General features: G+C 39.8%; 1 pseudogene and 5 gene segments (V, D, J or C); all 6 read left to right on the top strand.

Moving 5' to 3' along the window:
• The first annotated feature begins 1,502 nt into the window (after nt 1-1,502).
• On the top strand, nt 1,503-2,257 carry LOC128099381 (immunoglobulin kappa variable 4-1-like). The segment is given in 2 exon segments: nt 1,503-1,551; nt 1,758-2,257. Coding segments are annotated over 2 exon segments (465 nt in total).
• A 12,982-nt stretch (nt 2,258-15,239) lies between these two features.
• LOC128099672 (splicing factor U2AF 35 kDa subunit-like) lies at nt 15,240-15,832 on the top strand (annotated as a pseudogene).
• Nucleotides 15,833-23,166: 7,334 nt separating this feature from the next.
• Nucleotides 23,167-35,031, top strand: LOC128099671 (immunoglobulin kappa variable 4-1-like). The segment is given in 3 exon segments: nt 23,167-23,215; nt 23,417-23,736; nt 34,930-35,031. Coding segments are annotated over 3 exon segments (471 nt in total).
• A 2,375-nt stretch (nt 35,032-37,406) lies between these two features.
• On the top strand, nt 37,407-38,089 carry LOC128099670 (immunoglobulin kappa variable 4-1-like). The segment is given in 2 exon segments: nt 37,407-37,459; nt 37,668-38,089. Coding segments are annotated over 2 exon segments (471 nt in total).
• Nucleotides 38,090-42,641: 4,552 nt separating this feature from the next.
• LOC128099669 (Ig kappa chain V-III region PC 7175-like) lies at nt 42,642-43,259 on the top strand. The segment is given in 2 exon segments: nt 42,642-42,690; nt 42,916-43,259. Coding segments are annotated over 2 exon segments (393 nt in total).
• Nucleotides 43,260-59,680: 16,421 nt separating this feature from the next.
• On the top strand, nt 59,681-61,456 carry LOC128099668 (Ig kappa chain V-III region PC 7940-like). The segment is given in 2 exon segments: nt 59,681-59,768; nt 61,125-61,456. Coding segments are annotated over 2 exon segments (420 nt in total).
• The last annotated feature ends 10,633 nt before the right edge of the window (nt 61,457-72,089 follow it).

Here is a 72,089-nt window from a genome sequence, read left to right as displayed (position 1 = left end):
AAAATAAAAGGTAAGTGCAAGTTACTTAAATGCTTGTCTTAGAGGAAGGAGGAGAGGGGAATCTGTGGTTGATATGTAAAATAAATAGAAAATCTCTTAATAAAAATATTCTTGTCTTAATACTTAAATGTTAATATCAGATAATTACTTTGTTTTGTATATCAAATGCCATAAGCTGCTTTGTAACCAGTTGATTAATAGTATGTATATTTTTTTTAGAGATTGTCTCCATGCATAGATTAGACCAGCCTAGAACTTTCTATGTACCCATAGTTGGCCTCAAACACCCCATGCTCCTGCTTCTTTCTCCACATTTCTGTGATTACAGATGTGAATTTGACTCTTTGCCATGATATTTTATTTATTTATTTATTGTTTTTTTGTACTTTATACATATTACTGGGTTTATAATTTATTTCATATATATGCTCTTAGAGTCCACTAATCTGAAGTCCAGGCAGATTCTGTGATTTCTATTATTGCTATTGATTTTCATTCATATTCAAACATTTTTTTCCTTTGGATGGCAACAATCTCTGATGGTGTGTTCTATTGGTTTCTGTAAAATTGTTGCTTGATTTAGGATGGCTGTGTCCCCTTCTGGGAAGTGTTTCTCCCTCTTCACTCTATCAGCAAGACCATCTTAACCCAGTTAAATACTTCTAATTTCTAAATTATCCTAGAATATGCATTTCTGGAGTAAATACTGTTGGCAGTGTCGGCCTTCCATGACTTCTGGAAGAAATCTTGTTTATTTCATTCCACTCCAATTTAGAACTCTCTTTCTGTCTCCTGAAGTTGTAGGGAGGATGCATGTTAGTGTCTGTTGGGTTTACCTTTGCTTCGAGATTAAAGTCGCTCTGACATTAGGTTTAAATTAATGCCCCAGGATCACCAAAGAATGATTATGGGCTTCTCTTTACATCTCTTTTCGATGTTTGGCCTGGAAACTGGAGTCCAAATGTCTGAGGCACTGTTCACTCTCCTTACTGTAAGAGCTGCTTTGGAAAGGGGAGATAATGAGATAATGAAAATAATGAGCATTAGTTCTCTCTTTTTTGGGGCTTTCCTCTTCTTCCTTCCATCCTTTCTTTCTTTCATTGCATATTTACTTACTCTATGTTACCTAATTTGTTGTAATTTTTTGAACATATCATTTCCCCAGGACTGTCAATCTCATATAGCTTTCCTAATGTTTCTGCACAAGTCACATGATTTAAATATGTCTTGGATTTTAACCAAAGCATCTATTAGAGATCCTAGTAGATTTCTGTTGGGGAGCTATAAGCCAATATCTTTCAAGGATTTCTCATGCTCTTTGTGTTGGTATATTTGCCTGTTGATTGACACCAGCCACTGTCACACACACTGCTCAGGCATCTGCCTTTGTATTTGCTGACTGCTTTGCATGGGCCTCTCCCGCCTAGACCAGCTGCTCAGAATTTATAAACCAGGGCTTTACAGTGAGAAGTGAGCAGCATCAGACAGGCATGGGGAAGAAGATGGAGTTGCAGACCCAGGTCCTTATGTCCCTGCTGCTCTGGGTGTCTGGTGAGAAATTTTAAAGTATTATAATCATTTTAGAGTTACTTCTTTGTATATAAAAATTTACAATGTGTGCCAGGGTGTAATATTTTTTATGCAATAATACTCTGACAATATGGCATTACAAGGACATTAAATGAGAAATTTTACCTGTATTGAATTCTGTAGTTTTTTTTTTTATTACACATGATCATTGCTCTTCCATATTGCAGGTGCCTGTACAGATATCGTGATGACCCAGTCTCCATCCTCCCTGGCTGTGTCAGTAGGAGAGAAGGTCACCATTAGCTGCAAGTCCAGTCAGAGTCTTTTAGACAGTGATGACCAGAAGAACTACTTGAACTGGTACCAGCAGAAACCAGGGCAGGCTCCTAAACTGCTCATCTACTGGGCATCCACTCAGGAAACTGGGGTCCCTGATCGCTTCACAGGCAGTGGGTCTGGGACAGATTTCACTCTCACCATTAGCAGTGTCCAGGCTGAAGACCTGGCAGATTATTACTGTATGCAGGCTCATACTGCTCCTCCCACAGTGCTTCATCCTCCAACAAAAACCTCCTCTGAAAGTCTCACCAGCTGCCTGCACCACACACAGCCCTGGACCTGCACACTTCCCCCTTCTGCCTGAGAGCCTGAACATCAATGAACACTCACAAAAATGTTTGCAGAGCCCAGCAAAATTAATGCGTTCAATGTGTACTGTGTCTTTGGGTATGAAAAACCGTTATATGATAATACAAAGGAGAACTCAGCATTATTTTGCTGTTGCTTCTTTTCTTGAATGTGAGGGATTTTTCTCTTTATAGTGGTGGAGTTTGGTGTCTAGCATAAGAGTCTGTGGGCTGAAGTGACAATGATGGCAAACTGTATGTTGGTTTGGAGGCTGTGGAAAGATTGTTTCCTGCTTTTTTCTAGATTCTGGAATTCTTTCTTAGATTCTAGAATTCTAGATTCTGGAGTGCTTTCTTACTTCCTTACTGCTCTCCATTGCTTCTGTTTTTTTCTTTTCCTTTCCATAAATTCCTTCAACATTTTTTCACATTTTCTTTAATGTGCATATGAGTGTGCATGTTTCTAGGTGCACATGTGACATGGCATGTTTCTAGAGGTCAGAGGACACTTGGACTTGAATATCTCTTTGTTGTTTGGGTCTGCGATCAAGCTCAGGTTTGTCATCAGGCTTGGTGTCAAGTGTCTTTGCTATCTGATCCATCTTGCTGACACTTAAAATATTTTATTGATGTTAAGTCACTGTACACAATTTTCTTAAAAGCAATATTTTTCCAGTATATCATATATTTTGACCATATGCACTAACCTTTCCCATTCCTCCTTCCCTTTCCTGCTATCTTTTCTTCCCTAGTTCTTTTACTTTTATCTGTCTATGTCATACATACAGACACACCCCCATACTCAGCACATACATATACATACACACATATACACATATACATACATCGATACACACATATCCATATACATACACATATATACACAATACATACATGGACTTCACATACTCAGAATCCACATAATTAGGATCCACAAAAGAGGGAAATGTGATATTTGTTGCCCTTTTTTCTCAGGTCACATCTCCCTCTGAAGTCTCCATATCTGATTTGCAACTGTAGAATCTGAGAAACCTCTGTCCACTCTAATGTTGGATATAACTTTATGTCAGCAGATGCTGCCTTCAAGTCTTTACATTTCATATCAATTAATAAAGCTTAATGTTTTCAGAAAGGAATATTTTGTGCTTCTGTGTAAAATCAATGTGCTAACTAATCATGCCATATTCTGGTTAAGAAACTTATTGAGCATCTATTTCAGAGATATGGCAAGGAACAAGTGTGTTATAGACTACATAAAATTGCTGGTGATCTCCAACAAATGCTTTAAAGCTGAGTGATTCTGAGTAGTGAAACTTGAGTGTTGCCGCGGATTGGATCTCAGTTGAAACACCAGACCGAGGGAGAACAGGTCGAAGGTACTCAGGATAAGTGGGATTCGGCGAATGACAGACAGACACAGACACGAGAGTATGCTGTGAAGCTGCTGCAATTTTACTCAGATCAAGCAGTGTTTTTTATACATTCATTTGAGGAAACATGGCAATCGGCCAGTGGGGCGATAGACATAGAATCATCAACGTGGTCACACAATTTTCTCAGAATGATTAACAGATCTCATGAGTACCGGTGTTATTTCCTCTTTTGTGGTCCCTCATCCAGACAGAGAACATTACGGCCCTAGCTGAAGTTTTCCTTCTATATAATTATTAAACCTTTGTTTTGTATCAAAATTAAACCCTTCCCACCATCGTTCTAACCATGGTTTCATTTGTGTGAAAATATTTAACCTTTGCCTGCAGGTGAGAAGGCACCAGGGGGGTTGGGACTTAGCTATTCTTTCCATGAACTGTAACTTATGTCATTCTGTTTTCATACTATTATGATTCACCCATCGGTTCCCATGTTTATCATAAGCTCCCGTAAAGGGCAATGGCTCCAAATAATTATTATATCTAAGATTAAAGTTAGGGGGTTGCCACCTCCGACCCTTGATGAGAAACTCTATTTGTCCCTGGATAATTCTTGTCGGAATGGCTAATTCCTGTAACTGCTTCCTTGCAGATGCTGTTGGCTGCGCGTGTGGATTGCTTATGAGTTCCTGGACTTTTACTTTCATTCTCTCTTCACTAGAATCTTCATCCCTCTGAGTCATAAGTTCTTTTTGCTCTAAATCATTCATAAATTACCCCAAACTTCTAGGACCCTCTTTAACTGTTTGCCTAAAAGCTTGAATTATAGGTGGGGGTATTGAGGCCACTTTTGAGGAATCATTATTCTCTTTATGGGGCACATCAGGAACATTGAGAGCTAACTTCCTGAAATCAATACACAAGGAAACAGCAATAGTCACAGCCACAAAGAGAAAAAGGTCGCCACGAGCCCCCCTTTCCCACGTAACCGCCTCATCCAAGGCATTTGTCATGCAGGCGACACCGTTGTGGGCGTGGCAGAGTGTAGGTTGATAAATTTAGAAAAGCATCAGATAAACCAAAAGGGTTGTGTAAACCAAGAGCTACAAATCATAACACAGAAACACAGGATCCTTAAATATCAAATAAAAAATGATGCCCCAAAGGATCATAATTCCCATAAGGATTCAACTCGAAGATCTGAAATAGGTACAATGTTGGGTAGAGATTTCAAAAACATACTCATAAAAATGTGAATCACCATAAGAGATACAAACAAAAAATTTATTCAGTCAGAAATATAAGACGAATTTTAAAAGGTCCTATTAATAAAAAAAAAAAACAAAAACAAAAAACAAAAAACCGTGAAGCCAGATAGGTATTGGGGTGAATTCTGAAAGATCAGAGAAGCAGAACAAGCCACAGCCAACCTCACTTCGACAACTCATCTGATTCCGTTTCCATGAATCCTCAGACTGAAAGCTTCTGAGTTCTCACCCAAATGAATCTCAGCTGAACTGCTGCTAAAAATCCTAGAAGCTTAAAAGCCTCTAGTTCCTGGTCCTCATGCCTTATAAACCTTTTTGCTTCCTGCCATCACTTTTTGGGATCAAAGATGTGTGTCTTTCCCAAGCAAGATATGAGATCTCAAGTGCTGGAATTAAAGGTATGTGTCACCATGCCTGGCTGTTTCTGATGTAGCCTTGAACTCACAGAGATCCAAACGGATCTCTGCCTCCTGAGTGATAGGATTAAAGGTGTGTGCCACCATTTTCTGGCTCCTAGGTCCAATCTAGTGGCTGTTCTGTTTTCTGACCCCAGATAAGTTTTATTAGGGTACACAATATATGGGGGACACAATGTATCACCACACAGGAAGTTAGTTATATATGGACAAATATAAGCAAGATGAATAAAACAAGCAGCTACAGGGCAGAAAAAGTGAGTAAGGAGAAAACCAAAATTGGAATGCTGGGAATTAAACTGAGTGTGTTAGATTCAACACACTGAACAAAGAAATTATCAACAGTCTCAATAAAACAGAAGAAGGACATCCTGGATCAAGGTTGTAGTAGAAGAAACAACATTGAAGTATCATATGTTAAAAAAATTATCATGACTATAATATCAAACAATTCTAGCATGTGATGAAGAGACCCATACCAAGAATCATAAGATAGAGAAGATCTGAGATAAAAACCAAAGACATAGGGAACATATTGAGTGAAATAAGAACAGAAAATTTCATATAAAAAGAAAAAAGTGACAAACACAGAAAGGCATTTAGTTGTCTAAATGGATGACACCAGAGAAGAACCTCCCCATGTCACAGATTGTGTCTATAATGTAAAAAGTACAAAGGGAAAAATCCAAGTCCAATGATATAATGGACAAATGCCAACTCAACTCCAATGACAAATCTGTCAGAATGATATCTGAACTCTCATTTGAAACCTTAAAGTCCAGAAAACTTGGCACAATATATTTCAGGTCTTGATAGTAAGTAAATTGTTAAATTGGTTACCTATTTCCAGCAAAATTGTATATTTTTGTTTAAAAAATTGTTTTTTGTTTTACATAGCAACCATAGTTCCTCCTCCTTCCCCTCTTCTAACTCCCCCCTCTCTCCCACTCCTCATGCACTAATCAGAGAGAGTAAGGCCTCCCATGGAGAGTCAACAAAGTCTGGCATATGAAGTTGAGGCAGGACCAAGTCCCTCCCACCTGCATCAAAGCTGAGCAAGATATCCCTCCATAGGGAGTGGGCTCCAAAAAGCCAGTTCATGTACTAGGGATAAATTCTGGTCCCACTGCCAGGGGCCCCACAACGGATCAGGTCACACAACTGTCACCCACATTCAGAGGACATAGTTAGGTCCTGTGCAGGTTCCCTAGCTGTCAGTCCACAGTCCCTGAGCTCCCACTAGCTTGGGTCAGCTGACTCTGTGGGTTTTCCCATCATATTCTTGACCCCCTCTTGCTCATAAAAATCTCTCTTTCCTCTCTTTGACTGGACTCCAGAAGCTCAGTCCAGTGATTAACTGTGGATCTCTGCGTCTGCTTCCTTCAGTTACTGGATGAAGGTTTTATGATGACAATGAGGGTAGTCACCAATCTGATTACAGGGGGAGGCCAGTTAAGATACCCTCTCCACTATTGCTTGGAGGCTTAGCTGAGTTCATCCTGGGAATTTCTCTAGCACCAGGCTTCCCCATAACCCCATAATGACTCCCTCTATCAAGATATCTCTTTCCTTGTTCTCCCTCTCTGTCCCTGCCCCAACTCAACAATCCTGTTCCCTCATGTTCCAGTCTGCCATCCCCCTCACCCCTCCCTGTGCATGCTCCCAGTTTACCCAGAAGATCTTATCTCATTCCATCTCCCAGGGAGATTTATGCATGTCCCTCTTAGAGTCCTCCTTGTTACTGAGCTCCTTTGGGGTTGTGGATTGTAGTCTGGTTACCCTTTGCTTTATATCTAATATCCACTTATGAGTGAGTACATACCGTGTTTGTCTTTCTTGTGTGGGTTACCTCACTCAGGTTTTTTTCTAGTTCCATCCATTTGCCTTCTCCTGCAAGGCCAGTGAAAGTGTCACTTTATTTTGTAGTAATTATATGCAGTGGTGCAAAAAGAAACCAAAACAGCACCCCAAATTCCTCATCTATGGAGAATCCAACCTAGCATCTGCAGTCCCTGCCAGGTTCATCAGCAGTGGCTCTGGGACAGACTTCACCCTCACCATTCGTCCTGTGGAGGCTGATGATGCTGTAAGCTACTACTGTCAGCAGAGCAGGAAGTTTCCTCCTACAGTGCTCCAGGGCTAAGCAAAACCCTCTTGGGGTTGCTCCTCACTGAGTCTCAATTTTAGCTGTGTCTTTCCCACACATCTCAACCATTTGATTTTAGAAATCTTGTTTTTAAAATAGGTGAAGCTGTGAAACAGATTTCTTAAACTGATATGAGTGTTTGTCCAAACAAAGATGCTTTATAACTTTTCAATTTGCTTCCTGTTCAAAATATCATATGTGTGTGCATACATATGTATGAATGCATGCACCTGTATGTGAATTTGTGTGTTCAATAGACTGAGTAAACAACCAATTTAACTTGCAGGAACCTTTCCTCAGTCTCTCAAAATAATCAAAGCTTGAGCACTGCTGATTGTTAGTGGTGTTGTAGACACAGCTGCCATTCTCAAACTAATGCTACATTTCTTTCTATTTTCTTGAGATTTCAAAAGTCCCTCTTAAGCAAACCACACACAAAAGCCTCCTCCAGCTGATTTACTGCTTGTATTCTGTTCTGCATCTCCGTGTCCATCACAGATGCTCATCCACAGTCTTAGACTCCTTAGCTGTTCTTTTCTCCTTGTCCAATACTCACATCTTTCTCTATAATATCTTCCACAATGTGGCCACATTCTCTTCTTGCCTGCTTTACATTTTTCTTTCTTTTAATATGGGGTGAGTGTCAAGTGTCATTCATGTGTATATATATACATATATATATATGTATATCACCAGCTAACCTGGAAATCACTATTTAGTGCCTAGTGACCCTTAACCTGAAACCCACTTGCCCCTCCTCCCTGACTGCTAGATAACATGTCACCATGTCCAGCTCCTTTTAATTTTATAGTTGTTCTACCATTACAGGTACATGAGCCCAAGTGTGCACAGCCATGGTCATTGAAGGTTTACTTTGTACACACCTTCCACATCTATATGAGCCTTCTTTGGGCTTCTGCATCCTCTCCATGTGGAGTAAGAAAGCTCAAGAGAATGATCCTTAGCAATTTTTCTGAGATACATGTCTCTGAGTTTTTCAAGTTTAATTCCAATTCAGGATATTGAAACCATATTGTGTTACTTTCCTACTGATGCACAATAAGTTAGCACAAACATAGTGACTACAATCCTAACAGGTACATTCTGGGTAGGGTTATTCTGGGTTCTCTCTTCAGGTTCTCATAGGCTACAGTTAAGGTGTTGTCAAGGCTACATTCTCATCCAGGTACTCAAATGAATTTCCTTCTAGGACCAGTGAGGATATTGGCACAACTTTTTTCTCTTTTAATTTTATAATAGGGTTTCATTAAGTTTCCCAAGATTACCTTGAATTTGTAAATGTTCTCACTCAATCCTTCATGTGCCAGAATGGAATCCTGATCCACTTGAGTTTTCACAGAGGCTTTCACAGTTACTGATATATGTGCAGTATGGAAATCCTGAAGGACAGCTCTCTAGTTGACTGGGCTGTAATCTTGCAATTGCAGCTTCAAAGAAAGAACCAGTTATTGTTATATGTTTAGAAAGATAGCTTTATAAAATTAAACTATTGAGAAGTCTAAGAAAAATAAGGAATTTGTGCATGCATCCTATGTTTCTAAGTGTAGTAACATTGAAAATTAACATTTTGTGATTAACAGAAGTGCTGGCTTTCTCAAGTTTTTACAGAAAGAGAGCTGTGTGTAGCTAAAGTTTTCCTGCCTGGCCCACAGTCAGGACAAATCTCTCTCACCTGCCAGTCCCACAGCTGCTCAAACCCGACCAAGTAAACACAGAGACTTATATTGGTTACAAACTGTATGGCTGTGGCAGGCTTCTTGCTAACTGTTCTTATATCTTAAATTAATCCATTTCTATAAATCTATACCTTGCCACGTGTGTAGCTAGAGTTGTCTTGCCTGGCCCACAGTCAGGACAAATCTCTCTCACCTGCCAGTCCCACAGCCGTCAGACCCGACCAAGTAAACACAGAGACTTATATTGGTTACAAAATGTATGGCCATGGCAGGCTTCTTGTTAACTGTTCTTACAGCTTAAATTAATCCATTTCCATTAATCTATACCTTGCCACATGGCTCATGGCTTACCGGCATCTTCACATTCTTTTTGTCATCGTAGCGGCTGGCAGTGTCTCTCTGACTCAATCTTCCACTTCCCAGCTTTATTTTTCTCCTTGTCCCGCCTACACTTCCTGCCTAGCCAATGGCCAATCAGTGTTTTGTTTATTGACTAATCAGCAACACATTTGTCATGCAGAACATCCCACAGCACTTTTTTTTTTTTTTTTAAAAAGGAAGGTTTTAACCTTAACAAAGTAAAATTACATATAATTTGGGAATTTGGGCATAGCTTCTCTTACTACTTTCTGCTGGAGTGGGGCGCTGTATCTTATGGGGACACAAAGAAAATTTTAGGATCATGGAGTAGTCCATGAGGCTGTATCGTCTGAGCCAGTTGCCTTGAAACCATTCTAGATGTTGGATCATCTGGACCATGATGTCATCGGAGACCTTTTAGGGGGTCTTGGCTGGTCAAACCTGATGTATCTTAATCTGGAACAAATCCATAGCCTCTGGCTTTCTGTGGGAACAAAAGAGACTCTTTTTCAAAGCAACATATCCAAATTTTGAAGTCAAGGTACCTTTAAAATATATATATTGGTTTAAATCAGCTTCCTTTGCAATCAAATGTCTCTCTGCAGTTAAGAATCCCAAAGACAACACAATCCAGATTCTCTGTGTAATATTTATCTTTATGTGGCTTATTTTTTATATTAACTTTACTGTCTCTTTAAAGACTTTACTTTTTAAAACTATGTATTTGTTTCTATAACTGTATATATCACCTTTTTTGTTTCTTTCAAGCCTACGTATCTTTTACACACATTTTAAACTATTACATCTGAATCTGTCTTATTGTGAATCTATTGCTTTAAGCTGCAGCAGCTGTGGCTGCTGGCTCCGCCCACCTCAGCTTCCCAACATGGCGGTGGTTTACCGCCAGCTCTGGGAGCTATCGTAGGTCTATGCTTTTAGCCACGCAGGGTGTAGCCCAGAAACTTTTTTTTTGTTTTATACTAGCAAAGGCTAAATCCACCACGCAGCTTAATGTGTCATTTGCAGAGGCCTCATTCCCGCCATACTGCAGGTCGAGTGCGTACACTAGGAACCCACAAGTAGCTCAAACCGGCAGGTGCTGTTCATTTGAGAGAGACAATTAGGAACTGTTTTTAGCTCAGTTTTAGAATCTTTTTTTAAGTTTTTAGGTGGAAACTCTTGTCACCACGTTGGACGCCATTTGTAGATGTAACCAACAGTCTTATTAAATAAGAAACACAGAGCCGATTCAGAGAAGAAAGCCAAGAGGTCAGAGCTAAAAGCCTCACCCTTCCTGATTCAGCGATCCTCTTCAGCCAAGAGAGCTCTCCGAAAAGGACCTACTTCCTGTGTGTATGTCTTTATAGTCTTTCTGTTCTGCCTTCTCATTGGTTGTAAACCCAAACATGTGACTGCCTCGTCACTGCCTGTATGTACCGCCCTCCAGGTCCTTAAAGGCATGCACCACCGCCGCCACGCACTTGCTATGGCTCTAATAGCTCTGACCCCCAGGCAACTTTATTTATTAACATACAATTAAAATCACATTTCAGTACAAGTAAAATACCACCACACACTTATTCCAAAGAAAATCTCAACAGTTCATAAACATGGTGAAAATACACATATAGATTGAAAAGGCAAAATTTATAGTTCCATTCTTTCTCTTCTGTGTACCACACTGGCTTAATCTATTTGTATAATTTCTTTGATAAAATGCCACCATTTTGTATCCTCCTCAGGTAGAAGAGAATTTTTGTTTGTTTACTTGTTCCATATTTAAAGCAGCACTAAATAATTTTTGCCCTGAACTTTGTTCTTTACATCACCCTCAATCATTTTGCCAGCTACTTGTCTGTACTTCTGTCTTCTGAGGTTTGAAGTTCCTATTCAAAGAATTGAAGAAGCAAACATGTAGTAAATCAGGAAGGGATTTTATTCATAACCAAAGGACAGATACATTGCAATAGAGTATTATTCCTTGCATGAAATTTCTCAACAGATAATTCTAGGAGCATCTTCACATGCTATTTGTCATCGTGGCAGCTGGCAGTGTCTCTCTGACTCAGCCTGCCACTTCCCAACTTTATTCTCCTCCTTGTCCCGCCTATACTTCCTGCCTAGCCAATGGCCAATCAGTGTTTTATTTATTGACTAATTAGCAACACATTTGCCATACAGAACATCCCACAGCAGCTGTGTCTTAACTATTTTGATTGGAACTCAGGTTGACTTTAAATCTCCTAATATTGGCCTACTTTGGTGTTTTCCAAGGCACAGTGACATAAAAAGTGTTTTAAATCTTGAAATATATTTTTCTATCCTGTAACTACTGATTGTCTAAGTACATCTGCAGCTCTCATTAGGGGCTACAGAATCAAGTTATTTCCTATAGCCTAGACTATTCAGAATACATTTCACAAACTGAGGTCAGAAATGGGTGTCAGGGCTAAATAATTTGCCAGATAGCAATAACTGGGCTTTTTGTATTCAGCCACTGAACCCATTCTTTAAATTTCCCTTCATTCTGGAATAAAGTTGAGCTGCCTCACCAGAAGGCTATTTCTATTGTGTTCACAGATGATTTAAAGCTCTCTGTCACGGCTTCTGCCCATTTGTCCTATGGACTGGTAGTCAACAGATTGCAAAATAAAGGGTGCTCCACCAATAGAATGGACACAGAAGTTCAGATTTGTCCTGATACAATATCAGAGGGTCATTTCAGCACACTGCTCTCTTCTTTATATTCAAATTGAAAACCACTCTAGAAATTTTAGAATTAAACTGCATGAAAAATGGATGGCTACCGTGACATCTAAAATATATCACAGCTATCATGTAAACATGTATATTATCTATCATTCTTAGATCCCATCAACCTTCTAAAAATAGACTTCATTTTAAGTCGTAATGTAAATTCTAAAAAGAATAAGAGAATCTAAATGAAACTAGAAACCAGTACAGAAACAAATTACAGGGACCAAATAATTAATTGGAGACAGCACAATATCCTTTTGAATTACCATTGATTTATTGAAGAAGTAAGAGAGAAAAACAAACAATTCCTAGAGTCAAATTAAATTGACAGCACAGCTTCCCTGCATCCTTGGGAGGCAGCTATGTGATGATTAGAGGGAAGTTTATAGCTTTGAATGCCTACATTAAAAAACAAGAAGACCTCAAGTAAATGACCAAATTCAGAGAGATCTCAAATAAGCACCTAGTGATGAGCCTCAAACTCTAAGGAAATGATCAAACCACTCTCAGAGGCAGTCCGTGGTAGGAGGAGACAAGTAAATGGAGATTAAAATAACAATACATGAAATTATTCACAGTTTGTTCTTTAAATAAATACATGAGCAACAGCATGCAAACTAACTTAGAGAAAAGAAAGATCTCTAAATTAATAAAATCAGAGATAGAAGAGAGAGGCTTGAAATAGATTAAAATGAAATCCTGGCAATCACTAAGGAGTATTTAGAAATCTTATACTTCTCAAAACTGGAACATCTAGAAGAAATTGGTGTTTCTACACAGAACTGTCATAAAATTAAATTAAAAGCATCAACAACTTTATCAGAACCATAGCAAGCTACACTATTGAAGCAGCAATAAAATGTCTATGAAAAGCACTCAAGACAGAACTTGGGGACATAAAGGAAGTCCATTATATCAATGTCAAAAATCTGGAAGCTGAAATAGATGTTCTTAAGCATGAAAATGTTGTTAGAACACAAGAATAGTGACAAGGAGGATCAGAACCTCCAGTCCATAGAATTCCAGGTAGAGCAGGCACATGCTAAAGCACAGCTGGAAAGTCTTGACTAAGAACTGGGAGAAAAAGGGAGAGAGATACAAGACCTGTTGAAAATGGTTAAGAGGCTGCAGAAGGAGAGAAAAATGATGTTGTCCAGACATAGCCCCAGGATCAGAGAGGAACCTTCTGCCAAAAGGCTGAAGGAAGAAGTTTGGCACCCAAATATAGGAAATGCAAACTCTTTCCCTGGAATCCTACATGCCAAACGGTACCATAGACATGCCTTTACTGATTTTCATATTTCTAAGGTTTTATGAGAAAACTACAGATTGAGAAATGAGATAGACAGATTGATTTCAGAGTGAAATAAGCTGAGAATGGAACATGAAGTATTAATAGAGCAATTTGAAAATCCTGTGAAAAGGGTCAAGGACAACACAGCCACATATGTTGAGCCCGTCAAAGCATCGCATCAGAGAGAAATAGAGAAACTTCTTTGCCAAAATGCCTTAGAAAATTTCTCTTACAAAGCAGCCAAACTGAACTGCAAAGTCATGACTAAAGAGGTGCTTATAAAACATTTCCATGGTCAAGTTAATGAATTGCAGGGTAAACAAGAATCCTCGCATTTATCAAGTTTGAGAAGAAATCATACAGGACAGATTACAAAACTCTTGGGAGAATTGAAAGAAGACAATGAAAACTATTCACCAGATATGAAACATTTAATGGGCTTAGAAAGAATGAGTAGGCAAAAGGAGATGAAGCATAAGCAGATAAAGCAGGAACTTCATAAGCTAATATAGCAAACACGCCAAGTCGTAGAAACTGATCAAAACAGGGAGTTGAGGAATTATAGAAGACGTTTACCTTTTCTGTTGAATAAGTATTATTATGTTCAATAAAAAATAAAAAAATCATAAAATTGCAGTTTATTTTGCAATCCAATTTTAAAAGCAGATAACAAATGTGTCAGATAATGGTAAATCAAAACTGTAGCCTGTTTGTTTCCAAGTGTCTCTCCCAGTCTGTCTTACAGACCCCTGGTGTAGAGGGAGCTGTCCATGAAGACACATTTGGTATCTACAATGGTTGCTGCTGGCCATCCATGTGGAAGAGGCAGGTGACATGATGACACCTGGTCCTTTTAGCACTAGGCAGCATGATAAGAACTGCATAGTAAATTTTAATTTTTAGTCATTTTAAAATATAAAAAGAAACTGTGTGTAAGTCTTTTGAATATATTTTACATTAGTAGCACATTTTGTTTTGGACTACATTCCAACTGTATATTCCAGTAGAAGCCATTCAAAGGTAATACTTGCAATGTCAAACTTTTCATAAGGGAAAGGGGAGCAAGTCTTAGTGAACTCATTAGTAAAGGTTGTCAAGTATAATACCTGTTAAAAACAAGGAATATAATTATTGTCTTAATGCCAACATTTTGCAATGCATTTTCTTTCTAAGTGGGGAGTAATAAAGCATTATTATTTTCAGTTTTTTCTTGTGCAACATTTCAAAGTTATAATACAAATAATTTATTTATAAAATTATTAAGACTTACGGATGCTTTGCAGGATTTTTCCAGACCTTTAATGAAGAGCTGACATTTACACTTCTGGAACTGTTCCACGCAACAGAAAAGGAAGGAACACCATCGGACTCATTGTACGGAGCCAGCATTACCCAGATGACAAAGCAGAGATAAAAAAGAAAAAGAAGCCAGAGAGGAGAGACCAATTTCCCTGCTAAATACAAAGACCCCCTAATTCTTGCAAATGAAATATAAGAACACATGAAGAGAAATGTATACTATGACCAAATTGGCTTCTATTGAGGGATAAAAGGTTGGCTCAAACACAAAAATACTAACTGCAATTCAGCACAAAGTGCTTAAGCAGATATCCTGTCATCATCTTGACTAGTTCAGAAAATTCATTTAAACTCATGATAAAACTGCTAAGTGAACCAGGAATAGAAGTATCTTTCCTGGATAATTAATAATACAGGGCACAGTTAGTGGCATATGCAGCTGTGTCTTCAGCTTCTGCTGGCAGAAGGCATAATACTTGATGTCTGTTTTCAACACTGAGACAAAGTCAACTATTCATTTTTCTTCAATTTTCTTCAAAATTGGAGCATGTGGTCAAGGAGGCAGATGTTTGTGGTTGCACAATGAACTGACCCTTAGGGAGACTATTTTTATTGACAATATCAAACAAAGCCCCAAATTGTACACAGACATCTGATGGCTCACACTGTTCTGTGAAAGACATGGAGACACAGGAGCACTGTGATGGGTTCTTTGAGGAAGTCTTTACTGATGTGGAACCAACGTGCTAGTGGAGATGAATGTCTCTAACATCCTGGGAGCCCACATATTGGGGAACATGTATGTCAATTTTCTCTTTTAAGAGGATTCTGAGAAGGCTGTGAGGAGTTGCATATACCTTGGTTTGATAGGCAGCCAATCCATACACAGCTGTCCTGGGTGTCTAACTTCAGAAAACCCTGTTGGCTCCAGTTTGAAATGGGAGAGTGCACAAGAGAGGCTTCTGCAACTTCATGCTCCTGAAGCATCTCCAGAGAGCTAAGGGCACTGTGTGAGTGCCAGCTCAAGAAACATAGGTGTGGGTCCCCATCCCAGCAACTGTGTTACTGATCCAGAGAACAGGGGCTGGGTAGCAGCAGAAGAGGTGGAGGATGAGAGAATGACAGATCTTTGCAGTTAGGAGCCAAGCTGTATTTCTGTTTAATTAAATTTGTTTAATTCATTTTACATACCAATCAAAGATTTCCCCTCTTCCCTCCTCTTGCCCCTTCAGTCTCCTGGCTCCAACCCAGCCCCTATTCCCTTCTAAAAGAAGGTAAAAGTCAAGCTGTTTTTAACTCTGCATGTGCTAGACAGTGTTGTAGTTGATTGACAAGCTGCTTCACAATGGGATTAAATAATAATAATAATAATAATAATAATAATAATAATAATAAAAACAAAAATGTGTTTCTGAAAGAAATGTCTAAAGACATAGTAAAACAATATAAAGCAAAAACAAAGATTATGACTGATAAAAATATCATTATATTTATACTAAGTGAGGGAAAATAGCAATGCTTCCCAAATCTGAAATGAGAAAAGGGTGCACACCTATCTCTTACTCTTATTCAATGTTATGGTCAAACCTCAGTCATAGGGAAAAGGCAAGGATGAGAGATAAAAGGAAGAAGTCAAATTACAACAAAATATTCTTATACTTAAAAGACTCTCAAAATCCAACCATAAAATTCTTAGACCTGAAAATGCTTTCAGCAAAGAGCAGGGTATAAACAAAGAGCACTATATAAAGTCAACCTAAAAAAAAATCAGTAGCTTTTCTGTGTAATAGTAACAAACTTACTAAGAAAGAAGCTGGGGTAAATTCCATTCACAACTTCAAAACAATTACCTGGGAACCAGTTTAAGCAAGGAAGTTAAAGATCCATACAATGACATCACTGGGATGTTCAATAATGAAGTTGAAGAAGATAGAGTATAGAATGACCTTCAACACTTAACAATAGAGAAAGCTATGCAGGCTGTGGTAACAGTGTGATACAAGAATGCAATCCACATCAATATCCCAGGGACATTGCCTACAAAATTGGAAAAGCAATTGTAGCAGGAATCTTAACAGGTCTTATTAGTAAAAATCAAACCTGGAGCTGGGTATGGGGTGAACGCTGGAAAATCAGAGAAGCAGAACAAGCCACAGCCACCTCACCCTGCCATTTCCTCAGCTGATCCTGTTTTCTCAGACTGGAAGCCTCTGAGTCCTCATCCAGAATGAATCTCAGCTGAACTGCTTCTCAAAAGCCTGAAGCTTAACCAGCCCAAAAGTTTCTAGTTTCTGGTATTCACCCCTTATATACCTTTCTGCTTTCTGTCATCACTCCCTGGGATTAAAGGCTTGCTTTCTGGGAGTAAAGGCGTGAGTCACCATGCTTGGCTGTATCCTTGAACACACAGAGATCAAGGTAGATCTCTGCCTCTGGAATGCTAGGATTAAAGGCGTGTGCTATCACTGCCTATCCTCTATATTTAATATTGTGGCTGTTCTGTTATCTGACCCAGATAAGTTTATTAGGGTGCATAATATTTCGGGGAACACAATACCACCACATTTCCCCTTTTTTTGTCTAAAATTAAAAAAAGCTTCTAACTAATACAAGAAAAACTATATCCAATAAGTATATACAATATATATAGTCAAGAATTACATTAACAATGTCTAGTCCACCAACATTTGACAGATTCAGACAAAAAACTCCATTATATATATTAACAATGTCCAGTCCAGTAACATTTGATAAACTCAGACAAAAAATTTTCATTACGTATCCTATGTAAAACAAGTAGTTCCTTTTTAAAAGTAGATTCAATAATCTCCCTTTTATCTTATCATATCTATATTCTCTTTTTTTCATAATAGTTTCAGTAATCTACTTTGTGTCATTTTTATATCTTCCCCTTTTTCTTTTTAGAGTAGTTTCAGTGATCTACCCATTTATCCTATTATTTCTTTATCTTTTTTTCTCAGAGTAGAGTCAATGATCTACCTCATATCTATATTCTCTTTTTATTGTTTTAAACAAAAATTCTGAATCTAATCTCCTTGTTCAGCTTTTTTCCTGACCATTAACAATCAACAACTTGTAACCAACCATTGTAAACAATGACAATATCCAAAACTCATTAAACGACCAAAAACCTCCCATCACACCTCTTGGGAATGTGGGCATAGTTTTCTTAAAATTACTTCCTCCTTTCTGGGGGTGAAGGCATCCTTAGGGAATCCTGAAAAGAAAAATTTTTGGGTTAATTGTCAAGTCCTAGGAGAGTTAGCTGTATCATTTGTCCAGTCTCTGCATAATGGGAAAGTGCCAGGCTTGTCTCAAGTCCTTGTTCAAGTAGTCTGTCAGGCTGGATCTTCTCAGCTAGCCATCTCAAAATTGTCCTGAGCAGTTTGTAGTCCAAGGTCGATCTTTTGGTGGTGTTAATCAGCTTAATGGCTTTATCATAGTCCATGTGAAATCATTGTGAGATCCAGTCACCTTTTTGAAGATTTCAAAGTCGCTGTTAAGTGTGATCATGGTTCCCTGCAGAATTATTTTTTGTGTGTGTGCATGTGTGTCTCCTCTATGGTTTGGAGCAATCACAGTCTGATAAATGTCTGTCTCTCAGAACCATGAACATTCTCCCCTAGAAGAGAAAATCTTCACAGCAATTTCTCCCCACCATTTGTCTTGCCAAACTTTTCCAAACTGACCTCTGCCAAAGCTTTCTTGAAACAGGATGGTTCTGGCAATTGTTCTCTGAACAAGCAGCAGTAAACCCTTCATCCCAGGTAGCAGCATCACCACAGTCACCAACATGATGAGAAGTAGCCAGCAACTCAGAGCCTCAGCAACCACTGCCTCCATGGTCCCACTGCCACCGTTTGTGGCTGGCCAAAGCTTCTCCTTAGCAAGCCTCCTAGGCTGGCCACAAACTCAGAATACTCCTGCCTCTGCCTCCTTCACTAAATCCTGTGGGTGTGTGTCATCACAACCGGCAACGTGTAGCTTGGGTCTGAGCTGGGGCCAGCAAGGCCACAGGCAAGCGGTTTTTTCATGAATTCGTACCACAAACATTGGGCACCAGATGTAGCACAAATTATTAGAAGATATTATCAATAAAAAAAAGTGGAGCCAAGTATTGGGGTGAATGCTGGAAGGTCCGAGAAGCAGAACAAGCCACAGTCACTTCACCTTGCCAATTCTTCAGCTGATCCTGTTTCCTCAGACTGGAAGCCTCTGAGTCCTCATCCAGAATGAATCTCAGCTGAACTGCTCCTCAAAAGTCTGAAGCTTGGTAGACTCAGTCCAGGTAGGTCTAGTCCCCTCCTCCCAGGCCGAGCCAAACAATCCTGCATAGGCCCCAGGTTTCAAACAGCCAACTCATGCAATGAGCACAAGACCTGGTCCCACTGCCTGGATGCCTCCCAAACAGATCAAGCCAATCAACTGTCTCACCCATTCGGAGGGCCTGATCCAGTGGGGACCCCTCAGCCATTGGTTCATAGTTCATGTGTTTCCATTCATTTGGCTATTTGTCCCTGTGCTTTATCCAACCTTGGTCTCAACAATTCTCGCTCATATAAACCCTCCTCATTCTCGTTAATTGGACTCCCAGAGATCCACCCAGGGCCTAGTCATGGATCTCTGCATCCAGATCCCTCAGTAGTTGGATGAGGTTTCTAGCAGATGTAGCACAAATTATTAGAAGATATTATCAATAAAAAAAAAACATGGAGCCAAGTATTGGGGTGAATGCTGGAAGGTCTGAGAAGCAGAACAAGCCACAGTAACTTCACCTGCTTTATCCTCAGTGATGCCTGTTCATTCTAAGTTAGGTTTCCAGCCTCCTTCTTCAAGCCATGCTCACAGCTCACTGCTTCTTCTGCTCCTGATGACATTTAGGTTAAAGCCTCTTAGTGAAGCCAATGTCCCTTGTTATATTTTGCTAATCCTAAGTGTCACAGGGTGACACAAGAGCAGGTGTCCTTTGAGCACCAAGTCAAGCTTCTCTGAGCTGATTTGCATATTGAGACTTTAGCCACAGTGCAGAATGCTCAAATATCTCGAAAGGCAGCTTGCCAGTGCCCAAGAAGCAGCCTCTCCTCCAGCTCTCAGAGATGGGGTCAACTGCTCTCCTGTTGTGGGTACTGCTGCTCTGGGTTCCACGTGAGAGGATACAGTGTTGGGAACATCCCTTGTAGCCCTTGTCATTTGATCCAGGACACATTCCTTTTTCTCAATATTATTAAATCCAATTATTTTCCCTTGCCTAGAAGTATCCCAATGCAAAATATGTTGTTGTTATGAGACATAAAAATTAGTGTAGGCTAGAGAGATGGATCAGTGGATAAGAGCCCATCTTGATCTTGCTGTGAACATAGGCTTAATTCCCAGCATCCATATGGCAGTTCACAGCTATCTACCACAGTAGTTCCAAATGACCCAATGCCCTCTTCTGGAATCCAAAGGCAACCGGATTGTGGTACTTGTAGAGAAAACACTTCCAAACAGAATAAATATAAATACATCCTTTTTAAAAGTTTAATTCTGAGGGATCACAGGGCTTCTGCAACTCACATTCTTTACATCAGAGCAGTGACAGTAAACTCCTCACATGGGACTTCAAAATAACAGAAAGTGACAATTCCGAAAGGCCAGCCAAAAAGTCACCTGGGATACCCCACTTAGAACACTCTAGGGAATCCTTTGCTAACTCTAACTCTCACAGGGTGACACAAGAGCAGGTGTCCTCTGAGCACCAAGTCAACCTTTTCTGAGCTGATTTGCATATTGAGACTTTAGCCACAGTGCAGAATGCTCAAATATCTCGAAAGGCAGCTTGCCAGTGCCCAAGAAGCAGCCTCTAGTCCAGGTCTCAGAGATGGGGTCAGCTGCTCTCTTGGTGTGGGTACTGCTGCTCTGGGTTCCAGGTGAGAGGATACAGTGTTGGGAACATCCCTTGTAACCTTTGTTGTTTTCAATGCATTGATGTCCTGACCATTGAAATTTATGGCATTTAATTAGTGTTAAGTTTCCCTTTTATTTTATGGCTTCTCAGAGTGTAGCTCATGAGTGCTGTTACAGATTCCACACACATGATGATTTTACAGTGGGGTGCTTTTAGTATATCTGACAGCCAGGTGTGTTTATTATTTGTGACTCCACTGGCAACATAGTGCTGACCCAGTCTCCAGCTTCGATGCCTGTGTCTCTAGGGCTGAGGGCCACCATCTCTTGCAGGGCCAGCAAGAGTGTCACTTCATCTGCCAATAGTTATATGCACTGGTACCAACAGAAATAAGGACATCCCTCAAACTCCTCATCTATGGAGCATTCAACCTAGCATCTGTTGTCCCTGCCAGGTTCAGTGGCAGTAGGTCTCTGACAGACTTCACCCTCACCATCCAACCGGTGGAGGCTGATGATGTTGCAACCTATCACTGTCAGCAGAGTAAGGAGTTTCCTCCCACAGTGCTCCAGGGCTAAACAAAAACTTCCTGGAGTTGCTGCTGACTGTCGGGCTTTTATATTATACAAACAAAATATAACATGGAATTTTGTCCTTTTAATCTCCATGATCCCTTCTTACACACTATGGGAAGCACATGATTAACTACCAGAGACTTTGGATTTATAAGACCCCGGTCTCCATGCGTCCAATGTGAATGAGCAGCAGTAAATGACGTGAAGCACAATCTGAGCTCACTGTAGCTGTCACAAAGCAAAGTACAAAGTTTAGCAAATGTTGAGAGCACACGACAACTTGTTAGACAGTGACTGAGGCAGTTACTTGTCTGTGATATTCTTGACCTTGAGATTGGGAACTTTCTCAACCTACACACTGTTTGTCTCTCTCTTATGATGGTGTGTTAGCAGTTTACATGGAAGATCTAAAAATGCTCATCAGAAGTAATTTAACATTTTGTACAGGAAAAGTAGATGTATGAAATGATGTAAATAATGCAAAATAAAAGGGAAGTGCATGCTACTTAAATGCCTATTTAATTTTCAATAATATTCTTGTCTTAATGCTAAAACGTTAACCTCAGATAACTATTTTCCTTTGCATATCAAATGCCATGAGCTGCTTTGTAAGGAGTTGATTAAAAATATATAATTTTGAGAAATTGTTTCCATGCATAGATTAGACCGGCCAAGAACTTGCTATGTGTTCATACACCTCATGCTCCTGCTTTCTCTCCCCATTTCTGGGATTACAGATGTGAATCTTGACTTTTTGTCACAATAATTAATTAATTAATTAATTTTTCTATTTCTTATCCCTCATACATAACACTAAGTTTATAATATACTTCTTATATATACTTTCAGAGTCCACTAACCTGAAGTCCAGGCAGGTTCTGTGATTTTTGTTATTCCTATTGGTTTTCATTCATGTGCAAACATTTTTTCTCCTTTGGATAGGAACAATCTCTGATGTTGAGGTCTATAGGTTTCTGTAAAATTGTTACTTGATTTACGATAGTGGAGTTCCCTTCTGGGAAGGCTTTTTGTCTTCCTATTCCCTCTGTCAGCAAGACCATCTTAACTCAGTTTCAATACTCCTAATTTCTAAATTATCCTAGAGTATGAATTTCTGCAATAAATACTCTTGGCAGTGTTTGTCTTCCATGACTTCTTAGAGAAATCTTGTATTTTTCATTCCCCTCCATTCCCCCAATGGAGAGCCTTCTTTCTGTTTCCTGAAGTTGTAGAGAGGATGTGTGTAAGTTTCTATTGGGTTTACCTTTCTTCAAGATTAAAGTTCCCCTGATCTCAGGTTTAAATTAATGTCCCCAGGATTTCCAAAGAAAGGTTATGGGCTTCTCTTTGCGTAATTGTTCCTTGTTTGGTGCAGAAACCGGAGCCCAAATGTCTGAGGCACTGTTCATTGTGCTTGCTGTAAGAGCAGCTGTGGAGATAGGAGATAATGAAAATAATTAGTATTAATTCTCTCATTTTTTTGGTTTCCCTCTTTTCTCCCTCCCACCCTTTGTTTTCTTATTGCATGTTTTCAAATCTATGTTACCTAATTTATTGTTGTAATTTTTTTGAACAAAACATTTTTTTTAGGACTAGCAATCTGAGGTAGTTCTAATGTTTCTGCAAAAGTCACCTGAAAAAAATGTCTTGGATTTTAAACTACATTTGCCATTTGAGCACCTAGTAGATTTCTATTGGAGAGCTGTAAGCCAATATCTTTCAGTGGTTGCTCGTGCTTCCTATGATGGTATGTTTGCCTGTTAATTGACACCAGCCACCCTCAAACACTGTCCAGACTTTTCCTTATGTATTGGCTGACTACTTTGCATGGGTTGCCCTAGTCCAGCCCAGCTGCTCAGAATTTATAAACCAGGCCTTTACAGTGTGAACTGAGTAGCATCAGACAGCAGGGGGAGCAAGATGGAGTCACAGACCCAGGTTCTCATGTTCCTGCTGCTCTGGGTGTCTGGTGAGAATTTAAAGTATTATAATGGTTTTAGAGTCACTTCTTTGTATATAAGAAATTTACAATGTGTGGTAGAACATAATAGTTCCAACACAATAATGCTCTGACAATATGATATTACAAGAATATTAAATGACAAATTTCAACTGTTACTACATTCTGTGTTTGCATATTATGCATTTTCATTATGTATTCCTGTTGCAGGTGCCTGTGCAGATATCCTGATGACCCAGTCTCCATCTTCCCTGGCTGTGTTAGCAGGAGAGAAGGTCACCATCAACTGCAAGTCCAGTCAGAGTCTTTTATACAGTAAAGACCAGAAGAATTATTTGTCCTGGTACCAGCAGAAACCAGGGCAGTCTCCTAAACGTCTGATCTACTATGCATCCACTCGGGACACTGGGGTCCCTGATCGCTTCACAGGCAGTGGGTCTGGGACAGATTTCACTCTCACCATCAGCAGTGTCCAGGCTGAAGACCTGGCAGATTACTACTGTATGCAGCATTATTACCCTCTTCCCACAGTAATTCAGCCTCCAACAAAAACCTCTGAGAGTCTCAGCAGCTGCCTGCACCACACACAGCCCTGGACCCGCACACTTCCCCTTTCTGCCTGAGAGCTGGTGTGCCTGAAACACTGATGGAGATAGTTTGCAGAGCCCAGCAAAGTATAATGGTTTTAATGTCTCTAATGTCTTTTGGTACAAAAAACCTTTATACGATAATATAACGGAGAACTCAGTATTATCTTTTTATTCCTTCTGTAACACATTAGCACAAACTCTGTGCTTGAATATGAGGGATTTATGTTTTCATAGTTCTGGAATTCTGGTGTCCATCATAAGATTCTATGGGCTGCAACAGTCCAATTAAGAAATGGGCTATAGAGCTAAACAGAGAATTCTCAACAGAGGAAACTCAAATGGCTGAAAGACATTTAAGGAATTGCTCAACATCCCTAATCATCAGGGAAATGCAAATCAAAACAACTCTGAGATTCCACCTTACGCCTGTCAGAATGGCTAAGATCAAAAACATTGAAGACACCTTATGCTGGAGAGGATGTGGAGCTAGGGGAACTCTCCTCCACTGCTGGTGGGAATGCAAGCTTGTACAACCACTTTGGAAATCAATATGATGCTTTCTTAGAAAATTGGGAATCGATCTCCCCTAAGACCCAGCTATACCACTCTTGGGCATATACCCAAGGAATGCTCAACCACACCACAAGAGCATTTGTTCAGCTATGTTCATATCAGCATTATTTGTAATAGCCAGAAAATGGAAACAACCTAGATGCCCTTCAACTGAAGAATGGATAAACAAAATGTGGTACATATACACAATGGAATACTACTCAGCAGAGAAAAACAATGACATCATGAGGTTTGCAGACAAATGGATGGATCTAGAAAAAATCATCCTGAGTGAGGTAATCCAGACTCAGAAAGACAAACATGGTATGTACTCACTCATAGGAGGATACTAGATGTGGAACAAGGATGACTGGACTGCTACTCATATCACCAGGGAGGCTACCTGGAAAACAGTACCCAAAGAAAGACACAGGGATCGCCCAATGACAGAGAAATGGAATGAGACCTACATGAACAGCCTGGACATGAGTGGGGGTAGTGAAGGGTGAGGGTCGAGGGAAAGAGAGCTTGGGGGAGCAGGAGATCCCAGCTGGATCAACAACAGAGAGGGAGAACAAGGAATAGGAGACCATGGTAAATGAAGACCACATGAGAACAGGAAGAAGCAAAGTGCTAGAGAGGCCCACAGAAATCCACAAACATACCCCCACAACAGACTGCTGGCAATGGTCGAGAGACAGCCTGAACTGACCTACTCTGGTGATGGGATGGCCAAACACCCTAGTTGTCGTGCTAGAAACCCCATCCAACTACTGAGGGATCTGGATGCAGAGATCCATGGCTAGGCCTCGGGTGGATTTCTGGGAGTCCAATTAGCGAGAATGAGGAGGGTTTATATGAGCGAGAATTGTTGAGATCAAGGTTGGATAAAGCACAGGGACAAATAGCCAAACGAATGGAAACACATGAACTATGAACCAATGGCTGAGGGGCCCCCAACTGGATCAGGCCCTCTCAATGGGTGAGACAGTTGATTGGCTTGATCTGTTTGGGAGGCATCCAGGCAGTGGGACTGGGTCCTGTGCTCATTGCATGAGTTGGCTGTTTGAAACCTGGGGCCTATGCAGGACCGCTTGGCTCGGCCTGGGAGGAGAGGACTGGACCTACCTGGATTGAGTCTACCAGGTTGATCTCAGTCCTCAGGGGAGGCTTTGCCCTGGAGGAGGTGGGAATAGGGCGTAGGCTGCGGGGAAGGGGAGGGGGGCGGGAGGGGGGAGAACAAGGGAATCCGAGGCTGATATGTAGAACTGAATTGTATTACAAAATAAAAATAAAAAAATTAAATAAAAAAAAAGATTCTATGGGTTGAAGTGATGATGATGACAAACTGTATTTCTGTTGGAGGCTGTGGAAAGAGTGTTTCCTATTTTTTCTAGACTCTGGAGTGTTTTCTTAATTCCTTACTGGAGTCCATTTCTTCTGATTTTTCTTTTCTTTTCCATAAATTCTTTTACTTTTTATTACATTTTAGTTAATTAAGTACCCCTTTCTGTGTCCATGTGAGTGTGCGTTTGTGTGTTTTGTGTATGCATGTGCATGTTTCTGGGTGCATATGTGACATAGCATAATTGTGGAGGTCAGAGGACACTTGGACTTGACTCTTTCTTTGTCATTAGGGTTCCAGGGATCAAAGTCAGGTTTGTCATTAGGCTTGGTGGCAAGTGTATTTGCCATCTGATCCATCTTGCTGCCCCTTAAAATTTTTTATCAATGTAAATTCATTGTGCACAATTTTCTTAGAAGCAATGGTTTTCCAGTATATCATGTATTTTCACCATATGCACTAACCTTCTGCGTTTTCCATTCACTCTCCTGCTGTCTTTTCTTTCCTTAGTCCCTCTTCTACCTTTATCTCTCTGTCTCTCATACATATACACTCATTTATGCCTACATATCCTGCCACACACACACACCCATATACACACTTACGCACACAGGCACACACATATCCACATACATACACATACATGAACAATGCATTCACACATACATACATATACACTCATGCGCTCATACAGAAATACACGTACTGAGGATCTGCAAAGGAAGGAAATTGTGATATTTGTTGCCTTTGTTTCTGGGGCCACATCACCTCTGCATCTGATTTTCATCTGTGAAGCTGAGATCCCTCCTTTCCCTCTAATGGTGGATTTAACTGTGTCAGCAGATGCTCCCTTCCAGTCTTTACAGTTCATATCAATTAGTAGAGTTTCATGTTTTTTGAGGGGAATATTTTGTGTTTCTGTGCAAACCATGTGATAACTAATCATGTCCATATTCTCATTAAAATATATTGAACACTTGTTTTGGAAATAAGGCAGAGAACAACTGTGTTACAGACTATATAAAATTTCAGGAGATCTCCCAATTCCTTAAAGCTAAATGGTTCTTTGAGTGATTTGGGCCAGTGAATGCTTGAGTGGAGGTTGCTAAGTTTAGAAAAGTCTCTAACCAAAAAATGTGCTTAAACCTCTCTGGTGGAAGGCACCCTGTTCTCTACATCACTTTATTTGAAGACTGTTTCTTGGCCTGGGTGCCTGACTTATCTCTAGTATGACCCTTGATACAGTTCCCTGCAGAAGTTTCCTGCCTGTTGCCTATATGGTAAGTAGACATTGTACAAGGAGCTTTTTGACAGGACTGTTCTTCCACAGGTGATAATAAGACTTGTACTAGGAGCTTTATAATAGGATCATGCTGTTTAATGCAAATTATATGATGCCTCAGCCACTGTCCCCATCCTTTACATCTTCCCTCACTCTGGAATAAAGTGAAGCTGCCTCACTGAAGATGCCATCCAGAAGGCCATTTCTATCATTTTCATAGGCCATCTTGAGCTCTGTTGCCATTTCTGTCCCTTTGTCCTTGTGGAATGATGGCCAATGAACTGCAAGGAAAAAGGGGGTCCCACAGATAGAATGGGCACAAAAGGTCAGATTTGTCCTGATTCAATAGCAGAGGGTAATTTCAACACACTGTTCTCTTCTTTAGATTCACAATGAAAACCATAGAGAAACTTCAGAATTAACTGCATGAGAAATGAATGGCCACCATCACATCTAAAATATATCCCAGCTGTCATGTATACATGTATATTATCTATCATTCTTAGTATCCCACCAACCCTGTAAAAACATAGACTTCATTTTAAGCTGCAATGTAAGTCTGAAAAAAGTAAGAGAATCTAAATGAAACTAGAAACCAGTACAGAGAGAAATTATAGGGACTAAATAATTAATTGGAGACTGCACAGTAGCCTCCTAAATTACCATTGATTTACTGAAGAAGTCAGGGAGAAAAACAAGCAATTCCTAGAATCAAATGAAAACGACAACACTGCTTCCCTGCATCTTTGGGAGGCAGCTGTGTGATGCCTGGAGGGAAGTTCACGGCTTTGCATGCCTACATTAAAACCAGAAAGACCTCAAGTAAATGACCAAATTCAGAGAGATCTCAAATAAGCACCTAATGATGTGTAGACAGAGTTTTCTCCAGTAGTTCTGCAGCCCACTTATAAAATAATCACTCAGAAGCTCCTGTTAATTAAAATTGCTTGGCCATTGGCTCAGGCTAACTATTGACTAGCTCTTACCTCATAAATTAACCCATTTCTATTAATCTATAAGTTGCCACATAGCTTGTGGCTTACCAGTACTTTTACATTCACTTCCTCTGTGTCTGGCTGGTGACTCTGCTTCCCACCTTCCTGTTCCCAGAATTCTCTTCTCTGCTTGTCCCACCTATACTTCCTGCCTGGCTACTGGCCAATCAGCATTTTATTTATACAGAATGATATCCACATCACTTCCCCTATTATTTTTTATTTTTTCAAAAAGGAAGGTTTAACTTTAACATAGTAAAATTACATATAACAAAACAATTATCAGGCAAGAATTACAGTTACAATATCTAGTCTATTTATAATATCTAGTCTATTTGTATTTGGAAAAATTAAAGAAGATATCCTATCTATCCAATATTTATGAGTCTAAGGTTTTATATCTAACTTATCTTTTATCATAACTAAGGAAATTGTAACTGTCTAGTCTTCAACTACATCAAAGACCTCAGAAGTATATAATATTACCTGAGAAACAGGAGAAAGATGCAAGCAACTTTCAGGAGTCTTGTGAGAGTAGACAGAGACAGCTGGCAGCCTGGACAGTCATCCAAAGCTCCTTTGGTAAGTTGAGGCATCTGTTTTTAGCCCACAGGCCTAGAGTCTCTCAGTCACTTTTCTCTGTATCCTGTATAATGTCTGGCAGTTTCCTCTGTGACGCAGGAACTCGAAGGACCATTTTGCCAAGCAAAGTTCAGTGGTCACCTTCCTATGCGTCCTGTCCAGTCAATCAAGCAGTCCAGGTATGAACAGTTTCTTGCCCAAATGGCTATTTCTGCCAAGAAGAAGATAAACTCCCTATAGAGTGTTTTTGATGCCCATCCTCCTCTCTGAAGTAAATCAGTGCTGCCAGGAGCAGACATGTCTCACTGTCCAGAAAGTCTATATTTTTAAAATATTTTAAATGACATATTCTATAGGTCTTTGAAGTGTTTGAAGATTACCTACCTAATTGAATTATATCTATGTATACCTAGAAAACTTAACATGACTATAAGTTTGACTATCATAGAAGACTAATTATTAATCTGTATTTCTTAATTATCTGCTACAATTTCAAATGAGCTGCACAAACATAGTACCTTAGACAAGAGTGGAAATATACACACAGCATAACAAAATTAACTTTAAACTTGTATCAATAAACTAAAATCCATAGTAATGTAAAACATTTCTAAACAAGTTGTTGTTCTCTAAATGTAGGTTCATTAATCTACCCTTTCATCCTATATATCTATACTATTCCCTTTTCTTCTTTAGAAACAGATTGCAATTATAATCAACTTATTTTAAATAAAAATATTGTTTTTTCTCTGTCCCACACCAGAGGGCTCTTCTGATATGGGACAGAAAAAATCTCTCAAACTTTTTTTTTTTTTTTTTTAGCAATATGATAGTGGTTGAAGTATTAAGGCAACTCCACATAGTTAAAAGGGAGGTTTATTTTGTGGGGTAACTTACAAGTTAAGAGATAGGTTACAGGGTCTGGAAAAGGTGTAGTGCAGTCTAGCAGTGTTCTCTGAAGAACTCTGCTCAATCTACCTCCAGCGTCCAGGATCCAGGAACCAAGAGAATCAGTACTCCCAGATCTCGGGTCTTAAGGGCTCCTCACTCCACCCCATCTTGTAGGTATGACCGTTACTGGAAGCCTCAATGGGGATAGTACTTCCAGAGCAAAGTTGGAACAGCTACCCACTACAATGATGAGGCTCAAGGTCTAAGGAAATGATCAAATCAAGCTCAGAGACAGTCAGTGGTCAGAGGTGACAAAAATTATGGCAGGAAGTAATGAAATGGTGATTAAAATAAGAATATGTAAAATTATTCAAAGAATTTGTTCTTTTTAATAAATAGATGAGCAACAGCATGCAAACTAACCTAGAGAAAAAGAAAGATTTTAAATTAGTAAAGTCAGAGACAGAAGACAGAGGTTTGCAACAGATTCACATAAAATGCAGATGATCACTAAGGAGTATTGAGAAATCTTATACTTCTCCCCCAAACTGGAAAATCTAGAAGAAATAGGCATATTTCTACACTCAACTGTTATAAAATTAATTTGAAAGAATATCAGTAATTTCAAAAGAACCATAGCAAGTAACACTGTTGAAGCAGCCAAAAATGTCTATCAAAAGCACTTGAGACAGAACTTGGTGACATAAAGAATGTCCATTATATTACTGTAAAGAAGGTGGAAGCTGAAATAGATGTTCTTAAACATGAAAATACTGTTAGATCACAAGAAGAATGACAAGGAGGATCAGAACCTCCAGTCCATAGAATTCCAGGTAGAGCAGGCACTTGCTAAAGCACAGCTGGAAAGATTTGACTAAGAACTGGGAGAAAAAGGGGAGAGATACAAGACCTGTTGAAAACTGTGGAGAGGCTTCAGAAGGATAAAAGAATGATGGTGTCCAGACATAGCCCCAGGATCAGAGAGGACACTTCTGCCAAAAGGCTAAAGAAAGAAGTTTGGCACCCAAATATAGGAAATGCAAACTCTTTCCCTGGAATCCTACACATCAAACTGTACCACAGACATGCCTTTACTGATTCCCATACTTCAAAGGTTTTATGAGAAAATTACAAATTGAGAAATAAGATAGACAGATTGATTTCAGAAAGAAATAAGCTGAGAATGGAATATGAAGTATCAATAGAGCAATTTGAAAATCCAGTGAAAAGGGTCAAGGACAACACTGCCACTTGTTTTGAGCCCGTCAAAGCATCGCATCAGAGAGAAATAGAGAATCTCCTTTGCCGAAATGCCTTAAAAAATTTCTCTTTCAAAGCAGCCAAACTGAATTGCAAAATCACAACTAAAGAGGTGCTTATAAAACATTTCCATGGTCAAGTTAATGATTTGCAGGGTAAACAAGAATCCTTGCACTTATCAAGTTCGAGAAGAAATCGTACAGGACAGATTACAAAACTCTTGGGAGAATTGAAGAAGACAATGAAAACCATACATCCAAGATAATACATTTCATGGGCTTAGAAAGGATGACTAGGTAGATGGAGATGGAGCATAAGCAGGGAGAGCAGGAACTCCAGCAGCTAATACAGCAAACACACCAAGTAGTAGAAACTGAGCACAACAGGGAGTTGGGAAATGAGATTTGCACAGCTAAAGAATCGGGAGCTGGACAAGTTATGCACATAATTAGACTCCATGTTAGATGTTCTGTGGGAGCTGCACCAAACAGGGTAGATGTGCCAATTGCTCTTGCAGATGAAATGAATACAGCAAGAGTTTTTGTTGGAAATTGGATCTGAATGACTTTGTTGGAAAACAGATGGAAATGTGCCACTGTTGGGATAGTTTTTGAAAAATATGATTCCACTACACAGTCAAACATGAACACCACCAGAGTAACATATCAGAATTAACTGTCCTGAACCAACAGGAAAAAGAACATACATCATGGTGATTCTACTCAAAACTGTACAAATCACATTTGAGATGACTTATGAGCAGGTTCCATAATGTCAGAAGACCATGACTAGCAATTTTACAGCAAAAGGTTTCACTCCTCGGCTACAGTGGAAGAAGAGAACTCATCCTCAGCCATGTTTTATAGATTAGATGTGTGCCTTTCATTTTTTACATGTCAGAAAATCAGTTCTTTTTCATGAAATGGGTAGAGAAAGGTGGACCCCATAGTGGGAACAATCTGACAGCTGAACTGTGGAGCATCCTCTCTACTTAGAAGATTGTTGTAATTTTTGTACAGGGAAACAGGAAGTTCTCATGGGCTTCTGGAGCCTGATATAAAGTGACAAGTAATGGCATAGGTTAATGTATCTCTTAATATAGGCCAGGTCTAATAAATGACAGTCCTAATTTTTGGCAGCTCTAAAGTTATAAATAACAGAAGAAATTTACCTTTGCTCTTGAAAAAGGATTATTATGTTCAATAGAAAAAATAAAAAGTCATAAAATTGCTAGTTTATTTTGCAGTCAAATTTGTTTTTTTTAAACATCTTAGCTCTTTTTATTTTTATTTAAAAGTGGGATTTTTTTCCCATTTTACATACCAAACACAATTCCCCCTCCGAATGTGGGTGACAGTTGTGTAACTTGGGCATTATGTGGGGCCACTGGCAATGGGGCCAAGATTTATCCCTAGTGCAGTCCAATTTGAAAAGTAGATAACAAATATGTAAGATAGTGATAAAGCAAAGCTGCAGCCTGTTTGTTTTCAAGTGTCTTTCCCAGTCTGTCTTACAGACCTTTGCTAGACAGGGAGCTGTCCATGGAGATACACTTGGTAACTACAATGGGCGCTCCCGGTCATCTGTATGGAAGAGGCAGGTGACAGATGTCTTCTTAGCACCAGACAGCATGATAAGAGCTACACAGTAAATTTTAATTTTTAGCCACTTTAAAATGTAATATAAACTGTGTGTAAGTCTTTAGAATATATTTTACATTAGTAGCACATTTTGTTTTGGACAGTCGATTGGCTTGATCTATTTGGGAGGCATCCAGGCAGTGGGACCAGTTCCTGTGCTCATTGCATGAGTTGGCTGTTTGAAACCTGGTGCTTATGCAGGGTCGCTTGGCTCAGTCTGGGAGGAGGGGACTGGACCTACCTGGACTGAGTCTACCAGGTTGATCTCAGTCCTCGGGGGAGGCTTTGCCATGGAGGAGGTGGTTTGGGAGGTGGGCTGGGGAAAAGGGAAGGGTTGAGGGAGGGGGGAGAACAAGGAAATCCATGGCTGATGTGTAGAACTGAATTGTATTGTAAAATAAAATAATAAAAAAAGATCCCCATGATACGATTTCAAAGCATTTTTTTATGTTCAATTGATTTGAGTATACAATCATTTAAAATTTACAGGAAATTTTCCTTGGTCTCTCAAAATTAGAGCTTTGAATATTGAAGATTGCTAGTTTTCTTGAAGACAGTAGTTGACATCCTCAGTCTGATGTCACATTTCCACTTCTATTTGGTTGAGATTTCAAAGTCCCTATTCAGCAGATCACACACCCAAGCCTCCTGCAGCTGACTTACTGCCTAGCTTCTGATCTCCCTCTCTGGGCCCATCAGATGCTCATTCATGGGCTTAGACTCATTAGCTGTTCTTTTCCCCTTGTTCAATACTCACATCTTTCTCTATAATATCTTCCACAATGTGGCCATATTCTCTTCTTGCCTGATTTTGTTGTCTTCTTAGGTGGAGGAGTACAAAGTATCACTATATAACTTGAGCTGACCTGGAAATCACTATCTAGCACACAGTGACTATGATCCTGCAACCCACCAGCCTCTTCATCCTGACTGCTGAATTACATGACACTAACCCAGGTCCTTTTCATATTCTGGTTGTTTTCCCATTACAGGTACATGAACTCTAGAGGCCCAAGTGTACAAGTCATGGTCTTGGAAGTTTTACTTCATAGACACTCTTCACTCATTTATGAACCTTCTTTGGGCTTTTGTATCCTCCCCACGTGGAGTGAAAAACTCAACAAAATGATCCTCAGATGTATATCTCTGAGTTTTTCAAGTTACAGTCCTATCTCGGGATGGTATTTATGTATGTATGTATGTACGTATGTATGTATGTATGTATGTATGTATTGTATGACTTTCCTAGTACTGCACAAGAAGTTATCACAAACTCAGTGACTTATGAGCTCAGCATAATTATCTGAGCAGGATATGACTGGGTCCTCTTCTCAGGCTCTAGTAAGTTATAGCCAAGGTGTTGTCAAGGTTGTATTCTCATCTGGGTACTCAAAAGGTCTCATTGTAAGAGCAGTACAACCTTTTATTTTTTTTTAGTTTGGTCTCACTAAGGTTTTTAGATTACCTTGACTTTGCAAATGTCCTGACTCAACCATTCATGTGCCACCTCACTCAATGGCTGTCACAGATAATGATGGGATATGCAGTAAGGAAAACACCAAGGATGTAGAAGATTTCAAGACTGCCACTAATCAGCCTGGACCAGGAGAAGTTGGCTGAACTCCATCCCAAAATGAAGAATAATAAGTATTGTATTCACATACACAATGAGTGTTTTTTGAATTGAATCTATATATTGAGCCACAGAGAAAAAATTAACACTTTTATGTGATTTCTATTTTTATTATAGCTGTACGAATTTCTTTGCTTTATGTACCTTTTTTTTAAAATCTATTCACCTGTTGAGAGACACTAGGTTGATTTAAATTCTTACTATTGTGAATAGTGCAGCAATAAACATGGATGTGGAAGTACATCTGTGTTATGAAGATTTATATTTGTTCAGAAATATACCTAGTGCTGGAGTAGCTAAATCATATTGTATATTTTTATGTTTTCTTGTGGAACTTCATTCTGACGTCCACAGTGGTTGTACTAGGTTGCATTCCCTCCAGCAGCTTATACTGCTTGCTCTTTCTGTTCTGTCTGCCTGTCATTTATAGTCACTATCCTGATTTCCTTTTAGTTCATTAATCAGATGAGGTGAATTTTTGTTTTTGCTTTGGTTTCTATCTCATAGCCAAAAATGATACAAAGGCATAAAAAAATCATGTAAAAGTCACTAATCAACTTCAGAACAATAAGAATTATTGATACCCTGGAACTTCCCTTACCTTCAATCATATCTATTTATTTAGAAGAGATTGGATAATGTTTATTCTTCTGCTTCATTTTTCCATACTGAGGATGGTGGAGCTGAAAGGACCATTAAGGTTTTGCCTGAATAAAGCTGATTTTCCATGGTGTACAGAACTCAGCTGTAACTTGTTGGTCTATTGTTCTTCCTCTCACACAATTTCAGGAAATATTCAATGATGTGCCAAAGATAAGTAACATGTGATAGCATTTGGACCATTTATTTAGGGAGGTTTGCATTTTAGGCTACTGTCCTGTATGTAGAGATTGAGTGCTTTTACACCATAATAAATGACAACATCTTCTTCCTCCATTTTGCTTATTTTACAGATGAAATACGACTTCCCTGGGCGTCATTCCACAGTGGTACCCATGGAAGAGGGTGCTGTGTTCCATGAGCTCAAGGTCATCAACATCAGACTTCCTGGATAAACGCTGGGAGCAAATTAATCTGTGTTGTTATCGGCCAGTAGGTTTGTAGTTTGTTCACTTTTAATCCCAGCCCAAGGAATCTAATGCACCAGGACAGTGTGGAAACTTGAGTTGTGGGAAAAGCAGTAACTAAGGACTATCCAGCTTTTTCTATTACACATAAAAGAACACAGAAATTTTGTCCTTTTAGTCTTCATGCTCCCCACTTACACACTGTGAAAAGCACATGATTAACTGCAGGAGATTTGGATTTGTAAGACCCCAGTCTCCATGTGTCCAATGTGAATGAGCAGCAGTAAATGACATGAAACACAATCTGAGCTCACTACAGCTGTCACAAAGCAAAGTACAGAGTTTAGCAAAGATCGAGAGTACATGACAACTTGTTATACACTGACAGGACAGATACTCCTCTGTGATATTCTTGACCTCGAGATTGGGAACTTCCTTAATCCACATCCTCTTTATCTCTCTCATATGATGGTGTGTTTGCAGTTGACAGAGGAGATCTGAAAATGCTCATCAGAAATAATTTAACATTTTGTGCACAAAAAGTAGATGTATAAAATTGTATAATTAATATAAAAAAGGTAAGTGCATGTTACTTAAATGCTTATTTAATTTTCAGTAGTATTCTTGGCTTAATGCTTAAACATTAATGTCAGATAACTACTTTGTTTTGCATATCAAATGCCATGAGCTGCTTTGTAGCCAGTTGATTTATAATACATATTTTTGAGAGATTGTTTCCATTCATAGATTAGTCCAGCCTCAAATCTGGCCCCAAATGCCCCATTCTCCTGCTTCTATCTCCCCAGTTGTGGGATTTCAGATGTGAACCTTGACTCCTTACCGTGATATTTTAATGATTCATCTATTTTTCTGTTTTTTTTTTGTAGTTTATACATAATACTGGGTTTATAGTTAACTTTTTATATATATTTTCAGAGTCAAATAACCTGAAGTCCAGACAGGTTCTGTGATTTCTGTTATTGCTATTGATTTTCATTCATATTCAAACATTTTTTTCCAATGGATGGGAACCATCTCTGATGTTGAGGTTTATTGGTTTCTGTAAAATTGTTACATGATTTAGGATGGTTGTTCCCCCTGCTGGGAAGGGTTTTCCCCTCTTCATTCTGTCAGCAAGACCATCTTAACCTGTAGCTGGAGTGTTCTCCTGTCAACCGGGGCTGCAGCCACTCAGACCCAAGAAATCACTGAAGCTTATATTAATTAAAACTTCTCAGCCATTAGCTCAGGCCTACCATTGACTAGAACTTACACTTAAACTCAGCCCATTTCTGTAAATCTATATGTTGCCACGTGTTCTGTGGCTTTTACTGTGTGCCATTACATGCTGCTCCCTGGACAGCGGGCTAGCATCTCCTGACTCAGCCTTCATCTTCCCAGAACTCTCCTTGTCTGTTTATCCCGCCTATACTTCCTGCCTGGCTACTGGCCAAACTGTGTTTTATTAAACCAGTGTACAAAAGCATTATTCCATAGCATTAACCCAGTTTTAATACTGCTAATCTAAATTATCCTAGGGTATGCATTTCTGGAATAAATACTCTTGGCAAAGTATGTCTTCCACGAATTCTTGAAGAAATCTTTTTTTCTTTATTCCTCTTCATTTCCCTAGTGTAGAGTTCTCTTTCTGTCCTGAAGTTGTAGGGAGGACACGTGTTAGTTTCTGTTGGGTTTAACTTTGCTTTGAGATTAAAGTCCCTCTGATCTCAGGTTTAATTTAATGTCCCCAGGATTTCCACAGAGCGATTATGGGTTTCTCTTTACATCTCTCTTCAGTGTGTGGCCCAGAAACTGGAACCCAAATGTCCAAGGCCCTGTTCCTTGTCCTTACTGTAAGAGTTGTTTTGGAGATGGGAGAAATGAAAATAATTAGGATCAATTCTCTTGTTTTTTGGCTTTCCTCTTTTCTTCCTTGTCTACTTCCTTTCTTTTACTGCATGTTTTCTTACTCTGTTTCCTAATTTGTTGTTGTAATTTTTTGAACATATCATTTCCCTAGGACTGTCAATTTGAGATAGCTCTCCTAATGTTTCTGCACAAGTCATCTGATTTAAATATGTCTTGGATTGTAACCAAAGCTTCTATTATTAGAGATCCTAGTAGATTTCTGTTGGAGAGCTATCAGCCAATATCTTTCAGTGATTTCTCATGCTCTTTGTGATGGTATATTTGCCTGTGATTGACAGCAGCCACTGACACACATACTGCCCAGGCATCCGCCTTTGTATTTGCTGACTGCTTTGCATGGGCCCCTCCAGCCCAGTCCAGCTACTCAGAATTTATAAACCAGATCTTTACAGTCAGATCTTTAATACAGAGAAGCATTAGACAGGCAGGGGGAGCAAAATGGATTCACAGATCCAGGTCCTCATGTCCCTACTGCTCTGGGTGTCTGGTAAGAAATTGAAAAGTGTTATAATCTTTTTAGAGTCATTTCTTTGTATATAAAAAATTTACAATGTGTGCCAGGATGTAATAATTTTATGCAATAATACTCTGACAATATGGCATTACAAGGACACTAAATGACAAATTTCATGTGTATTAAATTCTGTGGTTTTTTTTTTTTTATTATGCATGATGACTTGTTTTCCTGATTGCAGGTGCCTGTGCAGACATTGTTATGACCCAGTCTCCATCCTCCCTGGCTGTGTCAGTGGGAGAGATGGTCACCATCAGCTGCAAGTCCAGCCAAAGTCTTTATTCAAGCTTCCTCCAGAAGAACGGCTTATCCTGGTACCAGCAAAAGCCAGGGCAGTCTCCTAAACTGCTGATCTACTTTGCATCCACTCGGGACACTGGGGTCCCTGATCGCTTCACAGGCAGTGGGTCTGGGACAGATTTCACTCTCACCATCAGCAGTGTCCAGGCTGAGGATCTGGCAGATTATTACTGTCAGCAGTATTATAGTACTCCTCCCACAGTGCTTCAGCCTTCAACAAAAACCTTCTCTGAGAGTCTCATCAGCTGCCTGCACCACACACAGCCCTGGACCTGCACACTTCCACTTCCCCCTTTTGACTGAGAGTCAGTGAACCTGAAACATTGATGAAAATGTTTGCAGACACCAGCAAAATATGATGGGTTCAATGTCTCTTACGTGTTTTTTATATGAAAAACGTTTATATGAAAATGCACTGGAGAACTCAGTATTATTTTTTTATTCTTTCTGTAACCTATAACCCAAAACTCTGTTGCTTGACTATGAGGGAACTATCGTTTATACTTCTGGAGTTCTGGTGTCCATCATAGGAGTCTATGGGCTGAAGTGATGATGATGACAAACTGCATTTCTGTTGGAGGCTATGGAAAGAGTGTTTCCTGCTTTTTCTAGATTCTGGAGTGCTTTCTTACTTCCTTATTGGTGGCCATTTCTTCTATTTTTTCTTTTCCTTTCCATAAATTCTTTTAACTTTTATTACATTTTATTTAATTAATTACCCCTGTCTGTGTGTATTTTTGGGAATGTTTCTGGGTACACATGTGACATGGCATAGTTGTGGAGGTCAGAGGACACTTGGACTTGATTGTCTCTTTGTCATTTGGGTTCTGAGGATCAAACTCAGGTTTGTCATCAGGCTTCGTGGCAAATGTCTTTGCCATCTGATCCATCTTGCTGACTCTTAAAATATTTTATTGATGTAAATTTATTGTACACAATATTCTTTTTTTTAAGCTGTGTTTTTCTAGTATATCATATATTTTGACCCTATGCACTAACCTTCTCATTTCCCCTTCCATTTCCTGCTGTCTTTTCTTCCCTAGTTTCTTTTACTTTTATCTCTTTGTCTCTGTCATAATACAGACCCACCCACACCGACCCATCCATCACATACATATACATACACATATATGCAAATATACATGTATACATATACACATATAGATACACACACAGACATGAACTTCACATACCCAGAATCCACACACTTAGGACCAGCAAAGAAGGGAAAATGTGATATTTCTTACCTTTGTTTCTGGGGCCACATCTCCCTCTGAAGTATCCATATCTGATTTCCAACTGTGGAAACTGAGAACTCTCCCTTCACACTCATGTTGGATACAATTCTGTGTCAACAGATTCTGCCTTCCAGTCTTTACATTTCATATCAATTAATAAAGCTTAATGTTTTCAGAAGGGAATATTTGTGCTCCCATGTGAAAAATGTGCTAACTAATTGTGTCCATGTTCTGATTAAGAAACTTACTGAGCACCTATTTTGGAGATATGGCAGGGAACAAGTATGTTACAGGCTTCATAAAATTGCTGGAGATCTCCTAATTCCTTAAAGCTGAGTGGTTCTCTGAGTGATTCTGGGCAGTAAATCCTTGAGTATAGGTTGCTAAGTTTAGAAAAGCCTCAAATAAACCAAAGTAGTACTTAAGCCAACAAAGAAACACAAGATCAAGAACAATCAATAAGAAATGATGTCCCCAGTGGATCATAATGCCCTCAAGGATTCATCTCAAAGGTCTAAATTGCTAAAATGTTTAGTGAAGATTTCAAAAATGATGAATCTCCAGAAAAGATACAAACTAAATATTTATTCAGTCAAGGCTGTAGGGACGAAAGCTAATGATACACAGGCAATCATAGACAAGATGGATAAAACAAACAGCTACACAGCAGAAAAGGTGAATAAAGGAAAAGACACAAATGAAATGCTGGGAATTAAAATTTTAATGCATCAAATACAACCCTCAGAACAAGGAAATTAACAATAGTCTCAATAAAACAGAAGAAAGATTTCCTGGATCAAGTTTGAAGTGGAAACACTATTGAAACATTATTGGTAAAAGAAAATTGTCATGAATATAATGTCAAAGAATTCTAGCATATGATGAAGAGCCCCATACCAAGAATCATAGTATATAGAAGAGCTGAGATAAAAACAAAGGCATAGGGAATATATTGAGTGAAATGAGTACAGAAAATTTAATATAAAGAAATAAAGTGACAAACACAGAAATGCGTTTACTTGCCTAAATGGACATTACCAGAGAAGAACCTCTCCATGTCACAGATTGTGTCTATAATGTAAAAAATACAAAGTAAAGAACCAGTGTCAAAAAATAAAACAGAAAATTACCAACTCAACTCCAAAGACAAGCACATCATAATGACATCTGAACTCTCATTTGAAACAGTAAAGCCTGGAAAAGCATGGAACAGTATATTTCAGATCCTGATAGTAAGTAATTGTTAAATAAGTTAACCATCTCCAGCAAAATTGTATTTTTAATTGAGGGAGAAATAAGGACATCACAAGACAATCACAAACTAAGGCATTTCATGACCATGAAGACAGCACTGTGGAAGATACTCTAAAATACTATGCACATAGGAGAAAGAGTGTTTCAATCATGAGAGCACAGATAAACGTTCATGTCATGAGAGGGATGGATGAACAATGGCTATCAGGAAAATATCCAGTGTGTTCAACACTGTAAACCAGTAAACTCCAACATAGTTGAAGACTAGGGAAAATGGAAAACAATCTAATAAATCAGGAAACCCCAACAAAATTATAGACATTAATAAAACATTTCTTAATAACCTTATGTGACGACAATTCAGCAATAAATATACGAATGTTGTTGGATGAGGTTAAAGAATTATATGTAACAGTTTACTTTGTTTAGAAAGCACACCTAAGTGGTAAAGACACACACATGTGCTGAGAGTCAAATACTGGAAATAATCTACGGAGAGAATGGGGGCTCAAGCACAGCTCTACTGATATCTAGTACAATAGAATCCAAACAAAGCATAATTAAACACATAAGGAAAGCAATACAAGAATTGTGTCATTGAAAGTACATAACAATTCCACATGAATACACACCAAACTTTGGGACTCAAATTTTATAAAGTAAACCAGGATACAATGGACATGGAAGGTGAGGTATGTCCTGATATAATAGCAGAGGGTATTTTTAGTGCACTACTCTTTGGATTCACACTGAAAACCATCAGAAAAACTTTAGAATTAACCAACATGAAAAAGAATGGACTAATCAGACATCTAAAATATATCTCATTTACCATGTGTACATGTATATAATATACATGTGCATTGTATATATGTATACATGATTAACATTAGGACCATCCCAATTTTGGCAAACAAAACCTAGGAGTACATTGAAAGGTTTGTATACTATAACCAAGTTGGTTTTGATTCAGGGCGAAAGGTTGTCATTGTATACAATATTTTCCCATTTTTAAAGCCTCCAGTTCAGGTGCCATTTAGAAGAGAAATGCTCATTATGAAAGGGCCTCACTACTCAGCTAATCTGGGATTTTTCTAAAAGCTATGGTCCTGTGTTGAATTGATAGTGATTGTCCAGAGGTACACAAAGCCCATCATCATTATCCTTCTGTTTCAGAATAGGGACATTGCCAGGATATATGCCACTCTGTCCACAAAGCCGGGACTCCTAAACTGGATGCTGAATGACAGGAACTGTGGATTCTGAGGAGGTGTTATTGGTTACAGGGTAAAATGGTCCCCCATTTGTGAAGGCATCATGTGGACTCAGCATTGGCTTTGGAATGAGAAGATGGAGAGACCTGACTTACCCTCAATGATGCCCGTTCACTCTAAGTTAGGTTTCCAGCCTCCTTCTTCATCCCATGCTCACAGTTCACTGCCTCTTCTGCTCCTGATGACATTTACATTAAAGCCTCTTAGTAGAGCCAACGTCCCTTCTAATCTAACCGTGACACCTTGTTCTTTCCCCATCTTATTAAACCCAATTGTTTTCTATTGGTGAGAAGTATCCAATGCAAGACATGTTGCTATGATATACAAAACTTAGTTTAAGCTAGAGGAGATGAATCAGTGGATAAGAGCCCTTCCTGGTCTTGCAGAGGACATAGGTTTAGTTCCCAGCATCCCTATGGTAGTTCCCAACCATCTGCCCCACTAGTTCCAGGGGATCCATTTTCTTCCTTTTGAATTTGAAGGTAACAGGCACACATGTGGTACACAGACATACATGCAAACAAAACACATATACACATAAATTATAAATAAATACATCCTTCTGAAAAGTTTAATTCTGAGTAATCACAGTGCTACTATAACTCACATCCTTTTCAGCAAGCAGAGTAGTGGCAGTGTCCTCCCCACCTGGAACTTCAAAATAGCAGAATGTGATGATTTCACAGAGCCAGCCACAAAATCACTTGGAATACACTTAAAATGCTCTAGAGAATTCTTAGTTAATTCTATCAGCCCCAGAGTGACACAAGAGCAGGTGTCCTTTGAGCAGAATCAAGCTTTTCTGAGCTGATTTGCATATTGAGACATTAACCACAGTTCAGATTCCTCAAATCATCTTTTTTTTTTTTTTTTTTTTTTTTTTGGTTTTTCGAGACAGGGTTTCTCTGTGTAGCTTTGCGCCTTTCCTGGGACTCACTTGGTAGTCCAGGCTGGCCTCGAACTCACAGAGATCCGCCTGGCTCTGCCTCCCGAGTGCTGGGATTAAAGGCGTGCGCCACCATCGCTCAAATCATCTTTAAAGGCAGCTTGCCAGTGCCCGTGAAGCAGCCTCTAGTGCAGCTCACAGAGATGGGGTCAGCCGCTCTCCTGCTGTGGGTACTGCTGCTCTGGGGTCCAGGTGAGAGGGTACAGTGTTGGGAACATCCCTTGTAGCCCTTGTTCTTTTCCATGCCTTGGTACCCTGATCATTGAAATCATGACATTAATTGCTTTTATGTTTTTCTTTTATTTTATGGCTTCTCAGAGTGTAGCTCATAACTAACACAGATTCCACATGTGAGATGGCTTTACACTGGGGTGCAATCAGTAAATCTGTGATAGCAAGGTGTGTTTATCATTCCAGGCTCCACTGGTGACATTGTGCTGACCCAGTCTTCAGCTTCATTGCCTGTGTCTCTAGGGCAAAGGGCAGGCATCTCCTGCAGGGCCAGGGAAAGTGTCATTTTTTCTGGCTATAGTTATATCAACTGGTACCAACAGAAACCGGCACAGTCCCCCAAACTCCTCATCTATAGAGCATCCAACCTAGAATCTGGGATCCCTGCCAGGTTCAGTGGCAGTGGGTCTGGCACAGACTTCACCCTCACCATCCATCCTGTGGAGGCTGATGATGCTGCAACCTATTACTGTCAGCAGACTAGGAAGCTTCCTCCCACAGTGCTCCAGGGCTCAACAAAAACCTCCTAGGGTTGCTGCTCACTGATGGTCAGTCTCTGAGCTGTTTCTCACCAGATATCTCAACCATGTCATTTTAGGAATCTTGTTTGTAAAAAGGGAGAAGCTGTGAAACAGAGATTTCTTAAACTAATATGTGTGTTTGTCCTACTGTTGTGCCCACATTGCAAAACCCCTGAGCAAGACCCCCACAGAGTCAATATCTGATATAAAACACATAGGGGTTTATTGATAACAAGCAAGCCCTGGCTTGGTTTGTGTCTAATACTCCAACTATGAGGGTTAAGGAGGATGGCCCTGAGCTCTCAGAGTGAGGATCTTCTACTTATTTATTTTTATTAAGAAAATTTTTTCATTCATTTTATACACCAATCAAAGATCTCCCTCTTCCCTTCTCCTGTCCCCCCAGCCTCTCTCTCCCAACCTACCCTCTACTCCCACCCAGAGTAAGGGTGTTTTAAAGGGAAAATCTGTAAGCAGGGTGGTACAAGTCTTTGGGTCATATGATTGGGTGAGGGTGTGTACCTTTGAATTTACTGGCTGTGGGTGGGTTACAGCTAACATTTTTGGGTAGGCCTGGACAAGTCCCAGGCTTTGTCCTTGAGCTGCCATGGAGGCTGGCTGGACTTGCATTGTTCACATTGACCCATGCATGTAGCTCTAAGTTGGTGAGGGGTCCCAGACACTGAACAACTACCTGAACCTTGAACAGTCAGAGTACGTGCAGAAAGGGAGCTATTGTAAGGACTATGACTTTTGTTTATGGACCTGCCAGAAACTGCTTGCTCAAGTCTTAGGAAACTAAAATTGAGGCCTGATCTCTGAGAGAAGCCTGAGCAGCCTGTTATGGTGTCTGCTTGGTTTTTTCACTACCATGTATGCTTCATAATTTATCAATTTACTTCTTTATTAAAGACTTCCTTTTAAAAATAGTGTGTGTCTCTCTGTGTGTGTATGTGCATGTAAGTGTGTGTATCTGTGTGTGTATGTGTGTGTGTTCAATAGACTGAGTAGATAATCATTGTAAACTTCCAGGAATCTTTTCTCTGTCTCTCATAATAATCAGAGCTTGAGTACTGAAGGTTGTTACCTGTGTCGTAGACACAAGCTGTCATTCTCACCCTAATGTCACATTTCCTCATCTATATGCTTGAGATTTCAAAGTCCTTCTTCAGAGGATCACATACTTAAGCCCCCTACAACTGATTTAGTGCTTAGCTTCTGTTCTGCGTCTCTGCCTACCACAGATGCTTATCCATGTGCTTAGACTCATAAGCTGCTCTTTTCTCCTCATCCAAAAGTCACATCTTTCTCTATAATGGTTTCCACAATGTGAACACATCCTCTTCCTGTCTGATTCACTTTTTGTTGTCCTTTAACATAGGTAGAGTGCCAAATGTTTTATGTATATATCACCAGCTGATCTGGAAATCACTATTTAGCACCTAGTGACTCTGAACCTGCAACCCACCTGACCCTTCTCCCAGACTGCTGGATAACATGTCACCATGTCCACCACCTTTTCATTCATAGTTGTTCTACCATTGCAGGTACATGAACTCTAGAAGCCCAAGTGTGCACAGCCATAGTCATTAAAGATTTACTTTGTACACACCCTCCACTTCTACAAGAGCTGCTTTGGTCTTCTGCATCCTCTCCATGTGGAGTGAGAAAGTGCAATAGGAATTATTCTTAGCAACTTTTCTGAGATGCAGATCTGAATTTTTCAATTTATAGTCCTAGTTAAGGATAGTGAAATTGTATTGTATTGGTTCCTACTGATGCACAATATGTTAACACAAATGTAGTGATGGTAATCTTAACAGGTATATTCTGGGCAGCGTTTGTCTGTCTGGGTTCTCTCCTCAGGCTCTCATAGGCTACAGTCAAGGTATTGTCAAGGCTGCATTCTCATAGGTTCTCCAAAGAATCTCCTTCCTTTGAGGATGTTGGTACAACTTCTTTTTTTCTTTTAATTTTGAAATAGGTTTTCTCTAAGTTCAGATGGTTACCTTGAGTTTGCAAATGTCCTCACTTAGTCACTCATGTGCCAGGATAGGATCCTGATCCACCTGAGTTTCAGAGTGGCTTTCACAGTTACGGATATACATGCAGTAAGAAAATCATAAAGGATGTAGAGGATTTCAAGACTACTACTAATAGGCTTGGATAAGGAGGGCTTGCCTGAACTCTATACTCAAACACAGCAAAAAAAAGTATTATATTCAAAAAACAAATCCTTATAGCAGTTCATTGTTACAAGCTACATGAATGTAGTAAGAATTCAGCTGAATGTGACAAAGCTATACCTGGAAAAATCATGGCAATCTTCCAGAAGAACTCAAATCTCAAGGAGTATTATATGTTATTCAGTTTTATTGATATATCAGCTGTCTTTTGTTAAGAAATTCATGTGCATTCACAACTTCCCCAAGAACTTTTAACAGTGTATTTTATCTAGCATCCTGGGCCCAAATGGTAAATCTCAAAAATTATTAAGGAGCAGCCTTAATAATCATCTTCCCAGGGGCCCAGAAGTGAAGCTATGAACAGCGAAAATTATTTTCAGGAAAAGAATCTGAGCACACTGAGCTCTTATTCCATAGATTTATTCTTCCCCTCATTCTCTGAAGTTTACAGGTATAAACCCAAGAAATAGCAATCCTCCCCCTCATACCAGGTCACCAGGCTTGAATTCTTACAGGGTCATAAAGGCAGGTAAGTATATTCCTCAGGCAGTGACTGTCAGGCTTTCTTTTACAACCCAAAAATGGAGTGGTAAAGGAGAAGGTTAACTGAGAGCTAAGATTGGTTAATATATCAACAATGGAATTTATGTGCTCAATCTACATTCCTAGAAGTGGATAGGTAAAATGTTAGAAGTCTATAATGTTAGTGTAAATATCACTAATGTGTAGCTAGAGTTTTCCTGCCTGGCCCACGGTCAGGGCAAATCTCTCTCACCTGCCAGTCCCACAGCCGCTCAGACCTGACCAAGTAAACACAGAGACTTATATTGGTTACAAACTGTATGGCCATGGCAGGCTTCTTGCTAACTGTTCTTATAGTTTAAATTAATCCATTTCTATTCTACACCTTGCCACGTGGCTCATGGCTTACCGGCATCTTCACATGCTGTTTGTCATGGTGGTGGCTGACAGTGTCTCTCTCAGCCTTCCACTTCCAAGCTTTATTGTCCTCCTTGTCCCACCTATACTTCCTGCCTGGCCACGGGCCAATCAGTGATTTATTTATTGACCAATCAGCAACACACTTGACATACAGACCATTCCACAGCACTAATGCTGTATAAAAAAGGAGGATCCAAGCTTAATTTGTATGAAGCTATGAACTTACACTCCACCTGCTAACTGGTGTCTCTGTGTGGAATTTACCTTCATTCAGGAGACTAGCATGTGGTGGTCTGGATTGTTATTTCTGTTTGTCCTTGGATGTAGCTAAGGGAGATAACTGATTTCTAATGCTAAAAGGGGAGAAACAGATGGGCCTTAGGGAAGGAAGCCTTTCCTGAGGCTGTTCTCTAAATACCTCAATTGTATATGTTAAAAGAGTGATCAGTCCATACTGTTAGCAATTCTGTGAAGGTACACATGACATTCATAGCAGAAGACAGCTGATATATAAAGAGCCAAATAGCACCAAATTCTCCCTGAGATTTGGCTTCCTCCGAAGGAATTTCTTGATCCCTTCAGGTTGTGGCTTTGCCATAACCAGCTGAGTTCTTTTTTCTTTTGTGATGATTGTGTGTTTTAATTATTTTTTATTAAGAATTTTTTTCATTCACTTTACACATCAAAGATCCTTCTCTTCCCTCCTCCCACCTCCCCCGGCATCCTCCTCCCAACCCATCTCCCCTCCCCCCCACAAGAAGGCAAGGCCTCCCAGGAGGAGGCATATCCAGTAGAGGCAAGTACAAGCCCTTCCCCCTGCCTCAAGGCTGCACGAGGTGTCCCATCACAGGTAGTGGGCTCCAAAAAGACCCTTCATGAACCAGGGATGGATTCTGATCCTACCACCAGGCCCCCCCTCCCAAGCAGACCAAGCTACACAACTGTCTCACTATGCAGAAGGCCTAGTCCAGTCCCATGCAGGCTCCAAAGCCAATAATCCAACTTTCATGAGTTCCCACTAGTTGGATTTGGTCATCTCTGCAGGTTTTCACATCATGATCCTGATGCACTTGCTCATAGAATCCCTCTTCTCTCTCTTTGGCTGGAGTCCTGGAGCTCTGCCTGGTGTTTCGTGGTGGATCTCTGCATCTGCTTCCATCAGTTACTGGAGAAAAGCTCTGTGATGACAGTTAGGGTATTCACTGATCTGATCATTGGAGTAAACCAGTTCAGTTCCACCCTCTCCACTATTTCTAGTAGTCCAAGCTGGGGTCATCCTTGGGGATTCCTGGCAACTTCCCTAGCACCAGGTTTCTCTCTATCCCCATGATATCTCCCTCTATCATGGTATCTCTTTCATTTCTCTCCCTTTTCCAGCTCGACCATTCCATTCCCTTATGTTCTTATCCCCTACCTTCCATTGCCCACCCCTCATCCCCAGGTTACTTATGGAGATCTCATCTATTTCCCCTTCCCAGGGTGATCCATGCATCCCTCTTTGGGTTTCCCTTGTTAGCTAGCTTCTCTGGAGTTGTAAGTTGTTGTCTAGTTATCCTTAGCTTTACATCTAGTATCCACTTATGACTGGGTGCATACCATGTTCGTCCTTCTGAGTCTAGGTTACCTCATTCAGGATGGTATTTTCTAGTTCCATCCATTTGCTTGCAAATTTCATGATGACATTGTTTTTCTCTGCTGAGTAGTACTCAACTGTGTATTTGTACCAAATTTTCTTAATCCATTCTTCAGTTGAGGGGCATCTAGGTTGTTTCCAGGTTCTGGCCTTTACAAATAATGCTGCTATGAAGATAACTGAGCCTGTATTCTTGTGGTATGATTGAGCATTCCTTGGGTTTATGCCCAAGAGTGGTATAAATGGGTCTTGAGGAAGATTGATTCCCAACTTTCTGAGAAACTGCCACACTGATTTTCAAAGTGGCTGTACAAGTTTGCACACACACCTACAGAGGAGGAGTGTTCTCCTTGCCCCAAATCCTCTGTAACATAAGCTGTCTTCAGTGTTTTTGATCTTAACCATTCTGTCAGGTCTAAGATGGTATCTCAGAGTTGTTTTGACTTGCATTTCCCTGATGACTAAAGAAGTTGAGCAATTCCTTGAAAGTCTTTCAGCCATTTGAAATTCTTCATTTGAGAATTTTCTCTTTAGCTCTATAGCCGATTTTTTAAAATTAGATTGTTTGTTATTTTGATGTCTAGTTCCTCGAGTTCTTTATATATTTTGGAGATCAGCCTTCTGTTAGATGTGGGGTTGGGAAAAATCTTTCATTCTGTAGGCTGTTGTTTTGTCTTATTTACTGTGTCCTTTTCCTTATAGAAGCTTCTCAGTTTCAGGAGGTCCCATTTATTAATTGTTGCTCTCAGTGTCTGTGCTACTGGTGTTATATTTAGGATGTGGTCTCCTATGCTGATGCGTTCAAGACTACTTCCTACTTTCTCTTCTATCAAGTTCAGTGTAACTGGATTTGTGTTGAGGTCTTTGTTCCACTTAGATTTTAGTTTTGTGCATGGTGATAGATATGGATCTATTTGCAATCTTCTACTTGTTGATATCCAGTTATGCCAGCACCATTTGTTGAAGATGCTTTCTTTTTTCCATTGTGCAGTTTTGGCTTCTGTGTCAAAAATCAGGTATTTATAGGTGTGGGGGTTAATGTCAGGGTCTTCAATTCGATTCCATTGGTCCACATGTCGGTTTTTATGCCAAAACCCAGCTGTTTTTGTTACTATATTTCTATAGTAGATCTTGAGGTCAGGGATAGTGAAGCCTCCAGAGGTGGCTTTGTTGTACAGGATTATTTTAGCTATCCTGAGTGTTCTGTTTTTCCATATGAAGTTGAATATTGTTCTTTCCAGGTCTGTGAAGAATTGTGCTGGGATTTTGATGGGGATTGCGTTGAATCTGTAGATTGCTTTTGGTAAGATTGCCATTTTTACTATGTTAATCCTACCTATCCATGAGCATGGGAGATCTTTCCATTTTCTGTTGTTTCTTCAATTTCTGTCTTCAGAAACTTCAAGTTCTTGTCATACAGGTCTTTCACCTGCTTATTTAGAGTTACCCAAGGTATTTTATATTATTTGTGGCTATTGTAAAGGGTGATGTTTCTCTAATTTCTTTCTCAGCGTGTTTATCATTTGTATATAGGAGGACTACTGATGTTTTTGAGTTAATCTTGTATCCTGCCACAATACTGAAGGTGTTTATCAGCTGTAGGAGTTCCCTGGTAGAATTTTCGGGTCACTTATGTATACTATCATATCATCTGCAAATAGTGAAAATTTAACTTCTTCCTTTCCAATTTGTATCCCCCTTGATCTCCTTTTATTGTTTTATCTCTCTAGCTAGAACTTAAAATACTATATTGAATATATATGGGGAGAGTGTACAGGCTTGTCTTGTTCCTGATTTTAGTGGAATTGATTTGAGTTTCTCTCCATTTAATTAGATGTTAGCTGTTGACTTACTGTAAATTACCTTTATTATGTTTAGGTATGTTCCTTGTATTCCTGATCTCTCCAAGACCTTTATCATGAAGGGGTGTTGGATTTTCTCAAAAGCTTTTTCAATGTCTAATGAAATGATCATGTGGTTTTTTTCTTTCACTTTGTTTATATGGTGTGTTACATTGACAGATTTTCATATGTTGGATCTCTGGGATGAAGTCTACTTGATTATGGTATGATAATTGTTTTGATGTGTTCTTGGATATGGTTTGCCTATAGTTTACTGAGCATTTTTGCATCAATGTTCATGAGGGTGATTGGTCTGTAATTCTCTTTCTTTGTTGCATCTTTGTGTGGCTTGGGGATCAGAGTAACTCTAGCCTTACAAAAAGAGTTTGGTAATGTTCCTTCTGTTTCTATTGTGTGGAACAATTTGAAGAGTATTGGTATTAAGTCTTCTTTGAAAATCTGGTAGAATTCTGCATTGAAACCATCTAGTCCTGGGCTTTTTTTGATTAGAAGACTTTTAATGATTGTTTCTATTTCCATAGGGGTTATTGATTTATTTAAATTGTTTATCTGGTCTTGATTTAACTTTGGTATGTGATACCTATCCAGAAAACTGTCTCTTTCTTTCAGATATTCCAATTTTGTGGAGTACAGGTTATTGAAGTATGAGCTGATGATTCTCTGGATTTCCTCATTGTCTGTTTTATGTCTCCCTTTTCATTTCTGATTTTGTTAATTTGGATGCTATCTCTGCCTTTTGGTTAGTTTGGATAAGGGCTTGTATTTTGTTGATTTTCTCAAAGAACCAACTCTTTGTTTCATTGATTGCTTGTATTGTTCTCTTTGTTTCTATTTTATTGATTTTATCTCTCAATTTGATTATTTCCGGGTGTCTATTCCTCCTGGGTGACTTTGTTTGTTTTTGTTCTAGAGCTTTCAGTTGTTCTCATAAATCACTAGTGTGAGATTTCTCCAACTTCTTTATGTGTGCATATAGTGGTGTGAAATTTCCTCTTAGCACTACTTTCAAAAGAGGGCAGATAACTAAAATGTCTGGATTATATAGGGAAGATCCTCTGGGGGAAGTGTAGCCCAGACCATGGGCTGGAGAGTTCAGGGTAGACTGTGATATAGAGAATGAGCAATGCCTGGAGAATCTGGAGGGCAGGTCTGCTTTGATATGTTAAATAGGTACCTCAAGCATTTGTCCCAGGTTTGAAACTTAACAGTCACATTTATGTGATTTCAAACTTTACTTTGGCTGAATAGTATTCTTTGTACATATGTACCATCTTTATTATCAGTTCATCTGTCGACAGCCACTAGGTTTATTTAAATTCTTCCTATTGTGAATAGTGCAGCTATGAACATGGGTGTGGGCGTAGATCTATTTAATGATGATTTAGATTTGTTCAAGGATACACCTAGTGTAGGAGTAGCTGAATCACATGTTAGTCCATTTTTTCTTGAGGACCCTCCACACTCTAGTCCTTGATTTCTGTATCAGGTTGAGGTCCCTTTAGCAGCCTTTATGTCTTACTCTTTCTGTACAGCCATCCCATCATTTCTAGTCATTTTCATGATTTCCCTTTTATTAAGTATTCAGGTGAAACAATTTTTATGTGTTTGCATTGGTTTTTGTTCTCACTATCAAAAATGGGAAGACTCTACAGTCCTCAAATATAATCCTGGATGAAACTGTGTTTTCCATGGGGCACAGAACTCATTTGTAGCTTATTGATCTGTGGTTCTTCCTCTCAGTCAAGTTCATGCAATCTTCTGTGATTTTTTCAAACACATGTAACACATGATGGCAGTTGGACCATCTCAGTAGGGAGATTTTCATTTTAGGTTATAGCACTGTATGAGGAGATTGTGTACCTTTTATACCACAGTAAATGACAACATCCTCTGCCTCCATTCTAATGATTCAAAATATTATAAATTAGCAGCTATGGCCAATTTCCTGGCTTGTGTACAATCCATTCAGGTAGGTTAGTTTTTAGGAGACTCTGATTTGAGATGGAGGTCAGGTCTCTAATGATGACAGCCTGAGATAACAAAGTGTGAGTCATTGCAATATCTTCAGAGGACCTGGAAAGAATGAGAGACAAGTGTGAGGTCATATGAAATTATTAGCCATGTAAATATTTAAATATTTTCTGACTTTTCATGTTAACTACCATGCAGTTTTGTTTTGCACACCCAAAATACCTAATTTGAAAATATAACCCAAGATTTTCATGCAATAAAAGGCCTTCTAGTATTTCCTCACTGTGTTTCACTCTTTGTGACAAGCATCACCAGAGTCCCAGTCCTTGTTTTTTGTGGACTCTTTCTCTCACAAATGCAATACATCTGTCCCATCTTGCAGATTAAATCCTGCTTATCTCCTATGTGCACAGAAGACACACAGGAAACAGCATGGTCCTAGAACTCATCCAGTGCTGCTTTCCTCCCTCATCTATGACCTCACCTGGCATCCAGAGCATTAGCACCCAAGCTATGCATAAGGATCTTCATTCTGAGAATTCATCTAGTGAAGCCAAGCAGAACTGAGATTACTCCTACTCCTTGAAGAGAAATTTTTTCTGGGGAGCCATATGCAAATTTCCTAGTGGGTAATGTGATATGGAAAGAGCCAAGGGGAGAGTGGACAGTCTATTTGGTGAGCCACTGGTATAAATTTCTTTCTGTCTTTGGAAGAAAACCAAAAAAAGTTTATGCTAATCACAGATGTGGACAGAAGTCAGCTCTGAAATTCTACCTCTATTTGAAGGGCATGATGAACATGAGTCTCAATGCTAACACAGTATTAGAGACCTAAGGGCTTGGAAGTGTGTAACCTAGCCCATCTCTAGAAGGGGAAAGCCACCCTACTTGATCACCTTTTACCTATCACAGAGAAAAGAAAAGCTGATATTTACAAGAAGTTAAGAATTTCTGTCATTTATACCACACATTTCATCTTCAAGAGCTCAAAAAGCCACCCTACTTGACCAATTTCTATCTATCACTGATATAGGAAAAGCTGATATTTATGAGAACTTAAGAGTTTCTGTCATTTATACCACACATTTCAGTTTCTTCAAGATCTCTTGCTACTAGGTAAAATAAAATAATAATAATAATAATAACATCTAATATAAATAGATGTTAAAAGTAGTCCTTTTCTGAACATAGTGAATTAAAATTTATAAAATCATGTTGGTGAGACTTCATGAGGGTAGCTTTTGACATACTAGGAGACACAATCTGACAGGAAACTCCCTGATCCTCTGGGTCTTACAACCTTTCCTCTCCTCTTCCTCAATGTTCCTTAAGCCTGAGATGTGAGACTGTTTTGTAGAAATATGTATTGGGACTGGGCCCCACACATCTGTATTTAGATTGGAATGGGTTTCAATAATGGTTTCCATCTGTTTCAAGGAGATGTTTCTTTTATGAGGGGTAAAGACAATGGTTATCTGTGGTTTAAGGACAAATTATTTGGCATGTAGTTAGGGATTATGCTGGTTGAGTGAGGTATAGAGTTCAGAGTCTCCTCCGAGATCCATGACTTCACTAGCCCTGGGTAGTTGGCTAGATTTCTGGTACCAGACATGGTTTCTCCCTTGTTCAGTAAGTCTTAAGTCCAGTTAGAAAGCTGTTGCTTACCATCAAGGTATGCATGTCTCTACTGCCCACTTAGGTGTATAGTACAATAATTACTGTTCCTTGTGGTTCATAGGTGTTGCAGGTGGGTAGAACTGCTGGTTGCTTCCTTCTGTTGGAAGGTTACATGGAAACTTACAGTGTAGAGAAAGCTAGTCCTCAGGATGAATGTTTTCAGGGCAGTTCCAGCCCAGGAGCCTCTGAGCCCTGTCTCTGCAGTACATGGTGTCTGAATTGCACTATCATTTGTGAAATATTTACGGCAACCTCAGGCAATCTATATATTAGGTATAGAACACAAAGATTAATTGTTAATAATTCATAGGACTTTATTTTAAAATACTTTTGGTATTGTAAACTTTTACTGTTTATTAAAGATAAAATATAATCTGCATATTAGTGATATTGTGTGCTGCTTATTTTGACAAAGGAAGTTAATCTTTTCTAATATTTGATTTCATACTATGTAGTTAGTATCTACATATTTCAGAATCAGTAGATACTGTGATTTATAATCATCAGTGCTCAGATTCCCACTTAACATAAATACTGAGCAGAAAATGCCAGAAATGTGCATAGGAGCACTTCAGGAATTCTTGAAAATTTTATCTAATCCAAAGCTAAAATTCATTTGACCACTTTCATGTAACTGAAATCAGCAACTCAAACAATAATACCTGTAGTTCAACACTGTAATGCTATACAACCCAAAGATATAGGAAATTCATTCTTTTAAGATAAGGAATAATGGTTGGCAACTACATTTTTATGTTTTTATGAGAACAGAAAACTTTGTATGTACAGTGGAAACAATTCAGTGCATAGCATAATAGTAAAAAATCTGAGCTGAGACCTCATTTGAGTGTAACATGGTGTGTCAGCATGCATACTGCAAAGCATGCATGTTGTGTCTTCAGGACCAAGGCTAAAGTGAAGCCCTATGATGCAACCTAGGAAAGCAATGCCAGAAACATCTCAAATTCATTCTACATCAGCTTGTCAATTACTCTTTGGGTGATGTTCATTTAGAAACCTTTATTGTTGGCAGTTTTTGAGGCCTATGGGATTAGTTACATGACCCACAGATTTAGTTCTAGGACATGCATTTCTCCAGTAAAGCAAACTTTGTCAGTGTTTGGCTTCAGTGTTAGACTACAACAAGACTTCCAGAGGAATTCCTGCTTTTTCAAAGCTCTCTCCCTCCATTTCCTATTTTTGGTATTACTTTTTTCAGTCTCTAGCATTTGGAAGGGTAGTGTCAAGATTCTGTTTGTTTTACATTTACAATGACATTAAAAAACTTATAACCCTATGCTTCATTGAGGATGCCTCATAAACCTATGGAGTGAATTATGGGCCTGTTTTTGTTCTCTGGTAGATTATCAGGTTGGAAACTGTAGCTCATGAGTTTGTAGTGCTCTCTGTTAATGGCAGAATGTAAGTGTCTTTTGATCTGACAAATTTTGAGCCAGTGTTATATAAAATTGGTCCAAACTTTGTCATCTTTCCTTCTGATTTTAATTTTTTTGATGCTAAATGACTTTTTTATTATTAAGAAATTTTCTATTCATTTTATATACCAACCACAGATCCCCCTCTCCTCCCTCCTCTCATCCTGCAGTCTTCACCCCCCCCAAGCCACCCCCCATTCCCACCTCTTCCAAGGTACCTAGAGTACAGGCACTAAGATTGACAATTAGTAAATGGTACCTCATAAAACTGAAAAGCTTTTGTAAGGCAAAGAGCACTGTTAATAGGACAAAACAGCAGCCTGCACACTGGGAAAAGATTTACCAACTACACATCCATTATAGGGCTAATATTCAAAATATACAGAGAAACCAAGAAACTAGATATCATAAAAACCAAGTAATACAAACAAAAATGGGGTACATATTTAATCAGAGAATTATCATTAGAGAAGTCTCAAATGTCTGAGAAACATTGAAAAGAAATGCTCAACATCCTTAGCCATCAGGAAAATGCAAATCAAAACTACTCTGAGATTCCATCTTACACCTATCATTATGGCTAAGATCAATAACACAAACTATAGCTCATGGTGGGGAGCACTCCTCTATTGATGGCGGGAGTGCAAACTTGTACAGCCACTATGGAAATCAATGTGGTGGTTTCTCAGAGAATTGGAAATTGTTCTACCGCAGAAACCAGCTATGTCACTCTTCAGATATACTCGAGAGAGCTTCATCTTGCCACAAGGACACTAGCCAACTATGTTCATAGCAGTTTTATTCATAATAGTCAGAAGCAACTTAGATATTCCTAACTGAAAAATAGATAAATAAAGTATGTTATATTTATACAATTTACTCATCTGTTAGAAAGATGACATCACGAAATTTTCATGCAAATGTACAAAACTAGAAAAAAATCATCCTGAGCAAGGCAAACCCTACCCAGAAAGACAAAAATTATATGTCTTCACTTAGAAGTAAGTATTAGCCTTGAAGCAAAGGATAATAATGCCACAATCCACAGATTCAGGGAAGTTAGATAAGGTGGAGAGGCCTAGTGGGGATACATGGATCTCTCTGGGAAGGGGGATTAGCATAGATTTTGTGGGTGGACTGGGGGCAGGTAGAATGGGAACAGGAGGGATCATGTTTGGGAGAAATGGATGGAGAGAGAATATGGGGAGAGACTAGTGGAATATTTGGGCATTTAGGGTACACTGAGGAGCCCTAGTGCAGAGGAAACTTCCTGGAACCTATGAGGGTGACCTTAGCAAGGACTACTAGCAATGGAGGATATGGAGCTTGAAGCAGCCATCCTCTGTAACCACACTAGGCTCCCTATGGCGAGACTGGTTCACCAGCTATGGTGGTTTGAAAGAAAATGGTCCCCAAAGGGAGCGACACTATTAGGAGGTATGTCTTTGTTGGAGTAGGTGTGGTCTTGTTAGAGGAGGTTTATCACTGTGGGGGTGGTTTTGAGGTCTCCTATGCTCAAGCTACACATAATGTGGCACATAGTTAGCTTCCTGTTGCCTGAAGATCAAGATATAGAACCCTCAGCTCCTTCTCAAGCACCATGTCTGCTTTCACACCTCATGTCCCATCATGATGACAATGAACTAAACCTCTGAAAGTGTAAGCTAGCCCCAGTGAAATGTTTTCCTTTATAAGAGTAGTTGTGGTCATGATGTCTGTTTACAACAATAGCAACCTTAGCTAACAGACCAACCCAGTCACAAAACCATGGACCCACAACCTGTTATGCCTACAAGAAGAAAAATGTGCTGTGGTAATGGTAATATGGGAGGGGCCAACCAATGACTGGTCTAACTTGAGGCCCAAGTCACTAGAGGCAGTCCATGCTCAACACTGCCTGGATGGTCAAGATCCTGAAGCTAGATGATTCAGAGACCTAGAGTAGAACCAAACAGGACTGACAACAAAACAAAACAAAACAAAACAACAAAAAGCATGAATGAAATTTATTCTTAATGATAGTCTGTTACCCTCAATAGTCATAGAGAGGCTTCCTCCAGCACCTGAAGCAGATACAGAGACCCAACAGTAGGAGGAGCTCAGGGAACCCCTACAGAAGGGAAGTAAGAAGGATTGTAGGAGCTAGAGGGATTGAGGACTCCAGGTGAACATGGTCCACAGAATCAACTAAGGAGGGCTCATAGCGCCTCACAGAGACTAAAGAGGTAATCAGGGGCCTGCATGGGTCTTTGCTAGGTGCTCTGAATACATATTGCGGTTGTTTAGCTTGGGGTTTTTGTTGGATTCCTAACAGTGTGAGTGGGCATGTCTCTGACTCTTTTGCCTGCTCATGGGACCCTTTTTCTTCTACTGGGTTACCTCATCCAGCCTTCATATGAGGGATTATGCCCAGTCTTAGTGCATTTTGTTATGCTATGTTTGGTTGATATCCCTGGCAGGCCTGTTCTTTTCTGAAGGTAAATGGAGGAGCAGAGGATCTGGGAGAGAGAGGATATGGGGTGGGCAGCTAGGAGGAAGGGAGCAAGGGAAGGATATATTATATGAGAGAAGAATAAAGAAAAGAATAAAACAAAACCACAAACAAAATCAAACAACAAAAAAGAAGCATTCTCTAGTCTAGCTGTCAGAGATGAAGTCATCTGCACTCCTGTTATGGGTTTTGCCGCTCTGGGTACCAGGCAAAAGGGTGAAAGCCACCATCTCTTTTAAGTTTAGTGACAGTGTCAGTAAATTGGGCATGGATCTTATACATTGGTGTCAACAGAAACAAGGACAAACTCCCAAATTCCTGATCTATAATACTTCTGTCTATCATCTGGGATCCCTACCAGGTTGAGTAACATTGAAGCTGCCTTAGACTTCACCCTCATCATCCATCCTTGGAAGTTGATGATGCTGTAATCTATTGTTGTCTGCAAGGAATAGAGCTTCTTCCCACAATCCTCTAGGTCTAAGGAGAAACCACTTTGGGTTGCTGTTCACCAAAGCTCAGTCTCTCAGATGTCTATCCCCTTGAGACAGTCAAACTAGGGTCTGTAGGAGGCTTCTTTGAAAGGGAAGAAAAATACAAAACAGAAGATTCTTAAGCTTATGAGGGCATTTGTTTTCCCTGAATATGTTATAATTAAATAATTTCCTCACTAAATAGTGATGTCTCTGCTACTGTTTCTCAAAGAAGATTTTTTTTAAATTTAATAATTTTTACTTAGATAATCATTTAAAATTTAAGAAAAATTTTCCAGGCATTCAAAATAAAAAATAATTTTAAATATTAAACATTGTTAATGATATGACTTTGAGATACTGGCTAACACTCTTCAGATCAGGGTTGTTTGCTTATTTTGTTTTTCTCAAGAGGAGATGAGAGATCTGGAAGATTCTGAGACAAGCCATTTTTACAAAACAAAGATGAGTTTCTGAATAAAATTAGTAGTGATAATGTAAAACAAAATAAAAACAAAGAATATAAAAGTTAAAAATCTAAAAATAGTGATACTAAGTGGTGGAAACAGAGAATTGCTTCTCAAATCTGGAATGAGGGAAAGGTGCATGCCCACTCTCTCATTCTTATTTAATGTAATACTCAAAGTCTCAGCATAGAAAAGAGGGAATAGAAAGAAATGAAAGAATTATACATAGTAAACAAAGAAGGCAGATTGGAAGCATTCATACATAATATGTTTTTATACTTAGAAGACTCTAAAACACCCACCAGAAAACTCTTAGACCTGAAAATGAAATACTTTCAGTGAAGAGTAGGATGTAAGAGAGTAGGTTTTCCATGTAATAAAAATTAACTTACTCAGAAAGAAATGAAGGGAAAATTTCATTACCCAACAGCTTGAAAATAGATAAAATACCCAGGAGTCAGTTTAAGCAAGGAAGTGAAGACCCTTACATTGAAATCACTGGGGCACTAAAAATGAAGTTGAAGAAGATCAAGGATGAAAAGACCTCCCACACTCATAGGTAGTGAAAATGATGGAGGCTATGGTACTAAGCTGATATATGAATGAAATCCAGATCAATGCTCCAGTGACATTCTTCACAGAGCTGGAAAAGCAATGCTGAAATTCATTAACTCGCCAGCATCAACTGAAGTGTGTGTGTGTGTGTGTGTGTGTGTGTGTGTGTGTGTGTGTGTGTGCCTATCCATGTGTGATTTACAGTATCAGTTGTGTAATCCCTTAAGCACCCCTTGCTTTGAATATCATTGCAAGTGTGAAGCCCCATGTGTCCATCACTGGAAGAAAAGGACATAATGAGTTGAACATTGGCTCAGGTCTGAAAGTTATTCTCTAGGGGAGACAGCTCCTGTGTGAGTCTGTGGTGAGGCAGCCCATCAGAACATGAGTGTGTGGAGCAAAGCTGTGACTCTTGTGGCCAAGAAAGAGGAGGAGGAGATCACAGCCACACAGTTTCCCCTGAGTACAGGGTTAGTGGCCTCAAACTTCCCACTGGCCCTGTCTTCATACACGTTCCACCAGCAAACACAGCAATAGCCTGGAAACCAAGCTTTTACCTCATGGGCCTTTTGGGGACAAGCAAACTGTAATCTACTTCAGTCCTTGAGAGGGGAGCATGAAGCTTCACTTAACGCCTTGAATTATAAGGCTTATATGAGGATATCAGGGTCTAAGATGTTTCTCACTGTCAAATACCTGGAAGTGGAAATGTCTGAGTTTCTCTTGCATTATACACAATGCTCACCTTTGTCAGTGCATCCAGTTCAGGGGCCGTGAAGGAGGGAAATGCTTCTTATGAAAAAGCCTCACTTCCAGCTAACCTGGGTTTGTTGCAAGGCTGTGGTCCTACGTGGAATTGATGGTTAGTGTCCAGAGGGACACAAAACCCAGTATCATTATCCTTCTTGTGTTTCAGAGAAGGGACATGACCAGGATATCTGACACTCTCGTAGATCAAGAAGGGACTTCAAACTTGTGTCCTAACTGGCAACAATTGTGGACTCTGACCTAGTGTTATTGGGTTTGGGGGTAAATATTGCTTTCTCTGTTTGTGAAATAATCAGCTAGGCTAGGCATTGGCCTAGAGATCTGCTTATTCTCAATGATGCCTGTTCATTCTAAGTTTAGGTTTCCAGCCTCCTTCTTCGTTTCATGGTCACTGCTCACTGCTTTTTCTGCTCCTGATGACATTTAGATTACAGCCTCTCAGAGGAGCTGACTTCCCCTTCTAATCTGAACCAATCCACCTTGTTTTTTCTTTATCTCATTATATCCAACTATTTTGTTTGTAAGAAGAATCACAATGCAAAATACTTTGTTGTCATGAGATTCAAAAAATCAGTTTATGGCTGGAGAGATGGCTCGTGGTTGAGTCGTTCTTGCTCTTGCAGACTACATGGGTTCAGATTCCAGCATTCATGTGGCAGTTCACAGCCATCTGTAACTCTAGTTCTAGTGGATCCTTTGCCCTCTTCAGGAATTCAAGGGCTACAGGCACACATGTAATGCACAGACATAGATGTAGACAAAACACTCATACACATAAAATACAACTAAAGACATCTTTTTAAAAGTTTAATTCTGAGAGGTCAAAGCGCTTCTGCAACTCGCACTCTTTAAAGCAGAGCAGTGAGAATGCACTCCCCAGATGGAACCTCAAAATAACAGAATTTGATGATTCCCCTGGGCCAGCCACAAAATCTCTTGGGATATACTTAAAATACTCTAGGGAATTCTTCCTAATCCTAACTGCCATAGAGTGACACAAGAGCAGGTGTCCTCTGAGCACCAAGTCAAGCTTCTCTGAGCTGATTTGCATATTGAGACTTTAGTCACAGTGCAGAATGCTCAAAGTATTTTTAAAGGCAGCTTGCCAGTGCCTAAGAAGCAGACTCTAGTCCAGGTCTCAGAGATGGGGTCAGCTGCTCTCTTGCTGTGGGTACTATTCCTCTGGGTTCCAGGTGAGAGGGTGCAGTGCTAGGAGCATCTCCTGTGGCCATCATTGTTTTATATGCCTTAGTGTCCTCCCCAATCACTGAAATTTAATTGGTTTTAAGTTTCCTTTTTATTTTATTTTTCTCAGGGCATATCTCTTGACTGATGTTACACATTCCGTATGCATAATTTTTCCTTGGGTATTTGCAGTATATCTGTGACAGCAATGTGTGTTTATCATTCCAGGTTCTACTGGCGACATTGTGCTGACCCAGTCTCCACCTTCACTGACTGTGTCTCTAGGGCAAAAAGCCACCATGTCCTGCAGGTCCAGCCAGAGTATCACTCTACATAGTATTATTCATTATCTTTACTGGTATCAACAGAAACCAGGACAGCCCCCCAAACTCCTCATCTATAAAGCATCCAACCTAGCATCTGGGGTCCCTGCCAGGTTCAGTGGCAGTGGGTCTGGGACAGACTTCACCCTCACCATCTATCCTGTGGAGGCTGATGATGCTGCAACCTATTACTGTCAGCAGAGTAAGGAGTTTCCTCCCACAGTGTTCCACAGCTAAACAAAAACCTCCTGGGGTTGCTGCTCACTGAAGCTCAGTGTCTGAGCTGTGTTTTTCCCCAGACATGTCAACCATGTGATTTCAGAAATCTTGTTAAAACAGTGAAGCTCTGAAACAGATTTTTTTAAAAAAATGTGTTTGTCCCACCATTTGTGCTTTATAATTCATCTGTTTGCTTACTTAATAAAGAACTCTTGATACTATTTTCAACAGGTTATTTTCAATAAATTTTGTTATTGTTGTTCAATATACCAAATAGTCAATCATTTTAAACTTACAGGAAACTTTCCTCAGTTGCCCAAAATAATCAGAGCTTGAACTTTGAAGACTATTGTCTTGCAGACACAAGCTTACATTTTCCACCTAATGCTATATTTCCATTTCTTTTTGCTTAAAATTTCTCAAGTCCTTCTTCAGAGGATCACATACAAGTCTCTTGTGGCTGATTTACTGCTCAGCTTCTGATGTGCATCTCTGTGTCCATCACAGATGCTCATCCACAGTCTTACACTCATTAGCCGTTATTTTCTCCTCATCTAATACTCACCTCTTTATATTATCTTTCACAATGTGGGCCACAATCTCTTCCTGCCTTCTTTCACTTTTTGCTGTCTTCTTACTTGAAGGAGTACAAAGTCTCACTATATATTGAAAACTGACCTGGACATCACTATCTAGTGCCCAGTGACCTTGAACTTTCATCCCACCTACACCTTCCGTCTGACTGCTGGATTGCATGACACCACACTCAACTCCTTTTCTTTTTGTGGTTGTTCTAGCATTGCAGGTACATGAGCTCTAGAGGCCTAAGGGTATGCAGCCATGGTCATGGAAGGTTTTCTTCCTAGACATCCTCCACTTCTACATGAGCCTTTATTGGATTACTGCATCCTCCCAGTGTGGATACAAAAACTCAACAGAATGATCCATAGCAACTTTTCAAGATGCAGGACTCTGAGTCTTTCAAGTTTACCATCCTAGATCACAATAGGGAATCAGTTTTGTGTTATTATCCTACTGCTACACAGTAAGCTAACACAAACTCAGGGACTTGCAATCACAACAACTGTAATCTTGGCAGGGTATATCTGGGTCCTCTGTGCAGGCCTTGGAGGCTAGAGGCAAGGTGTTGTCATGCCTTCACTGTCATCTGGATATGCAGAGAGTCTTTTTCCAAGGCCAGGGAGGAGGTTTTCACCATCTCTTTTAGATGTGTCTTTCTGCAAAGTGGGCAGCCAGGAAACACACGGAGCTGAGCATTACCTGCCTTCAACACCTACTCTGTGCGTTCTCACATCTTTCTTCTCTTTGACTTGTTACTTATCCTCAGCTTTGACCTGTTTTCTGTTGCTGTAATTGAATACTGGAAACCAGGGATCTAACACAGAAAATACATTTATTTATTACAGCTCTGGGCTTGAGGAAACCTAAGAGCGTGTTGCCATGATTAGACCACATCTCCTGAGGGCTTCTTTGGTGTTTCATATCATGGTGAAAGATATCACATGCTGAGATCAACAGTTTGCTAGATCTGCTATTTTTGCCTCTACTTATAAAGCTAACAGTGCCTTTATTGCACTTTTTCCTTTATAACCTCATATAATGCTATCTACCTCCCAAACACACTACTATCAGATTCTTTGATCCTAGTTTGAGGATTGAGTTTCTACCACTTAAGTTTGTCATGATGCATTCCCTCAGATAGAGTCTTCATCTTCCTCAACTTTCTTCTGCACTGTTGAGCCACAGATTGTGTCTTGTTCAGGTCCTGCTTTCTTGCTAGTTCCTGTTGCCTTTGGTACTTTTTAGCCAGACTTTTCTTCCCTGCCCACCAGTTCCCAAATAACTGTCATAGAAACTCAATATTAATTAGAAATATTTGTCCAATATCGCAGGCTTGTTTCTAGCTAACTTAAATTTAAATTAACACATATTTCTTATCTATTACTTGCTATGTGGTTTGGTACCTTTTCTCAGCACAGTATGTCTATCTTGCTTTTCTCTACATCTGTTCTGCTCACTACTCAATGACTTTAATAGCTCTGGGTAGTTGGTGAGGCTTCTGGTAACCAGGCACTATTTCCCTCTTATTGAGTAGATCTTCAAGTCCAATTAGAAACTTGTTTGTACCATCTAGGTATATAGACTATTTATGCTCTTTTAGGGTTATCATGCAATACTGCTCCTTGGGGTTCACAGGTGTCACAGCTGGGTGGGACTTTTGGTTGTTTCTCTCCTTCGGACATTTGCATGGTATCTTCTGGTTATTATGAAATGTTTTCCTCATGGAGGAGGCATTCAAGTCAAATCCAGTACAGAGCCCTCTGGGACCTGGGTCTGTAGTTGTGTGGTATAATATCACCTGTGGAAGTTTTAGTGCAACATCAGGCATATAGGTTTATAAAGTAGGTATAGAAGACAAACATTAACTGATAACAAATTTTGAGAAAATTTGTTTTAAAATTTTTTCCCATTTTTCTTTATTAAGAAATTTTTTACTCACTCCACATATCACCCACAGACCCCACCTTCTCCCTCCTCCCACCCCCAACCCTCTCTCCCAAGCCACCCCACATCCCCACATCCCCCAAATCAAGGTCTCCCACGGGGAATCAGCAAAGCCCAGCACACTGAGCCTAGGCATGTCCAAGCCCCTTCCCTCTGCACCTAGGCTGTGCAAGGCATCATACCACAGGCACCAGATTCCCCAAACCCTGCCCATGCACCAGGGACGGATCCTGATCCCCCTGCCTGGGTGCCCCCCAAACAGTTTGTTCCAAACAACCATCTTCTGTATCCAGAGGGCCTAGTCCAGTCCCATGGGGGCTCCACAGCCCCTAGTCTACAGTTCATGGCTTCTACTAGTGTGGCTGGTCATCTCTGCATATACTGTAGATATCTATTAAGTCCTTTTGAGTCATAGTGTCTGTTAGCTCCCTTATTTCTCTGTTAAGTTTCTGTCTGGCAGACCTGTCCATTGGTGAGAGTGGGGTGCTGAAATCTCCCACTACTAGTGTATGGGGTTTGATGTGTAATTTCAGCTTTGACTATGTTTCTTTTACAAATTTAGGTGCCCTTGTATTTGGGGCATAAATATTCAGAATTGAAACTTCATCTTGTCGGATTTTCCCTGTGATAAATATGTAGTGTCCTTCATGATCTCTTTCAGTCGATTTTAGCTTGAAGTTTATTTTATTAGATATTAGGATAGCTACACCAGCTTGCTTCTTAAATCCATTTGATAGGAAAGTCTTTTCCTAGCCTTTTATTCTGAGGTAGTATCTGTCTTTGAAGTTGAGGTGTGTTTCTTGTATACAGCAAATGGATGGATCTTATTTTTGTATCCATTATGTTAGCTAGTGTCTTTTTATATGTGAATTGAGACCATTGATATTAATCGATATTAATGACCAGTTATTGTTAATTCCTGTTATTTTTTGGTGGTAGTGATGTATGTTTCCCTTCTTTGGTATTTGTTGGCATGGGACTATCTATTGCCTGTGTTTTCATGGGTGTATCAAACTTCCTTAGATTGGATATTTCCTTCTAGTGCTTTCTGTAGGGCTGGATTTGTTGAAAGATATTGTTTAAATCTGGTTTTATCCTGAAATATTTTGTTTACTCTGTCTATGTTGATTGAGAGTTTTACTGGGTATAATAGTCTAGGTTTGCATCCATGGTCTCTTAATGTCTGTATAACATATGTCCAGGACCTTCTGGCTTTTAAAGTCTCCATTGAGAAGTCAGGTGTTATTCTGATGGGTCTGCCTTTATATGTTACTTGGCCTTTTTCCTTTGCAGCTCTTAATATTTTTTCTTTATTATGTATGTTTATGGTTTGATTATTATGTGGCAAGGGGATTTTTTTTTTAGATCCAGTCTATTTGGTGTTCTGTAACCTTCTTGTATCTTTATAGGCATTTCCTTCTTTAGGTTGGGAAAGTTTTCTTCTATGATTTTGTTGAATATATTTTCTGTGCCTTTGAATTGGTATTCTTCCCCTTCTTCTATCCCCCTATTCTTAGGTTTGGTCTTTTCATGGTGTCCCAAATTTCCTGGACATTTTGGGTCAAGACTTTGTTGGCTTTAGTGTTTCCTTTGACTGATGAATATATTTCCTCTATCGTATCTTCAATGCCAGAGATCCTGTCTTCCATCTCTTGTATTCTGTTGGTTATGCTTGCATCTGTAGTTCCTGTTTGTTTACTCAGATTTTCCACTTTCAGCATTCCCTCAGTTTGTGTCTTCTTTATTGTCTTGATTTCAGATTTCAAAACTTGAACTGTTTCCCTCACTTGTTTAATTGCTTTCTCTTGTCTTTCAAGGGATTTACTGATGTCTTCCAATTTTTTGTTTGACTTTTCCTTGAATTCTTTAAGGGAATTTTTCATTTTCTCTTTAAAGTTCTCTGTCATCTTCTTAAGGTTATTTTTAAGGTTGATTTCTTCTGTGTTGGGGTGTTCAGGTCTTGCTGATGTAGGTTCTGATGGAGCCATATTGGTTTTTATGTTGTTGACTGTACTTTTGCACTGGCATCTACCCATCTCTTTCTCCACTTGGTGCAAGTGGTGTCTGTGTCTGAGGGAGGCTCTCTTTGTCTGGTTGATACTCTTGGTCCAGTGGGAGCTCTTGGTCTAATAAGTGCTGATGGACTCTTTGTCTCAGTGAGCAGTTCTTAGTCCAATTGGCACTAATAGGCTCTGTCTCAGGGAGTATCTGCAATCTTGGCCCATGGGTGGGTTGCGAGGGGTGGTGCTTGTGGGTTACTGGTTCTGGTGGGGGATGATGGTAGTCTGACCTGTCTTCAGGAGGCCTGATACTAGGACTGCAATGGGTGGTGGTGTCAGGGCACAGAGTTGTGCCTCTGGGCTCCACCTAGACGAAGACTCACCTCTTAGTCCAATCAGGGTTTGACAAACTCTGCCTCAGGGAACAGTTGCAGTCTCCGAGGGTGGGTCAGATTTAGGAGGGGTGGGGCTTGTGGGTTACTGGTTCTGGTGGGGGATGGTGGTAGTCCAACCTGTCTTCAGGAGGCCTGCCTATTGACTTGAGACTAGGACTGCAATGGGTGGTGGTGTGGGGGCACAGGGTTGTGCCCCTGGGCTCCACCTAGACAAAGACTCACCTCTTAGTCCAATCGGGTGCTGGCAAGCTCTGCCTCAGGGGCTAGAAAAAACATTTTAACTATCAATGTTTGTATCACGACATATCTGAATGTGTATGTATGTATGACATTGATTTCTTCCCAATTGTAGGTATCTTTGGGGACATTATGATGAGCCAGTCTCTATTCTCAGTGGCTGTGTCATCAGGAGAGATGGTTTCCATCAACTGTAGGTCCAGCCAGTGTCTGTCTATACCCAGAGAACCACTTGGCCTGGCATCAGCCAAAACCAGGGCAGCCTTCTAAACTGCTTGTATCTTTGGCATCTACATGGGCACCTGGAGTTCCTGATCATTTCACAGGCAGTGGATCTGGGACAGATTTTACTTTAACTATCATCAGTGTGCCTGTTGAAGATCTGGCAGATTACTACTGCCTGCAGGTTTATAGTACTCCTCCCACAGTGCTTCAGCCTCTAACACAAACCTCCTCTAAGAGACTCATCAGTTGCCTGCACCACACACAGCCATGGGCACTTCTTTCATCTGCCCACACATATAGGCAGTGTGCCTGGCACATTGATGAGTAAACTTCCAAGAACCTGCAGGTTATTAATAAGCACAGTGCTTCTAAGATTCATGGAGAGCCATGTAGTTAAGTGCTCTGTGTAAATTGTTATGTCTTCTTTAACAATTTACCATAGAATCTGATTTGAACAAAAGAAATTCATCATTTTGTAGTTCTGGAATCCAGAAGTCCAATACAGGACTCAATTGCCTGAAGTTAAGATGTTCACAGCCTACAATTTCATGTCAAGGCTTTAACATTAGTTAATTTTTATGTGTATGGGTATTCCACCTGTATGCATGTCTTACACCTTGTGCATACAGTGCCCATAGAAGCCAAAAGAGGGCATTGGATCCCCTAAAATTGGAGTTACATATAGCAGTGGAATGCCATTTGGGTGCCAGGAATTGATCCTGGGTACTCAGGAAGAACAACCAGTGCTCTTAGCTCCTGAGACATACTCCAGTCCCTATGTTTCCATGTGGAGGCTCAGGAAGACACTATACCCTTTGTTTTTGCTTTTCTGCTCTTGATGGGCTTCTAGTTCTCAGCATTGTAATTATTCTCCTCATTCTTTTTTCCTGCAATGTATAAATTGTCTGAAAAGTATTTCAATTCCTTTCAAATATAATACCAATTTTGAAAACTCCTCACCCATTTGCCCTCTTCTTATACTTCCTTCATTTCTACATGCTCCTTGGTTCATTCTTTTTCTTGTTTTGCTTCTACTTTGCTTTCTACCCCCACTTTCTCATAAACACACACACACACACACACACACACACACACACACACACACACACACACACAACAAGAATTTCTATTTCAGTAAGTTTTACAGTCTACAAATTAGACTGAACTATAATATTTGTCTTTTTTAAACAGCATTTCTGCTTTCTTCCCTTCTTTCATGGGCCACATCTGGGGGCATTTATCCAAGATGCAGGTAGCAATGAACTGAAGGTATGTTTGGATTGTCCTCAATTCTTTCCTGGCCCTTAGACAAAACTTTGTCCAGAGTTCCTTTGGTGATCATTGAACATGGCCATGAATATGGAAAGGGCAGAACATGATCTTCTTCAATGCTTATATTTCTGTCTGTACTTTTGTAGAGTGAAGATTCAATTGTGTGGTTATCAGAATGTTTAGGCAGGAGATGGTGCTGGAAGCAGGAACACTGTAGTGCACTTCTGCCCATGCCCAGGTTGTCAGAAGAATCTCAGACCATGAATTATGTGGGAAGATGACATAATCTCCAAATATCCTAACAGTATCTGGTTCATCTTTTCCTTTATTCTTGAATAACAATTGACCATTAATTTAGAGCTCATCATTCCTCATGCATGCACCCTTCATGACTAGGAAGGGTGTTGCAAGGTTCTCTGCTCAGAGTTTTTTAAATTCTAAACTTTGAGGCTATCATGAAATCTCTGGGCATGTGTGTTGGACATTCATCTCTTCCCAATTGGAGGTGACATCATGGTGACTCAGTCTCCATCCCCAGTAGTTGAGCTCTAGCATCCTTCACTCTCTGCTTCTCAGCTGTGAACGTGATGTGAAAAGCTGCTTCCATATCCTGTCACTTTGTCTTCCACGCTATAGTAGTTTTATTCTTAAACTATGTTCCCAAGTAAAGGACAAAGTTTCCTCAACTTGATTTTGTCAGGTGTTCTATCTCAGCAACAGAGAGAGTCAAGGACACATGGGCCTGGAAGTGATGTCTTCATTGACATTGCATTCCTGAAATGGAGTCCTGCTCTCCACTCATGATGGAGAGGAAAATTAGATTCTGCATCACCATACATATCCAAGGAACCCTGAACTAAGAGAAAAGAAGAACAATATTAAATGAAAACACTGAATTGTTCTCATGATTTTCTGTTACTACCAGTTTCAAAGAAACTCATTTTCACGTGTAAGCCATTTTCTTTCCATCTCAGTTTCAACGGACAGACTTTACAAGGCACACAGAGACTTTAGAAGACATTAACACATCCTCTTCTTTCCACTGAGCTCTTTTTTCCTGTCAGAGCCTTGGGCAGTGCACAATTCTTTGTTTGTTCATGGATCTTCCTCACTCTCCATCATGTCTATTTATTCAGAACACATTTGTGGGCCTGGTGAAATTCTCATTGACCAAGAAAGCTCACTGGCTGCCCTTTCAAAGGATCAAGGTTCAATTTGAGGTACCCACATGGTGGCAGCTCACAATAATCTGTAATTTCAATTCCAGAAGCCCTGACTCCCTCTTTTGGTTTCTGTAGGCAACAGGCAAACATGGCATGCACAGACATGCATGGAGAAAAACATCCATAGATGTGAAAATTAAAAATACGTAAAGAAGGCACTCTTATCATCTCTGTTTCTCTATTACTATGTCATCCACAGTGGTTGAAGCTGATGGGTCACTAATGGGTTTATCTTGCATGTTGGAACAAGTGTTAAAGAGCCCTCAGCTATGACCAGGTGCTTTGAGTTCTCCAACCTCATCCTCTTATACAGATTCAGAAAATCTCCTCCTGAGAGGCTCTCCTGAGAGACACAGCATGTGTAGACTCTGGATCTCCTTAAGCAGGACAGTTTTGTTCATGGAAGTCACTCGGTATAAAGTCTTCTTAAACTTTGAATGCAGTAATAAACTCCTACATTCTCGGGCACCCCCCTGCTGATATTTGTCACTGGTCCAGTGCCACTGAACCAGTCAGGGACCCCAGCTGGAAGCCTCATAGATCAGCAGCTAGGGAAACTGGACTGGTTTATATAGAAGCCAAGTCAAATAGTGGTTCCGTCACTGTATAAACGATTCTGACTAGAGCTGAGGAAATGGAGACTGACTCTCCAAAGATGGACTGAGAGAGTGTAGTTTGGGTCATCTCAAAATCTCAAGTGGGTCTTAAATAAGTAGAAAAGAATTCATCTGGGGAAAAAATACAAGGTTGTATGCAATACAGCCATCTATTTAATAATTTAACACTTACTGTGACTTAATATTCAATTTTTAAAAAGGACCAAGATTTGTAAACCATGTTCTGTGATTTGCTCATAATACCCTACTCCTATGTGACAATCTCCATCAGAGCACAGGCCCTTCTTGCTAAATCTCTTTCAAGATCACAGGTCCAAATCCCATAGGCCCTGCATTAGTTGAATATGAACTGAACACACATGGGTGTGAGCAGCATCCCATAGGTCACTATGAATCCCTCTTTACTCTATTTCTCTCCTCTGTCCTTTCAGGGATCCAGAGCATCAGCAGCTCTAGGAGGTAAGTAGAGAACCTCATTTGAGAAGCTGAACTAAGGATTCCAGACCAGTTAAAGCAAGTTACAGCTGAGTTTTTATCTCACTCTTGCAAGGGAGACTCAGAGAACAATATGCAAATCTCCTGGTGGGTAAGGTAAAAGAGCCAGACAAAGGTAAGAAGACCCTGGGGTGAACCAAGGATCTAAATATCTTTTATATTTGAAGGAAAACGAGCAGATACAAAATCCATGTTTCCTAAAGCAGCCCATAGAAGCCCACGGTGAATATCTGAGATCTGTGGGGAATACAGAGTACATACATCCCTGCCACCTTATGACAGCACCAGAAGCCCAAGGTTAAGGTGTGTGTGTGTGAGTGTGTGTGTGTGTGTGTGTGTGTGTGTGTGTGTGTGTGTGTGTGTATACGCATTTTGCACAGGCCACTCTGTTTGGCTTTCCCTCAGCCTGTAATAAAAAGAAGTGAGTCTCTTCCACAATAGGGCCTTACCATCAGTTTGTGGAGAGCAAGCAATAGCCAGGGTTGTTGGGGGTTTCCATGGAACTCTCTGGCCAACAACTCATTTAGACGTAGCCCATTCCTGACACTGGAGGTTCTCTTGGTGGTGAAAGCTATCTCATTGAGGTTTTGTCTCCCTTCTTATCTAGTGATCCCATTTAGATTTCTTTCATATATGTATGTATGTAAAGAAGCATCTACTGAAGTAGGTTTCCATATGATCCCTCAAATGGCTCTTAGTGTTAGCTGTCCCTTCCTGTGTCCCCCCCCCCCCACTCCTCTCTTTCATCCCTTGCATATCTCAGTGAACATGGAGAAATTGAGCTGGTGCCTAACTAGAGCCTTCACCCCTACTGACTAGTGTTCATGGTGGTGAAAGATAATCTGCATTCTACCAGAGGAGAAAGGTAACCACCAACCAAGCCATAAACTCTGTGATCTAGAATGATTGTAGGAACAACCAACTTCTATGTAATTGGATTTAAGACACATTTCATGAAATGCAACCCATACCTGACACTGTTCTGGTGGCCACGAACCTGAGACTAATAGGCCACAGGCCTAGAGGAAACCTAGATATTATTGTTCTCCTAAGGGAACACAGCAATGAAGTGACTCCTAATGACATTCTGTTATTCCCATACATCAGTGTCCTACTCAGCTATCATCAGAGAAACTTTTTCCTGTAGTAGGTAAGAACTAATACAGACTCACAAGTGTGCAAGGTTCAGAGAATGAGAGAACTTAGAACATTCATTCCTAATGGGAATGTCTCTGTGGAAGAGGAGGGGGAAAGGCTGTGAGAGCCAGAGGGATGGATGACATCAAAGAAACAGTGTCTTCCAGACACAACAGAACTGATGAATATAGGAAATAACAGAGACTGACCCAGAACTTGCTATGACCCCAGGCTAGCTTTAATCGTATGATCCTCTTGCTGCTGTCTCCCCAGTTCTGGGATTACAGATGTGAATCTCAACTCCTTGTCATGATGTTATTTATTTTTTCTTGTACTTTATACATAATACTGGGTTTATAATTTACTTATATATGCTTTCATAAATCGCTGCTCTGAATCTTGGAAGGTTCTTTGATTTCTGCTATTGCCATTGATTTTCAGTCATACTCAATTAATTTTTTTCCTTTGTATGGCAACAATATATAATGTTGTGGTCTATTGGTCTTTGTAAAATTAATGCTTGT

Source organism: Peromyscus californicus, unplaced genomic scaffold (assembly GCF_007827085.1).
Source record: "Peromyscus californicus insignis strain IS unplaced genomic scaffold, ASM782708v3 Scaffold_6__1_contigs__length_162567912, whole genome shotgun sequence".
In the NCBI taxonomy this organism is placed as follows: Eukaryota; Metazoa; Chordata; class Mammalia; order Rodentia; family Cricetidae; genus Peromyscus; species Peromyscus californicus.
The sequence above is the reverse complement of the archived record's forward strand: the minus strand, read 5'-3'. Positions and strand labels throughout refer to the sequence as shown.